Source organism: Pelecanus crispus, chromosome 18 (assembly GCF_030463565.1).
Source record: "Pelecanus crispus isolate bPelCri1 chromosome 18, bPelCri1.pri, whole genome shotgun sequence".
NCBI lineage: Eukaryota > Metazoa > Chordata > Aves > Pelecaniformes > Pelecanidae > Pelecanus > Pelecanus crispus.
In genome coordinates this window covers 8818887-8890975 of record NC_134660.1, presented here as the reverse complement: position 1 = coordinate 8890975, position 72089 = coordinate 8818887, and the positions used below count along the sequence as shown (strand labels likewise).

General features: G+C 48.2%; 2 protein-coding genes and 1 pseudogene across 2 annotated transcripts; all 3 read right to left on the bottom strand.

The window, feature by feature from the left end:
• Window positions 1-31292: 31292 nt before the first annotated feature.
• On the bottom strand, window positions 31293-38079 carry LOC142595308 (olfactory receptor 4D5-like; annotated as a pseudogene).
• A 9005-nt stretch (window positions 38080-47084) lies between these two features.
• LOC104029767 (olfactory receptor 5V1-like) lies at window positions 47085-47654 on the bottom strand (the record flags this gene model as incomplete). The annotated part of the gene is made up of 1 exon (XM_009481236.2): window positions 47085-47654. A coding segment is annotated over one exon (570 nt), but the record flags the coding sequence as incomplete, so codon positions are not given.
• Window positions 47655-59074: 11420 nt separating this feature from the next.
• Window positions 59075-67147, bottom strand: LOC104038170 (olfactory receptor 10A7-like). The gene is given in 5 exon segments (XM_075723048.1): window positions 59075-59263; window positions 60110-60479; window positions 60481-60547; window positions 60550-61051; window positions 67049-67147. Coding segments are annotated over 5 exon segments (1227 nt in total).
• Between the last annotated feature and the right edge of the window lie 4942 nt (window positions 67148-72089).

The window sequence follows — 72089 nt, the reverse complement described above, 5'->3', positions numbered from 1 at the left end:
TGTCCCCATCCCGTTAGTCTAGGAGTGCTACTTAATGCTGCTACCAACAGACTAGCCTTCTCTTCCAGTTCTGTCTCTTTTTGCTTCAGCTGTCTTTCATCTCTTCCATTAAATATGAATGTAGCAATGCTATTTCATCCAATCCTTTGCCCTGCCATCCTCGCACGTGTTTAGAAAAAATATTTCTTAATACCTGGGGCTGAGCGATCTACAGAGAAAAATACCATTCAAGATCAATTTTCGTCCTTCTCAGGGTCGACCCCTCCAAACATTCTTATTTGTTTAACCAATTGGGCATAATCTTCAGAGGGGTGTTCAGTATTTCCTTGCTGACATTCTTGGCCCTGAGCCACGTTTAGTCTTTCTAATGACTCTGACAATCCCCCTCTCACGCTTTGCAGCGTATCGTTATCAGCTGGTATGTTGGGGTCCCATCCTGGGTCACTGGCTGGCCATGGGGTTCTGTCTGGTGCTTCCCTGGCTTATCTGTGATTTCTTTCCCAGATTTTAATTTAATTAACAGTAAAGACTGTGTCAAATGGTTCCCACACTTCAGCCCACGTAGGGTCATAAATGCCAAAGATGCTGCGTACAGTTTGTATTGCCTTCTCTGGATCATCCCGGAGTCTGGGCATTCGTTGTTGCCCAAAACCAAATCAGCGGGTGCAAATGGCACATGGACTCTTCCCACAGAAAGCTGTCCAGGTTCCAGTCCCAGACTTATAATTTTTTGTCATAGAGGTGCTTGCAAACCAGAAGCAGTAGCAATAGCTGGGGGAGAAACCGGAACAAAAGCAGAAGAAAGAGCAGTAGGACAGGCAGGTGGAGCTGAATGTGGAACGTTGAAGATTTTACTCAATTTCTGACCTGAAGGAGAAATTTCCCTCTGATATTTATAAATTTCAGAGTGTAAAGAGCTCTTCTTTTTCTCATTCATTTGCAGTATTTACTTATTTTCTGCTTCAGAAGGGAAAATTTTCTTTGATACCTGTAACTATCCCAGATATACCAACACTCCATTTGTGATGGGAACTGATCCTCCAATTGTTGGCACACATAGCTCAACTTAATATCATCAAAAGAACCAGACCGTGGCCATGCTTGTTACATGTCTCCAAAGCAGTCACCTGACACGGGGCTCAGGCTTTTGACGACTCAGACATCCTGTCAATGGATTTCCAGTGTTGCAACAATTCATGTCCCGGTGACCTCTTCACTATACTTTGTCTCCCATTATTATAAAAATCCCCCCCTTGCCACCAAACAAGATCCACGCTTCACTACCACTGTGCCTGAATATCTTGAGGGGAACTCACCCACAAGCCAGCAGCGCCGATCGCTGAGGTCTGGGTGGTAGTGAGACGCTGGATCGGGCTTGTCAGCTGTGTCCCACCTGGGTCATCAAACAGTTACAAAAATTCACAACTGGCCTGTGCCGACCGAGGAGAGATGCTAGGATGCAAAGTATAGAATTACAAGAGTAATTCTTTTGTTCATGTGCATGAGGTGTCCCAGACAAATTGGGGCACCCTGAAGGTGGTTATACAGAGGGTTCTTACACCTTTCAGGCATTCAAGTCCAACACAATTTGACTAATCACTAATAAACACACACACTACCAATGACTAATCACGGTAAAACTTTGCAAAGCAGCGATATTTCTGCAGTATGATCATCCATCAGCAGTCTTGCTGCTTGTTTATTGATCCAGATGTCCCTGGAGTCTGTCTTGCTATAGTTACTTATCTGTGATGCCAGACAACACTGGGAGGAATGTTGGCGTTATCTTGGTTGTCCAGGGGTATATTTTATCCTTCACAGACAGCTGTAAGCTTCCAAGAAGCAATGTCCTTATTTCCAGGGCTGGGCTGTCCTTACGATCCTTGCAATGATCTGGTGTCCTTCAGTTTGTTTTACTTGGCATGAACAATACCAAAGTCTCCAGTAATATTCCACTACTTCATTACATTGCTTTAATTTGCTTATTTAAGCATGACTACTCAGTATACAATGCAAAGAGTGTGTGTGTGTGTGTATACACACACGCACACATATAAAAGACAGTTAGTAGACTTTCATAGTATAAAGACTGATTACATAGGAGGGAAATTTTCATCATGCTATATAGACACACATACAGTACAGATCATTCCAGGAGGTAGTCTTAGACCCTCTGTCTATCCAGGAGCTGGCCCCAGGATCCTCTCATCCCCCCAGTTCCCTCATGCCCAGACAAGCACACACACGTGCAGATGGCTCTCTCCAGCACAGAATCTCAGAACCATTGAGGCCAGAAGGCAGCCAGCTTCCACCTTCTCTGTGCTTAACCCTCATGCTTGATTTTAGTCAGAAGCTCCTTTCCCATCCATGCCTTCCTCCTGCCAACTTCCCTTGACTGCCTGCGTGTTGGGGTGGACCATTCTGGAGCTTGAAGAGGAAATCTTTAAACACCAAACAGCTCTCTGCACCCTTCTTCTCTACAGGGCCGTATCCCACAGGACTCTTCCAAGCAGGTCCCTCAGCAGGCCAAAGCCCACTCTCCTGAAGACCTGCACTTGGCCTTGTTCCCTTCTCTCAGGATGCTCAACTCTATCTTCTCACTCCAGACATTTACACCCCTGAGGAGCTCTTCCTTGTTTGTAAGTGTTCACACTTACACTGTGTCCACAGGGCACCTCATCTCACTGGCTCCTCACTCACCCTTATCAGGAAGACGTCATCAATGAGCTCCAAAAACCTCCTGGGTGGCTTGCACCTCGCTATGTTGCCCCTTCAGCAGACATTGGGATAGTTTAGGTCCCCCGTGAAGACCAGGGTCATCAAACATGAGGGCACCTTCCAGTAGTTTGAAGAAGGTCTTATCTAAATCATCGTCCTGATCAAGAGGTCTGGAGCAGACATCCATCCACCACAGTCTTGCCCATGTTCTTCCTGCCTCTCATCCTAACCCCTCAGCTCTCAGCTGACTCATCATCCCATCCCCAGGCGGAGCTCCATGCTGCTTTCTCCCATAAAGGGCAACCTTCCCTCCAGGTCCAAGTCCAGTACCATGGCCTTATCAGTACCAGACCCCCAAGACCCCACAGTTTCTCCAGGAGGTGGTATTTCTAGAGCCCTGCAACTCCTCATGCTGTTATCTTGTGAGAGACAGGCCAGTCAGGATGACCCAGCTGCATGCAAACATTAAGAACTGACCAAACAGAGCCTCAGTCCAGGGGGACCTTCAGAAACTCTGGGATTTGGCCAACAGAAACATCTTGATGTTTTGCAAGGAGAAGTGGCCAGTCCTGCATCGGGGCAGGGAGAATAAACTTATACATCAGGGTCAGCTGGGACCTGACCAGCTGAGCAGCGACCCTAAGGAGAAGGGCCTGGGCACTACGAGGGACACCATACAAGCCAGTGGTGCATCCTTGCCATGAACAAGGCCAGCTGCATACAGGGATACATTAGGAGGAGTGTGGGCCACTTGGACAACTTATCATCCCCCTTGAACCCAGCACTGGTGTGGCCTGTGGCAGATGCACCCACCTGGTAAAGACCAGGACGTTCTGACATAGTGGCCTGCTGCATGCCCATACTTTTCACGCCCTTACTTTTCGCACCCTTACTGCCCTGCTGTGACTGTTGTCCCGTACACAGTCGCTGGCAGATAGAGCCCTCAGCCAACAGGTTCCTGTTGGATACAACCATATATGACCACAGGTCAGATTTGACTAGGGTATAAATGGGGTCCCGCTGGAGGGCAAATTGAGTTGGTCCTCCTCAGAGCAGCAGGTCTGCAGCCGGGGACTCTCACCTTGGGTTGGGATGCCACCCAACGTAACTCCTCAAGGTTGAGAGCCCTCGCCTTATTAGGTGAGTGACTGTGCGTCTTGAGTCTGTCACGATCCAGACTGGGCTGCCCAGGGAGGATGGTGGCCGTTCTGTGATTCCCTTTGGCTAAATTAAGGTGAAACGACACCAAACGATGGATTAAACACTTTATTGATGGTAAAAAACAACCTGAACTTGCAAAGAGTTAACGGCAGGCAACCTGAACTAGTAACAGTAGGCAACGTGGGTTCTATTTGGAATACTTATAAGAAGAAAGGAAAAAGAGGAAAAGGGCAGGGCGGCGGGGGGAGAAGGGGAGATCACCACCCTTGGATCCCACGATGTGGATGATAAACATGGCAGTCCTCTGGTAGTGGTTGCATGCGCAGCTCCTAGGAGTTGTGTCTTTTATAGGTTAGTCCCTCCCTCTAGTCTTGCCCCCTTGAGGACTTATATGGTTCTTGTTCCAGAATGTTCTTCATCTTCTGTGCAGGTGTCCTTGTGGGGGGTGGTCACGAGGGGTCTTTTGGGTGGTCGTGAGCACCTTCCTCAAATGAACTCTGTATGACCTCTGACCATACATAGTGAGTTGCAAGGCACATCAGAAGGTGGAACTGCGCATCCTCTGATATGCCCTCCCAGTTCCGCGCCAATTGGCTTCTCACCCGTGGTTTAGTGGTGCTATGCAGACCCTAATTTGTCGCTATGGACACTTTAACTTGTCTCTATGCTGACCTTAACATGTCTCACCATAATGTTTGAGACATCAACACACATTAACTCTTTCAGTCTCTCTCAGAGTCATCATTCTGAACCTTAAGAATTATTAAGTCAGCTGTGTAGTATTAATTCCCATTGGCATCCTGAACCTGTGGTTTACTAATGTTCATTGGAGTACCAAACACTTTTGATTAGAATAAATATTATTTTGGGTTACATCACCTGCCTAATTTGACTTTGTGAACCTCTGTGACATTTAATTGGGGTAGTTGACAGGATGGCAATAGAGGAATTATTATGGAGACATGGCTGTATCCATTCTCCCACAGGCACACAACAGGCAAAGGAGAAGTGGTCCGACCCAGTGGTGGTTGTAGGAAGGATAGCACAATGCTGCGGAAATAGTTGGGATGGCAAAGGTAAAGAAACTGTTTGTGCCATCCTAGGTGCCTGTTTAATTCAGGCACAAGATCATTGTAATTATTCCAGAATGTTAGAAAAGAACAACTTTTAAAAGCAATTAGAAATAGGTTGTTTGGAGGGAGAACTGCAAAGGGAAAGAGAGCGGACGTGTCTGTTAGAATTAAAAAAAATCAAAATTATGCTAGCACAATGAAAAAGCCTCCCAATATTGTCCAAATCTGGATGTTAATTGTGGGTGCAGATCCTGAGGATTGGGATGGGGACATATGGGGAGACCCGGATGAAAATTGCTCCAAAGAAGTTGAGGAACTGGAGGAAAGGGATGTGCAACCCCTTCTTAAGACAGGAAGGTCCACGGGCCCACAAGGTTGTAACCCCCAAACCACTGTCTGTAGAACCCCATGGACAGGACCTGAACTTGGTGAACTCCAAGCCAGGTTTTCACCCAGACCAGGAGAAACAGAAACCAAATATTTGTGGAGAGTCTGGCAGTGGGAGGGGGCCAGGGGTGAATACTGTTAAGTGATGACAAGGCAGGGGGGTTCTGGGGCCCCAAAGTGTTTCTGAGTGAAGGACTGGCAGGTGACCAGTTGGTCATGTCCGGAGTGGCTTACTGGGCTGGGGGTGTGGATCCCAAGGAAAGAGGAGAGACTATTACTATCAAGGTGAAAGGATTGTCAGAACTAGCAGAAGGAATACAACAGGCTGCTTGCGTCCAGGCATGTATGAAAGGACAGCATGGGGTACCGATGGCTGCATCGGTGGACACCAGCTACCTTAGACCTCTCATTAGAGGGCTACCGGATGCTTTAAAAATACATGTCCACTCTCTCAGAGAAAGGATTCAGAGGGCCATGGAACACAGTCAGCAAAACCTTCAAAATCTGCCCATGCACGTGCTGACTTGGGCGGAGACATTACACATTATAGTTACTTATGGGTGTGAGATGGGATGGACTGATCCGGGCAGTGGCACCAACGGGAACAGGAGGGTCTGACAAGCCAGTCACAAACCTCACTCCGGACTTAGGGATTTAGGGACACTTAACTAATGTCACATCAATCTGGAGTACAAATTGTACTTACACCAATGGTGGTAAAAGCAGACAGCACCTTGTTCCAGCATTCCATGGGGGGCTACACAGGTGAAGCCCAATACATTGATGACCACTCTCTTACAATACATGAAACTATTAAACGCTTCATGGTGTATCAAACATCCTGGGTGGGATAGCAATGATTGTACCAAAGTGTGCAACCAACAGACCAACAATGGATGTCCATATAATTGTTTATGGAATGCTTATGGTCCTGGCTGGGATGGAAGCAAAATGAGAACACCCCCACCAGGAAGATCCCCATTAAGGGATTATCAAGTAGAAATTGGAAAATGTCCCTATTATGGTTATACCTTCCTGCTCAAGAAGCTTTAATCCAAGGTTGCCTGTGCAGTAATACTTGTTACTCGAGACTCGCTGTGTTAGAGTGTCTGGGAGGTGACATGGAGGGGCTCAACTTCAAGGGGGCTAGCAAATGATGCACCCTAATAAGTTGTAAAAAGGGTTCTTGCAAAACTTCTGCTTTTACCACACCTCCTAACTTAGTGTGGGCATGTTCGGACAGCCACCTATATTCCCAATTACATCCTACTGTTCCTGGATCAGCTTGTACTCTCGCTGTGCTTTCTCTTTGTCATATCTATCGAGAAGGACCCATGCCACAGAAATGGTGGGATCTTTCTCCAAGAAGCGTGTAAGATGGACGGAAAGGTGGAATAAAATTAGTTGGATGGTGGACAGAATCACTATCCAGGTTAGGAATTCCTGCCCCTGCCTGCAGGCAGCATTTCCCCTGCTGGCCCCTGCCTGCCAACGGCATTTCCCTTGCGTGTGTGCTGTGGCTGCTGCAGCTGCTTTAATAGACAAAGTGAAAAATACAGTCCTAGGACACTCCATAGAAGTTCAAGTATGCCATGAAGTTGAAACAACCTTGACAAAATCATGTAACTTAAGCTTTGTCACCTCCACACCTTAATAAATATGAAGCAACACCCTTAAAAGCTGACAACATTACACTGAAATATCCAGCTTCCTGACTTCCACTACTCCACAGAGGACGTCTGCATCACGACTGTATAGAAGTGATACAAGAATCTGGAAAAACAAGAGAACACCTCCAAGACATGCCTCTTGCAAATCAAGGTTTGATTCTATATGTTAACAGCTCATCATATTACCTAAATGGACACGCATAATTTGATTGGTCTACACAACTGTATTGTAACATATGTAAACCCTACATTCCTCTGTATTGGAAACCCCATGCATTAGGCAGGGGAACTACTATGCACATAGTAAAATACAAAGTGTAAATATTAAAAAAAAAAAAAAAGAATTGTCCTGGTTTCGGCTGGGATAGAGTTAATTTTCTTCCTAGTAGCTGGCATAGTGCTATGTTTTGGATTTAGTTTGAGAATAATGCTGGTAACACACTGATGTTTTAGTTGTTGCTAAGTACTGCTTATGCTAGTCAAGGACTTTTCAGCTCCCCATGTTCTGCCAGGGGCACAAGAAAACTGGGAGGGGCCACAGCCAGAATAGTTGATCCAAACTGGCCAAAGGGCTATTCCATACCATATGACATCATGCTCAGTATATAAGCTGGGGGAGTTGGCTAGGGCAGCAGTGATCGCTGCTCAGGGAAGGGCTGGGTGTCGGTGGGTTGTGAGTGGTTGCACCACTTGTTTTTCCTGGATTTTGTTCCTTTGTTGTTGTTGTTGTTTTCCTTTTCACTGCAATTTATTTTTTTATTATTATAATTATTATTATATCCTTTTTTTTTCAATTATTAAACTGTTCTTATCTCAACCCACGAGTTTTCTTACTTTTGCCCTTCCGATTCTCTCCCCCATGCCATCTAGGGCATGGTGAGTGAGCAGCTGTGTGGTGCTTAGTTGCCGGCTGGGGTTAAACCACGACAGTCCTTTTTGGCACCCAACGTGGCGCACGAAGGGTTGAAATAACAACAGATCTGACCAGAGCATGTTGAAATAAATTTGTTATAAGCATTCATTATATTAGTTTAATAGTCGCTGGTCACAATTCTGTTTTATTTGTTTGTATGGTTGTATTATGCAATTCCTCACTTGCAGTATGCCTTCCCTGCAGTGCTGCTTATCACCTCTGGGAAATGGATCAGGATTATCATTTCACTATACTGTGTCTCATCGATAATATTACTAGTCAAAAAGCTCATTTGGTATTTATAGTTGGTATTGCTGTTATCTCCGTACCTTGGCCACCATCTCTCAGAAATTATTAATAATGACACTCTTCACTTGTTCTCCTTGGAGAACTTCTCCTATGGGGAAAACAGGGGGGGGATGCTTTCCCCAGTTCTTTCACCTTCCCTTTCTCTTTCAGGCTAGTTATACCAGCTTTCAAGAATTTTGAATATCCTTGGGGTGTTCAAACTAGCATGCTCCTACTGCTATGTCTCCTGAATGTGTTTCAGGTCTTGTTCAGATTTAAGCAACTATTTAAAAAAATTACCCAGAGATGTCCCCGAGGCTGGTGTGGTGGTACATCTCCCCCTGCCCCTGTTCTTCTGTTCTGTTTTTCCCCTTCACTTTGGCCGCTTTACAATCTCAGAATTCCAGGCTGCAGCTTTTGCATAGAGAGTTGGTCAGTTAAGCGCCCCTTAATTGTACCAGAAACTCCTACATGGCTGGAGCAGAGAGCGGCTCTGTTCTTATCAACAGTCATATTATGGCTAACGAGGGGAGCGAGAACAAACAGCTACCCCGGACAGCCTTGAAACAGGGTGGTATCATCGCTGCTAGAATTCCAGCAACAAGCTGACCCGAATCGTGGCTCGGATGGAAATTTACTGGTGATTAAAGTCAATCATCTCACAATCCTATAAACGGCAGTCCTAAGGGAGGCCCTTTCAGCTCTCCCGGACCGCCGCGGGCCACAGCAGCATCTCCCTCTGATTGAAATGTCTCTCAGAGTCAGCGAAAACTAGCAGATTCCGAAAGTCTGCTGCTATCAGAACTCCATTGCCAGAGATCGACAACGGGCCTGGGCTGCTGATATTCTTCACTCCTCAAACTCTACTCCCGCCCGTTGAGAAATGCCAAGGCATTAGACGTGAGTATTTCACTAAACTCGAGGGGAATTTTTAACAGGTATACTATTTTCATATATGCATTTATAGTTGTAAGCGTGCATGCATGAATCAATTTAAGTAGTTTTGTAGATGTATGATTTAATTTTAAAAGGAGTTTTATATTGCTGTACTATTCTTATAGCATTACTTTCCTAAACCATTGACCAAGTCTGAGACTAAGAGTGGGCCCAGCCGCACCTAGGCTCCTCTCTGAGAAGGAGTTTAGAAAGCAAGGGGGTCCATTCTGAACCTTGTGACTCAACGGGAGGGCCCCCTTTTCACACCCCCCCCCCCTTTTGCCTTTATTCCATATATACGCAATGCTGTTATGAATCATCTTAACTTGTTGTGATTTAATTCTCTTTTATGTGCTTCTATGTAGTAATAGAGTGAACCTTGCCATCTTCGAATCTGTAACTAAGTCATTGTTTTGATCAATTTTGTCTAATCACTTTATTAATCATTGATGATTGAGTGCTATTGAAAATATTATAATCAAATTCTGCAATTCGCTACAAGTAAATTATAACTTTTACTAAATCAAACTGTGTAAAGTCACTCATTCATAGTGAATTGACATAATCAGGATTCACAAACCTGCATTTGTGACAGCTGGACAGTCATGAGTGGCATGGCATGTGGGAGAATACGGGCAAGTGCTTGGAGAACTTCACTCCCAAACAACTACAGGATCCTGATGAAGTGATAGAATTCTTAAAAAAAAAAAAAAAAAAGTTCTGGTTATTCCAGAGGCACAACTCATCACACTGCTGTGCCCTGGCTAGTATCTACCAAACACTGCTCAGTATTATGCAGCACCCTCAAGGAGAAGAGAGGTAAAACAAACCAACAGGCACTGTGGCTACTCCAGCCCCCGCAACAAGCACTGCAGCCTGTTGCCAGGGAACCAACCTGTGCTGGTATCAGTTGCCCCCATACACAAGAAGAAATCTTGGAAGCGGAAGTCAGCTCATATAGAAAGGGATAAGGAAGATCCACCTGTGAGGAAGCATGAGGAGGAAGCATACTGTCTTGACAGTGAGGAGGCAGACTACTCTGAAGCAGGGCCAACACGAGCAGGAGGAGGAAGATGAAGAACTCGTAAACAAGATGGTAACCACCAGATCTCTATCCACGAGTGAGCTGTGAGATATGTGAAAGGATTTCAGCAGTTGCCCAGGTGAACAGATTATTACCTGGCTGCTTCTATGCTGGGATAATGGTGCTAGTAGCCTGGAATTAGAGGGCAGGGAATCGCACGACCCCCCCTGAATGATGCAACACCCGCCTCGCTGTTTGTGTGGCCCACCCCCACGCCCGGTTCGCATGACCCCCTCATGGATCACGCAAACCCCACTTGCAGAATGTGTGAGCCCCACCTTGCGTATCATGTGACCCACTACCTCCCTCCCCCCGCCACCATTTTGTGCAACCGCCATCACAGATGGCATGACTCCCACCTCACAGTTCACAACAACCCCCCTCGTGGTTCGTGCAACCCCCCCTTGCAGTTTGCACAACCCCCTCGTGGATTGCATGACCAACCCTTGTGGATTGAGTGACCACCCTTCATGGATTGGTTAACATCCATTGCTGATAGCACAACCCCCCTTGCAGATAGTGCCACCATTCCTGGCGATTTCTGTGACACCCCCGCCCCCCGCCCCGGAATCATGCGACTAACCTCATTGTTCACTTGACCCGCCCTTGCAGATTGTGCAACCCCCCCATCACAGATGGCACAACACTCCTCATGGATCATGCAACCCTCCCTCCCAGTTTATGTGTCCCGCCCTTACAGTTAGTGTGACCCCCCCCGCTGTGATCCGTGCAACCCCGCCTCCTGCATCATGCCACCGACCTCGTGGTTTGCCCAACCTGCCCTCAAGGATTCACGCGACCCCCCTCGTGGTTTACTAGACCCCCCTCGTGGATCACACAGCTCCCTTCAGCAAATGCACAACACCCCCTCCTGGTTTGCGTGAGCACCATCATGGGTTCACACAACCATTGTGGATGGTGCAATGCCCCATCGCGGAATGTACGACTTCACTCATGGTTCATGCAACCCTCCTCGCGGATTGCGTAACCCCCATAGCGGCTTTGTGTGATCCCCCCTTGCGGATCGTGTAAGCCTCTTGCATTGAGCATGGCAAGGTCACACAATTTGCAAGGGGGGTTGCACCATCCTCCAGGAAGTGTCACACAAACACTTCTATGGGAGTCATGCGATCCGTGAGGAGGGTCACGCGAACCACGAGGGAGGGTCACGCCATCTGCATCTCCTCCCCCAGCGCCTTGCTGACCTCACCCAGGAGGCCTGGAAGGAGACGGGGAAGCAGGCGCCGGACCCTTTCCTCGGTTGGCAGCACGAACACCACCTCGGAGATGGCACGGGGGAGCTACAGGGAAAGTCAGCCAAAAGCACCCATTAAACAAGGGCTTTGCCCACCAGCGCAGTCCCGCTGTCTCTCCCGGGGAGCTTTTGCTGCCTGCAGGTCTCACACGAGGGACAGCCTTGCGGCCCAGGAGCAGGAAAGTGTCGCGGCCCCTCACAGCGCTAACGCTGAGACACCCCAGCACGTCACCCCCCGCGCAGTCTCCCTGGGCATGTGATAGTTAGAAAGCAGACGCAAAGCTGCAGGAATGCCTTTGCCATCGAACATACCACGAGGGACTCCAGAGCAGCCTGGCTGTGGTCCGGTTTGTGAGCGGAGGAGTGGGGCCCAGAGCTGTTCTCTCCTGCTGCCTCTAATTTCCGGGTTAAGCACTTCAGGACCTGAATCCCAAGGACGCTTCTCCCCAGGGTCCTCCACAGCTCCATCGCATCCCTGCAGGGGACGAGACTTTCACCCTTGAAGTCATATCCTTGGTAGCTGCGGTGCCCTCACCAGAGGCCAAACACTCTCGTCGTCAGCAGTGGGGCTTATGATGCCTGGTTCCCTCCAGAGACGGGAGCACGTGGCCTTGCAATGCTCAGACCTTCTGGGAGACAAGCGCCTTTCTTCTTCATTGGATTCCCCCTAACACGGGCGAGACGTGTTTAACCACAGCGGGGCAAAGTGGCAGCGCACAGACCTGTCCATGGGCAGTCGTTTCTGGAGGAGGCTGTCGACCACGGCCTCATGGTGAAAGTGGGCCAGGAGATACACCGTGTGGAGCAGGAGGGGCCTGTGGTTGCTCTGTTGCGTGGTCTGCATGCGGCTGTAAAGGATGTGCAGGACTTCCGGCACCTGAAAGGAAGAAGGCGAGAAAGGATGCGGCAATGCCTCCTTTCCCCGTACCTCTACGGCACACAAACACGGTCAATTAGTGCAGGAGCAATGCCTGCTCCCTTGACATGCTGTCAGGGTCTAGCCCTAAACTTCACCCCGCCGCTCTGCCCGAGCCCTGGCTCACGGGTGGGGGTGAGCGTGCTCCTGGCACGCAAACATGCACGCACACAGGCATGCGCCCTCAGCCGCTGCACGTGCCTGGGCCCGGTGGTGCCAGGGGCTGAGCATTGTGCACACGCTGAAGAGATGGACAAATTTCGCTCCCGACAGCCTGGATAACGCTGACCTCCTGGCTGTGGCAATGCGAGATCAAAGCGAAAAACACTCCTCAAGCCCATAAGGAAGGCTCGCAGTGAAAGGAGAGGAACGGGAAGGTTGGTGTGTCCCAGAGGTAACTGTCTCACCTACGGCAAGGACCTGCTCCAGCGGGGGACTTTGGGCTGCACGTGCCCACGCCCTCCCCGCTCCACAAAGCACAGTGTGGCAGGAGGTGCTAACGCGCAGCTCGGACCAGTGATAGCCCTCGGCTCTGCACTCGAACCCAACCTTCGTCCCCAGCTATCGAAAAGGAGGACCCAGGTGGGGGCAGCGAAGGCCAGGCCCCCCCCTGAACTCAGCGCAGCGGGACGCGACTAGCCGGGCTCTGCAGGCAATAAATCCCGGGCTGGGCAGACCCCCTCCTCTCCCTGGCGCCGCCTGCGGGGGCTGCGGGGAGCTGGCAGCTGCCAGCCTCTGCTGCCAGCAGCTGCCTCCCCTATTCCCGCTGCAGGGCACGGGTGGCTCTGGCCGGGAGGAAACGTCCTCAGCGCAGAGGGATGCTGCTTGCTGAAGCGGAGGCAAGAACTCACTTCTAACCAATTTCTTTGCGGGGACAGTGATTTTGTAGGGCCACAGAGGACCCCATCTGTGACCTTCCTTCATTGCGGAGAGCATTTTTTGGCTGGCTGGAGAGGGGTTTAACCAGAACCCCCGCCCTCACGCTCTGGGCCTCCAGCTGAGGTCCCTGCTCCAAAACTCCGGGCAGCTAAATGATTTCCCCTCTGGTCCTGGGCAGGAGATTTCCTTCCTGGCAGGCATGTGTTTGGGGAAACCATCTGGGGAGCTGCCTGTGGGCAGCAAGGGGAAAGGCACCCTCAAAGTTTCGGACACCTGGTCCGAGGTACTTTTCTGAGCGCCCCGTCTCGCCTGGACGTGGAGGGCTCGGTCACAGAGGAGGACAAGCGCCTGGCATCGGAGACTAGGTCCTGCTCTCAGAGAGCAGCGGGGGGTGGCCCTGACCGCCCTGGGCAGGGAGAGGACGGAGTGGGTGGGGGTTAAGAAAGCAGGTGAGCACGGGATCCCGGTGGTGCCAGGCAGGGAAGGGAGGGACGATCAGGCTGACCAAGCCCGGGAAGAGCCCTCCCTCCTCACCTTGCATTTGGAGCAGGTGGCCCAGGCAGACGCCTGCCCACTGGCGGGATGTGGCCAGGGAGTCACTACTCAGAGGGCCCAGCAGCCCCACCAAGAAGCCAAATTGCTTGCAAGCGCATCCTCTCTGCAGGGGCAAGAGACAGGAAGAGGGTCGCAGGCGGCCCCAGTGCCCACTCACCTCTCCCGGCCATGCTGCCTGGAGCAGGGACCAGGCAGAGGGGAGGGCAGAGGGGCCAGCCCTGTCACTGCATGAGACCCGGAACGCAGCGCCCAGCCAAGCAGGGCTCTCTTCCGGGGCTGTGACTGGCAGGGAGGGGCACGGGGCACGCAGGGGGTCCCTACTCACCATGACCTCGAATCGCTCCTCGCAAGCGCCCAGCAGCTGGGCGCAGACCTGCAAGGCCCTCTCCCGCTCCCACGGTTTGGCCGAGGTGAGCCAGCACTGCAGGACCTGGCACAGGGGGTATCTTGTCTCACGATGGGCATCTTGCTCTCCCTGACATCCCTCTCCGCCTCCCTCCATCTCTGGACCCTTCCTTGAAGGCCTGCCCTGCGGCTCTGCGTGGCCCCCAGCCCCACCGAGCGCTGGCAGTGCTGCCTTCACAGCCGCGCTCTCTAAGCCCCCACATCTCTGCCCCAGCTCTGAAGCGCCTCTTTCCCCATCACCCCATGGCTACTCACATGGACCACGTCCTCGAAGCAGGCAGAGGTCACCTCTGCCTCGAGAAGGGCTACAATAATCTGGCCCAGACCTTCCAAGCACAACACGTGCAGAGTCTGAAAGCAAGAAAGGCGGGCTGAGGTTTGGCATCGCAGGGCGTGCTGAGGTGGGATTCCGACCGAGAGGTGGGCAGGGCCAGGATGGCGGGTACCTGTATGTTCCGAGTTTGCCTCACTGTCTTCCCTCTCCCTTCCATCTCCTCCTTGGACGGAAGGGACAAGATGGTGTGGCAGCACTCAGCCAGCAGGCTGCAACTTTCCTCCCTGCTCAGAGATGGATTCAGCTTGCTGGCCGGAGAAAAAAGGAAGAGAAAAGAGCTTGGGGATTTACTAGCTCTCTCCAGAGTGGCTCAAATGACAGCTGGGTTTGTCCTAATCGAGAGCCCCAGCTCCGAGAGCCCCAGGTCCAAGAACCCCAGGCCCATGCCAGCGAGCACTGCCTTCAGCTCCAGCACTTCTGCTGACTCCCAGGCAGCAGGCAACCCCTCAGCCCCAGGGTAAGGTGACCCCAGTGCTGCCTTGCCTTGCCTTGCCTTCCCTCCTTACCCCTGCCAGCCTGCTGGCTGGAGACCCAGTGCCTTTCCCCCAGCCCAGAGCCGCTCTGCTGCTCACAGCTCCCTGGGCACCACAGCCCAGCACTGTCTCTTGCAGATGTGGCTCCTTAGCCCCATTCCCATCCCCACCCGGTCCCCCAGCCCTTCAAGAGGCACCCGAAATGAGAAGAGGCACCCCACAGCCCCTGCTACTCCCAGAGTCACGCTTCAGGCCCCTGGGGCTGCACCAGCTGGCTGGGTGGGGAAACGCAGTGAGTCCCCAGAGTGTGGGGCATAGATCTTACCTCAACTGCAGCAGGCCCAGAAACACTTGGTACACCATGGAGTCCCAGGGATCCTCCACTGTCCAGTCCTGCAAGTTCCAGAGAGACACACACAAAGTGGGCAGTGGGGACAGGCCTCTCGGAGGGGGGGCGGGGGACGACACAGGCTCTGCTGCCAGACCTGTGTAGACGCACTTGCACACTTCTACCGGCCGGGCTGGGCGTGTTTTGGAGGGCCAGAGCACACAGGCACCACAGGAAGCTCTTCTAGCCAGGCCTGCCAGCCCACGCTGCCTGCGTTTTGCTGATCGCCCATCAGCACGGAAGGACATGGAATGCCCTTTTCCTGCTGGCACCCTGACTTTGTAAGGCAGCTTTGCCCGAGGCCCGGTTGAACTCGCCAAGGATGTGCCCCACAGCGTCCCATGCTGAACGGTTATGGGCGCTGGCGCTGAGCAGCTCCTTGATGAAATCCGGAACTGCCCTCCTCACCTGCCACAGCTTCCCACCCATCAGACCTCTCGCCCCGTCGGACAGGGCTGGACACGGCCACACCGGGCCCTGTGCACCACCTTACCTTGGTCACCCAGGAGGTGTCTTGGGCATCCAAGTACTGGCACAGGAGGAGCTGCTCCCAGGCGTGCTCTCGGTGCCGCTCCTCGTGCAGGAGGACACCAAGCATGGCAACCACCGCCCTGAGGACAGCCTGCTTGTCCTGGAGAGGAAAGGGAGGGCTGAAGATCTGCCTAGCGCTCAGCAAGCCCTGGCCACAGGTCAACCCTTCCCAGAGAGAGGGGTTTCCCCTTCCCTTCCATCCTGCAGAAGAAGAGCTTGCTCTGGAGGACAGAGAGCGCATTTATTTCCCCATGCCGGCACCCAACACCCCCTGCTAGAAGGCCCCAGGATTCGGCTGCTTCCCGCCAGGAAGCCCCCGGCCCTGGGCACAGGACTGGAAGGCTCCTGGCCTGGGGTTCATTCTCAGCCCCTAGGCTGGAAAGGCAGCGATGCTCACCTCTTCCTCCTCGCAGCCCAGCCAATTTTGCACCACATAGCAAAAGAGTGGGTAAACGTGTTTGCAGAGCTGCACTTCCTCCATGCGAGGGAAGGGGCATTGGTCCCAGGAGCGGAAGTAAGTATTGATCCCTTTTGACCATTGCTCCAGAACTGCACCAAAACAAGGGAAAAAGGGGCACGTGAGCATCTGCAGCAGGGAGGGCACCCTGCACCCTCACTCAGGCCTGCTTGAAGCACTGCCGCCAGCTTGCCAGGATTCAGCTTGAGACCAGGTCTGGATTTGGGAGCAAGCTGTACGCTTCAGGTGTCTATGCTGTTTCTCTCCTCCTCCCCATCACAGCTTCTCCTCACAGGCCTGTTCCTCTCCAGTATATGCCCACTGCAGTCCCTTCCCTTTTCCCTTCCCTTCCCTTCCCTTCCCTTCCCTTCCCTTCCCTTCCCTTCCCTTCCCTTCCCTTCCCTTCCCTTCCCTTCCCTTCCCTTCCCTTCCCTTCCCTTCCCTTCCCTTCCCTTCCCTTCCCTTCCCTTCCCTTCCCTTCCCTTCCCTTCCCTTCCCTTTTCCCTTCCCTTTTCCCTTCCCCTCCCCTCCCCTCCCCTCCCCTCCCCCTTCAGCACAAAGGCGTGTGAAACCGGTAGGAAGGGTCAGGACCGGGCAGTGCAAAGGCACCCCTGAGTTCCTCCGTGCAGGTACACCCAGCATCCCATGTCATGCCCACAGAAAGCTCCAGGGCTTCACCCGCTGTTCCTACACGCTACGACGGTTTGGGATTGCCGAGGCCCAACCTCGCTGCAGGCTCAGACCCTCTGTGCCTGTGCCAAGATCAGAGCAGTGCACCTATGGCCAGCCCGTGCCCCTCCCCTGCCTCCGGGACCCTGGCTGAGGGTGCAACACTCACCACCGCAGATGGCACGCAGGACCCGTCTGCTCCCCACTTGGCTCAGCATGGCGCGTATGGCGAGCAGCGTCATTCCCACGAAGGGGATGCATCGCAGGGCTGCAGAGAGGACAGGGCAGAGGGACAGAGCGCGGCCGTGGTCAGCCAGATCTGCAAGGGCCCCTGGGGTTCAGCCCCAGGCAGCGCTGCCACGGGCCAGGGGGAAGCGAGAGATACCTGAGGGATGGGGGAGGCCCCTGATCAGTGGGAGGGCTCCTGCCAGGGAACTTCCCTGAGAGGGTGCAAGGAAGGCCTTTGTGGGCATGGGGAGGATGGTGTGGGGCAGAGCCCCTGAAGGTTCGGTCTCTGACGGGTTCCTGCCCTCAGGGCACCAGGATTGGGGCAGTGAGGCGAAGCTCCCGGTCAGCCCCAGCCCTGGCAACGGAGCCTGGCAAGAAGGCGCCACAGCCCCATAGCCCTCCAGTTCAGTGCAGAGCATCTGGGGAGGGGAAGGATCCCCTCTCCCAGTTATCACAGACCACAACCCAAAGCAGGAGGCCAGGGCGCCGTACCGTAGCTGCTGGCAAGTTTGCCCAGGGTGACAAAGACAAATTCCTCTGAAATTCCCCCCAGAGCTTTCAGGTGTTGCTGGAGCTCGGACATCACAAAGTGGAAGTGGGAGCTGGCCAGAGCCACCAGGACATCACTAGCGGCTGTCCTCACGTCATCGGTCACGCCCTGAAAAAGTGCCACAGGTGAAACACTCCCTGGGAGAAAGGCTGAGGCACTCGGACAGGGCTAAGCCGTCCAGAGGTGACCTCGGGGCCAGTGGAGAGACAGCCCCGTCTCCTCAACAAGACCCCATGGGGACACAGAATCATAGAATCAAGAATGCTGTGGGTTGGAAGGGACCTTTAGAGATCATCCAGCCCAACCCCCCTGCAGTGAGCAGGGACAGCTTTAACCAGATCAGGTTGCTCAGAGCCCCGTCCAACCTGACCTTGAATGTTTCTAGGGGTGGGGCCTCCACTACCTCTCTGGGCAACCTGTGCCAGTGCTTGACCACCCTCACTGTAAAAAATTGCTTTCTTACGTCTAGTCTAAATCTACTCTTCTTTAGTTTAAATCCATTACTCCTTGTCCTGTCACAACAGGCCTGGCTAAAATGATTGCCCCCATCCTTCCTATAGGCCCCCTTTAAGTACTGAAAGGCCGCAATAAGGTCTCCTCGCAGCCTGCTCTTCTCCAGGCTGAACAACCCCAACTCTCTCAGCCTGTCCTCGTAGGAGAGGTGCTCCAGCCCTCGGATCATTTTGGTGGCCCGCCTCTGGACCCGCTCCAACAGGTCCATGTCCTTCTTGTGCTGAGGGCTCCAGAGCTGGACGCAGGGCTCCAGGTGAGGCCTCACCAGAGCAGAGTAGAGGGGCAGAATCCCCTCCCTCAACTTGCTGGCCACGGTTCTTTTGATGCAGCCCAGGATTCGGTTGGCTTTCTGGGCTGCAAGTGCACATTGCCAGGCCAGGCATCTGCTGCCTCTCGTACCCTGGGGAAGGTGAGCAGGACAGGTAACAGAGACTTGAACCCAACTCTCCCCAGGCAGAAACGGCTCCGTGTCTGCCCCTCTTCAGAGCTCTCCACGGGTCCTCACTAAATGCCCTGCAAGGACGAGTCCCCAGAGCCTCTCCCTAAGGAAAGACTTGCCAGCGGCAGGAGGCGGGGGCCTCTGTATCCCAGCTCCATCCTCCAAACGTGGCTCATCTGTTGCCTTGCACAGGGGGGCTCGCTGGCTCTATACACGCCCCAGCGCGGGGCTGGATACGGCCTCTCCTCTACAGGGAGGGCTCCCTGGGAAAAGAGCTCTCACAGGGGCATTGGGGAACCTCCATCTTCAAAGAGAACAAGCTCACCTCGGCTGCTCTTATGTCACCAGACACCTCCGCTAGCAGGCGGTTCAAGACACCGCTCTGCAAACGGCCGCCATCTCCCCGCAAGGCACTCTCCAGCTGATGGTAAGCCTGTGCTCGGTCACCCTGAGGACAGACCACGAAAGGGAGCAATTGGACTTACTGTGCCGTCGTTCCCAGGGAGCTGCGAGCCGCCACCCCTTGCTTTCTGGTGCGTCTGCGAACGGCACCACCCTGTCGTGCCCCCAGCTCGTGTCTGCTGCAGAAACAAGCTGAGGGAGCAGCTGCCCTGCAGAGGGTGCCCCACACTGTGGGACCCACTGAGCACCAGCCACCGGCCTGAGACCTATGTGGCTGAGACCTATGCGGCTGAGACCTATGCCAGGCCAGGCCCTCCCCAAACCCACCACTCCTATGGACGCGACCCGGCGCCAGAGGGAAGGTCCGGATGCGGGACATGCGGCGCTTGCCCGCTCCTGGGCAGGGAAGGCAGGACCGGGGGGAGCCCTCAAGCCTCCCACAGCACAGTGGGGTGCCCCCATCTCACCTCATTGTCTTGCAGACGCTCCAACAGAGAAGTCACAATGGCAGCAACGGTGGGGCCAGCCACAGGGACAGACCCCGTGACCCCGCCCCTGCCTTCAAGATGCATGGGTCTGGACTGGAGACCTACATACGGGCAGCAGCCTGGAAGGAAAGAATCAAACAGCTTTCGGAGCGGCCCAGCAACAGGGCAGACAGGGACAAGCTGGAGGTCACAGGCAATCCCCATTGCAGGTCAGATGCTTGCACCAAGGGTGTCGTCAAACCCTGTCACGAGAGGCCAGCGAGGCCACCAGTGGGCTCTCCACCCTTGGAGATGCTCAAACCTCAAGTGGACTCGGCCCACCACAGACGGTGGTGACGGGCCCTGCCTCCAGCACGCTTCAGCCCCCAGCCCCCTGCCAGCCCGTCACCTCCAAGCACTCTCAGCCTCCTCATCGCAGCAGGATCCCCTGGATGGACGCATTAGTCTCTCCAGGTCCTCCTCTCGCGAAAGCTGCGAGCAACTGGCCCGGGGAGGGACACTGGACCCGGCCAATGTGACCCCACCACAGGGCCCGGCGCGTCACAAAGGGCTGCAGTCACACGGGGCCACGTGCCAGGGGCCATGCTGCGGGGCAGGGACTGGGCAGGGCAGCACCCCAGGGGCCCAGCAGCGCAGAGTTTCCCCATTCCCTACCACTCGAGTTTGCCTGTAGTCCTCAAAACGGTTTTTAGCAACAGCTTTCTCTAAAGGCCCATCCTGGCCCCACGTCCATGCGGTTCCCTTCTGCGGCGACCCGAGGTGAAGTGGTCTCCCGGGGGTGGCCCGGGCCTTTGCATTCCTCTGGTTCTTTGCCCGATTTTCTCTAAGGCGGCGGCTTCTGCAGACACTCTGCCCGTGCCTGTGTCTTTGTGTTCCTTCCCCTCCATCTCCCCCAAGGCCTTTTGCTCCAACCAGAGCATCACCGGGCAGAAACTGGAGACCTCAGACGCATCGCAGTCCCAAGCGTGTCATGAAAATGGGTGATGCAGGAAGGAGGGAGGGCCAGGTCAGAGCCCAAAGGGAAACCCAGCAAGCTTCCGTTACTGCACAGCTGGGGATTCCTTTACCTGCTTTTGTGCCCTTTCTTCCAAGACTTGGACAAACCCATACGTTATCAGCAAGCTTTTTCATTGCTGGACTGAATCCTTCATCCAGGAAAACGGGGAGAAGGCTGTGCATTGAGCGTCGAATCTGGGCAAGTAAGGGGCATCACTTGTTTTGGAAGCCACGTGGGCTAACAGAGGATTGCACGGGCGCTTGCGGAGCCAGAGCCCTCCCCATGATTGGCCTTGACCTGTGGTCGGCAGCCTCAGCTGCCCTGCTGGGTCTCAGTGCTCCTGTCTTTCAGGTGGTTGAGCTCTGCAGTGGCTCATGCTACAGGAGAGCTGCCTGCTTATGTCTTGAGCAAGGCCTGAGCAGAAGCCTGCGTTACAGGAGCACCAGGTCTGCGGAGCTTGAACCTCTGGACATGGAGCAGCTTTGGAAACCTCCCCGTTGTCACTGCAACCCCTCTGTCTATCTAGACTTTGTATTGCAGGGCATGGTTTTCTGGCAACCCCACACGAACCCTTTCCCAAAGGTGCTGCGGTGAGAGCTGCCTGCCTGCAGAGGCTGTGAAATGGTACCGTTGGCCTTCACGGGAGCTGCAGCTCTGCAGAGACCTTGACCGCTCATGCAGAGGCGCTTCCGTCTCGGGGCAGCCTTGGGACTGCACCGCTCACGGACAACAGCCTCAACACTGGCCCATCCTGGTGCTCCCTGAGCTACCGGGCACAGAGGCTCAGAGCGGCTCCCGGCCTGAGGCTTTTCATGCTCCGTGAGTTCATCTGGCATAACCACAGCAACACATAACAAGGGTATGCTGGAGGGTCAAGTCCTGTGAAAAACGTAAGCAGCAGCATTTTTTAGCCTAGAGCTTAGTCCTGTGTGCAATACCTTCCTTACAGCCTCACCCTACAGTCCTTCCCCTGCCAAATCCATCCAGTGCAATTTGCAGTTGCATGGGAATTTGCGGTTCTCAGCATGGCACGGTGCGTTTCAGGGACTTGGCCGAGCCTCAGCAGTGGCAAGTGCAGCCGGGGCTGCAGAACTGCTCACACCATCAGTGGTGCCAGCACAGGATTATTTGTAAGGTTCTCTGTGGCCCAAGACTGATAAAATAACTAATGCCCACAGAGGCTTTGCAGTGAGCGCAGTGTCTGTGACCAGAGGAGGGCTCAGGCTGTAGCCAAAGCTTTGCTACTCGGGCCCTGCAGCGGCTCTGCTCAGTACCTGCAGTGCGAATGGGAAGGATACAGCACCCCTCACAGGCTGGCGCCGTGCTTCTTTGCCGGGCTTTAGGCTCTGCCTCTCTTTCCCACCTGGACTTTTTTCTGAGCAGTGTCCATCGCTGGGAGCAGCCGCGCACGGGAAGGGCCCAGGGCTCAGCTGAACCTACAAAGGTAGCTTCCGAACTGCGCTGTTGGCCTCCCGGGCCTGGCTGCAAACATGTGGGTCTGGGTGCTCAGGGGAAAGAGTAGCTGCCACTTCCCACTGAGTTTAGCTGGATTTGTGGTTACTCGTGAATACTTTAAATCCCTGGGTTTTGCTTTCTGATAGCAGCTGGGTTCGTTCCAGGAGCTGATCCTCTGTGTTGCCCCCGCAAAGCACCTCAGAGCTGTGTCGGCCACCTGCTCACCCACCCCCTACTCCCTGCTCCTGTCCTCACTGGCAACAAGGGGAAGACTGACAGTGCTGCCTGCTCACGCCAGGCTGGAGGCCCCTGGCATCCCTGCTGGAAGGCCGTTTGCCCTGGACTACAGCTCCCAGCATGCCCTGGGGCACCACACTTGCCCACAGCCACCAGGGGTGATGCCCTGACCTGCTGCGGGGTGGGGGACTACAGCTCCGAGCACGCCGTGTGGTGCCGCAGAAGCGCGCTGCCCTCCTCCGCCGCCACTTTCTCACTTGTCGGAGCAGCCCCTCTGCAGTTGTAGGGCGCAGCCGAGCGTCGGTCACATCCCTGGCTTCTCTAGAGGAGACACTTGCAAAGCGAGGGTATGGGCAGCACGATGAGCTGCTACTGCTTCATTAAGAGCAAAGGGATAAAAAAGGAAAATGTGGGCCTGCTGCTGTATCGAGCAGATGGTCTAGTAAGAGGAGGTGCAGATAGGTCAGACATCCTCAAAAGTCTTCCTTTCCTCAGACTCCGCGAGAAGGGTCTGCCAGGCCTTGGTGCCTCAAGGCAGGATGTAAGCAGAAGAAGCAGCAGCAGCAGCAGTGGGTGAGGAACAATTCAGGGGTACTTTATTTAACTGAAGCTCTTAGAGTCTGTGGGACTAGAGGGGCTGCAGCCCAAGGGGCTAAGAGAGCAGGCCAAAGTCATAGCGGGGCTGCTCTGTATCATCTCTGAAAGGTCATGCAGATGAAGTGAAAAGATGTCTTTTACTTTGTCTTCAGCAAGCCTTTCAATAGCATCCCCAACAACAAGTGTGCATCCAGGTTAACAAGTTATGTTTGGCACCCCTGGATAACAAGATGGGTGAAACACCGGATGGACGGTTGGGCTCAGAGGCTTGCGACCGGTGGTTTGTACTCTTAACTAGAAAACAATAATGAGAGTAGTATATCATGGGTCCATCTTGGAGACCTGTCCTGTTTAATTTCTCTATCAGTGACCTTGAAGAGGTGATGGAGGGCACGCTCGTCAAGTTTGCACGTGATAGCCTTCTGAGGGGAAGCTGCCAGCCCCGGGGAGCTAGACCGGCGAGAGCAACGGGCTGACATGAACCTTTCAGCAGGGAGAAATGCAAAGCCCTGCCCCCTGCAGTAGACTAACAAACCACAGCGACACAGGCTGGGCACTGCCTGGCTTTGGAGCACCTCTGTGGAAAAGGCCCTGGGGGCCTGGTGGACTGTGAATGGCACATGGGCCAGCAGCACGCCCTGGAGTCAAAGGTGGCCAAGGGCATCCTGGGCTGTATGAACAGAAACTCAGCCAGGAGCCCGAGGGAAAGACTTAGCCCCTCTGAGCCAATCCTTGCTAGTGCAGTTCTAGAAGAGTGCCTCCAGGTTGGGCTCGTAAAGCGTGGGCATTGCACCGCCTAGAGGGACCTCACCGCAGCCTACCGATTCCTGTGGGGAGGTTGTTGAGAAGATGGTCCCAGGCTCTTTGCTGTTGTGCGTCACACGAGGATGAGAGACAAGAAGGAGAATTGGAAACAAAAGAGGCTCGGGCTGGAGATCCAAAGAAACATTTCCGTCCGAGGACAGTCAAGCGTTGGTACAGGTTGCCCAGAGAGGGCGTGCTGTCTCTGTTCCAGGTGGGTTTCAAGCACTGAGTGAATCAAGCTCTGAGCAAGGTGGTCTGACTCCATAGCTGTCCCTGCCTTGAGCATGAGATTGGGGTAGACACACCACTGAGGTTCCTTCCAGCCTGAATGACATCATCGTTCCTTCCCCGCTGCGGGCTCCCTTGCATTAGGGCATTAGGGAAAAATGCTTGGACTCAGGTTGCTGAGATCCATCCACCCAGGGTAGGCTTGGGTGACAGACCAACCCTCCAGGCTTTCCCAGAGTGATTACAGGGCCCCATGGCCTCGAGCGTATGTGCCGTTTCTGACAGCACAGCTGCAGAAATGGACAGGGCTGTCAGGCCACAACCAGCACACACATGAAAAGAAAAAAAGAGCAGAGGAAGGGGACCTGTGCCAATCTGCCCTGGACGTGGAAATACTGGAGCTAGTCCAGTGGAGGGCCAAGGGGATGATTAGGGGATTGCAGCAAGAGGGTGGTGGTCCCTGCTGAGAGCTGGGACTGTTTAGCCTGGAGCAGAGAAGGCTCGGGGGGGGGTGGGGTGGGGGTGGGGGCGGTGGGGGGGTGGATCTTATCCACGCGTGTAAACACCTGATGAGAGGAAGTAAAGAAGAGGGAGCCAGACTCTTGTCAGTGGTGCACAGGGACAGGACAAGCGGCAGTGGGCATGAACTGAAATACTGGAAACTCCACCTAAACATCAGAAAACACTTTTTTACAGTGCAGGTGGTCAATTCTGGAACAGGCTGCCCGGGAAGGTTGTGGAGTCTGCATCCGTGGAGGTATTCAAGAGTCCAGCTGGACAAGGGCCTGAGCAATCTGCTCTGGTTGACCCTGTTTTCACCGGGGGGGGGGGGGGGGGGGGGGGTAAGCTAGATGATCTCCAGAGGTCTCTTCCAATCTCCACTCTTCCAGGATACTGTTGGATGTATCGTCTGCATCGATGGGTGGCTGCACTACTGGTGTCATGGACAGCGATTTGGTGTTTATGATCTGCACCTTGGGGAAGATGTGTCCCTTGCAATGATGCCACCTGAGGAGCAGCTCTGTGCCCGTGCAGCCTGCAGATGGAAAAACATGATTATCCTCCTCTGCTCAACACTCAGTAGACCACATTGGCAATACTGCGTCCAATTTTGAGACACAAAGGCCATTCATATACCGGAGCAAGTTCAACAGGCTGCCACCACAACATTCAGGGGTGTGAGCACAGCTTGTTTGGCTGGGGCAAGGGAGAGCTTCTTTGGGATCTCCTTGAAGTGATTAGATTCTGTACACAGCACTATTTCAGCAAACAAACAAACAAAACCATTTTCACAGTAAAAGTAATGAAATAATACGAACCCTTATTGAAACGCATAGGCTGGAGCCTGCTGCTGAACCGGGCAGATGAGCTGCTCCATCCTCTTCATGGGACTGAAGCGAGGCCCACCAGCCTGTGCTGCTGTGGATCTTGTTTCTGGCCCTTCCTGAAGACAGGAGCCACATTTGCTTTCTCCCAGTCCTCAGGAACCTTCCTCAGTTGCTGCAACATTTCAAAGACTGTGGTCACATCAGCCAGCTCCCTCAGCGCCTCATCTCCCCAGGCCTTGGTGTGGCCCTGGCATGGCCCACCTGTCTCGTAGGAAAGAAAGATCAACTCTTCATTGGTGTGGCCATGAAAGGAGATTTATTGCCATAAGTACCCCCGGCCCACGGTGGTCCACAGTTGCAGAAGATCTTCTCTGCCTCTGGCCGCAGGCAGTGGAAAGCTGCAGTGACACAGGAGGGGCGATGAGGATCTGGCCTTGCTGGGTGCTCCCCTGCTGCTCCGGGCCAGGCCTTTTGCTGCCAGGCCTCTGACCTCCTCCCTGACCCGCAGAGCCAGAGCTCGGCTCCACTCGAACCTACCTGACAATAGGAGCCTCATTCCTGCTGCCGGCAAGAGCCGCTAAGGCCTCTTGCTTTTTCCAGGATGTCTCCTAAGGCATGGGACAAAGAGGCAAATGTCAGGGCACTGCCCCACAGGCCTGGCTTGTGGCCCTCCGCTACACCTGGGACATGCTTTGGGAGCTGGAGGGGAAGGCCAGAAGGATCAGAACTTTACAGTCGGGACATAGCAGCAGGCAGAGCTGAGCATCGATCGCCTCATGTGGGGCCCGGTCTCCCCACCAGCACCGGCTCTTGCAGCCCTTCTCCTACGCTCGCACTGAGCCCTCAGCAAACCCCTCTGTGGCCACCCTCCCAAGGCTGGCCCCGGCCATGGCCTCCCTGGGCAGATGGGGAAAGCGCAGGCCTCCGTGGCCATCTCGGCAGGGAGCACAGCATCGGGCTCCTGCCCTGACTCTCACCTAGGACTGCGATGGCGGCAGGGTGCAGCGCCTGGCCATTCTCAAGGTGGCGGCTCCTGGCGATGCTGTGGAGCGTCTCCAGCATAGCAGGGGCATCTCTGACCTAGGGGGAAGCAGAGAGGCACGATTTCTTCTCTGGCCAAAAAGGCCCCTCTGCTGACCCACGGCCGGTCGGCTGCGTGGGACACGAGGGGGAGAGGGGGGGAGGGAGAGAGAGAGAGAGAGCACACGGGTGTCCAGGAGGGATGGCCGTGTCTCAGCACCAGGTACCCAGCTCGCGTCCTGCCCACCCCTGGCGTGTCGCCTCATGCTCCCCTCTTTGTTCTGGGCAAGGGCCATGCGGTCGCAACGTCTCCCCGGCGCACAGCTCGCTCACCAGGCAATGGCAAACTTTGTACTGCAGCTCAGCTGCACTCAGCCCGATGGAGGTGACGATGCCCTCCTGCACCTGCTCTGGCCCCAAAAATGGAGCACAGAGATAGAGAGTGGTCCTGCACACCTGAAAAAGAGAGTCATGCCACGTCGTTCCTCCCACATTGGAGTGGCCGGGGTCCCTCCCAGGAAGCTGGTCCAGCTGAGCTCTGCTGAGCTCTCCCTAGCAGAGGGAGCTGCCCCAGACGCAGTCTCCAGGCAGGGAGGGCACTGGCTGCAGCCATTCACCAGGCAGCCTTCTATGGCTTTCTACAGCCTTCTATGACTTTGCAAATAAGATCTGGGGGCTCTTACGTTGGAGACTTCGGGGTCAGGATCCTGGAGGTGCAAGAGAAGGCTGACCCAGGTTTCCCCCACTTCTCTGGCAAAGAATGATCTCTTCCCTGAGGCAGAGGAGGCCAGGACGGCGTAGAGGCTGAAGGCTGAGGAGCGAAGGACCGCTGGCTCCTGCAACTCACAGACCTCGTCTGTCAGCTGGGTAATGATGGCACCTCCAACCAACCCCACGTCAACAACCGTGCGCTGCCCGTGGAGGACGACAGCCCGAGAAATACCTCTCCTCTACTCACTCCCACCCTCAAGAAACCAGTAGGTAAAGAACCAAAACGAGAATCAGTGATCAGTAAATCAGTGTGCTTGAATACGGTTCTTTGGAAAACAACCGTTTGGAAAGAAGGTCGCCTCACCCAGGCTCCTTCCCTGCCACGTAGGTCGTGAGTCCAAGTGTGACTCCCAATCTACGGGGAGTCTCAGGGCACCTAAGCATCCTTTCTGGCAGGGGAGCTGTCTAATGCCTGAGAAAGCACAGGGGAGTGCGTGAGACCCTGTCGTGCTGGGGGAGACAACAGGCACTTGACGGCACAACCTACCCTACCCGTGGAAGAGTCGGGAAAAAGGGTCAAAGCAGACGTTCAGCCAGCAGAGACTCTCCGCGCAGCACGGGGAGGCCCCGGCCCACCCCACGCCTCTCAGACAAGCAGGAGAAAGAGTTATTTCACTCACAGCCTCAAAGAACGTCTTGGTGGACCTGGTGATGTCTTTGAAGGCAGACCCCAAGCCCTCTGCCTTCAGCTTCCTCACCACCTCAGCCAGCGCCAGCATGCTCTCAGCAGCCACCTCGGGACAGGTGATGTTCTCCAGGCCCCTCTGCAGCACCTCCAGAACGGCCTCCTTGTGCTTTCGCACCTGCAAAGCCAAAGACACCCACAAGCTTCTCACTAGTCCTGGCCCAAATGGCTCCTCCTCTTTACCATTGCTTATGTTTTGCACCAGGAAGTGCTGGCCCGTTATGATCCCCTCAGGAAAGGCACTCAGACTCTGTAAAATATCTTTTAACATGCTATTTATCAGAGCTAGCACTATAAAGAAAGAGAGACTAATCGAGATAGTCCCTTTAGATGCTGGGAACCCTGACTTGTGCGGCATTGAACATGCCTCCGATCCCCGTGCAGGGCGCTGTGCAGACCCCGCCTGTGGGAAGGGTTAGGCTGTTTTGGCCGTTTGAGCTGTTACAGGATGCTCCTAGAAGGCCATGCAGGTGGCATAATCGCTGGTACATGGGGGAGCTGCCTCCAGGCTCCTCGGTTGCAGTGGGCCGGCTAAGCTCCTCCTGAGGCCAAGGGATGCGCACAGAGCAGCACAGGCTTGGGCCTGCTCAAGTTAACTGTTGGGAGGCTCTCTAACTCCTTGACCGGCAATAGCCTCTGGTCAGGATCCCTTCAGCTGCCAAGGGCTGAAGTTGCTAGAAACCGGCTCAGAGGAGATCGCAGCGCAGGAAGCCTTGTCTGGCACCAGGTTTCCCCTTTGCCACCCTGCTGACGTCAGAGAAAGGAGCGTGGTCTTAGGAAAGAACCCCCTTTGCTTTCCTAAGCCTGTCTGAGCTCTCAAAGCCCCGTGCAGCTCTCCACCAGGTTCTTGCCAGTGAGGGGCTGCAGTGAGAGACGGGAAAAGCTGGTGTCACCTCCTTGGGTGCTCTCCTGACTGCATTGCCCAGGCCTCTCACTGCCATCTGCCGCACGGCGCTGATTCGGTGCTGTGATTTCTCCACCAAGACACCTAGGACGCTCTCCAGGAACTTCTTCTCTGTGACTGGTGGGTCCTTCATCAGCTACAATAAAGCAACATGCCCGTGAGTGCCAGGGTGCCACCTAAGCCCAGGCCCAGCACACGAACAGGCTTCGTAGAAACGACAATCCATCGGATCCATTCTGGCTCCTTCTTCTGTCAGAAAGAGACATCCCAAGCAACAGTTTCGTGAGAGAAGCCCTCTGAACCCTTCCTTCCCCTCCTATTGCCTCACCTCAGCAAAGAAAGCTGTCGCTGTGAGCTGCAGGTTTTCCGAGTGGGAGTTCAGCCACTGGGAGAGGGCCCATATCACACCCCTTGAGACGAGCTGGTTGCGAAGCAGGACACTGCACACGGAGCACAAGAAGGCGACACATGGTTATGCGGCAAGACCACAGGCCATGACCCAAAACTTCCCCTGCTCCGATGCAGGCGCTGTTCAGCCCCGCGAGACAGCTCCCTGGGCACGCGGGAATGGTCCTGGCAGCCATTTTCCTGGGCACAGCTACCCACAGGAAGGTGAGGTGCAGCCCCGGGGTCTCACCTCATCAGGAGACACACGCCATTGGCGTGAGCCTGCGGGTTTTCGAGAAATGCCCACGCTCCCTGCCTCCATAGCAGCAGCAGCCATCTCTTCTCCATGCATCTGCTCAGCACCAGCTCTAGAGCCTCACGGTAAGGGCTGGCAAAAAAAAAAAAGCCCAAAGACATCTCAAACTGCAGCACTTTCGGGGAAGATTTGTCTGTAGCAAAAAATCTCTGCCGCCTCGGGACGTGTTGGTTCACTCATCCCAAACTCCTCCGAGCTGGAGACCAGGTACCCCTGAAATGATGCTTTGTAGCATTCACATCCATAAAGCTCTCAGAAAACGGGCATGTTCGTCCTCTGCCGTGCCTCAAGCCACTGACAGCAGGAGGAAACCCAGGGTCCCTGGGCTCACTCGATGCCAGACACCCAAGGCACTCCCTAAGGGCTCTTCTCACCAGCATTTTATGCAGCATGACTTGCAGGTCACAGACAGCCCCCATTTCCCCCAACTCTTGAGGACCAGGAGCGGGGGCAGAGTCCAGTGCTACAAGGAGGCGATGCGATGGGTCCGCCCACCTATAGATTTTACAGGCAGGGACTCCGGTGCTGTGGTCAAGCCCAGTGGTCACACCCTGCCAGGCCACAGATAGCATGAGCTAAGTCTCTAGGACACCAAGCCACAGACGGCCATGGCTGGAACTGAGCCACGGCCCCCGGGCCAGGAGGGGTGTCCCCCATCTGCAGGCTGCTCGACCAGGCCAACCCCACGCAGGGTCTCTCCCCGGTCAGCGGAGGGAGAAGAAGGACACACTGCTGTCGAGGCTGCACAGGTGGCACGACGAGAGCAGCTGGCGGGGCCAACCCCGTGACCCCTTCCTCTCCGGGAATGGATATTTCTTCAGGAAAGAAGGGAAGTCAAGCCAGCTCTGGCAACCTGCCACCACACCTAGGAAACAGGGCAGGCCAAAGCGCTCCCTCAGCACCACAAATGAACACGCCTGGCTGGGGAAGTAAAGCTTCCCAACTTCCCTGACCCTCCTGCTCCTTACCTGCACAGCTTGTCCTCACTCCTCAGCGCACTGAGGAAGAGCCCCCTCGGGCGCCTCAGAGGGGGAAGCAGCATCTCCTCCCCCAGCGCCTTGCTGACCTCACCCAGGAGGCCTGGAAGGAGACGGGGAAGCAGGCGCCGGACCCTTTCCTCGGTTGGCAGCACGAACACCACCTCGGAGATGGCACGGGGGAGCTACAGGGAAAGTCAGCCAAAAGCACCCATTAAACAAGGGCTTTGCCCACCAGCGCAGTCCCGCTGTCTCTCCCGGGGAGCTTTTGCTGCCTGCAGGTCTCACACGAGGGACAGCCTTGCGGCCCAGGAGCAGGAAAGTGTCGCGGCCCCTCACAGCGCTAACGCTGAGACACCCCAGCACGTCACCCCCGCGCAGTCTCCCTGGGCATGTGATAGTTAGAAAGCAGACGCAAAGCTGCAGGAATGCCTTTGCCATCGAACATACCACGAGGGACTCCAGAGCAGCCTGGCTGTGGTCCGGTTTGTGAGCGGAGGAGTGGGGCCCAGAGCTGTTCTCTCCTGCTGCCTCTAATTTCCGGGTTAAGCACTTCAGGACCTGAATCCCAAGGACGCTTCTCCCCAGGGTCCTCCACAGCTCCATCGCATCCCTGCAGGGGACGAGACTTTCACCCTTGAAGTCATATCCTTGGTAGCTGCGGTGCCCTCACCAGAGGCCAAACACTCTCGTCGTCAGCAGTGGGGCTTATGATGCCTGGTTCCCTCCAGAGACGGGAGCACGTGGCCTTGCAATGCTCAGACCTTCTGGGAGACAAGCGCCTTTCTTCTTCATTGGATTCCCCCTAACACGGGCGAGACGTGTTTAACCACAGCGGGGCAAAGTGGCAGCGCACAGACCTGTCCATGGGCAGTCATTTCTGGAGGAGGCTGTCGACCACGGCCTCATGGTGAAAGTGGGCCAGGAGATACACCGTGTGGAGCAGGAGGGGCCTGTGGTTGCTCTGTTGCATGGTCTGCATGCGGCTGTAAAGGATGTGCAGGACTTCCGGCACCTGAAAGGAAGAAGGCGAGAAAGGATGCGGCAATGCCTCCTTTCCCCGTACCTCTACGGCACACAAACACGGTCAATTAGTGCAGGAGCAATGCCTGCTCCCTTGACATGCTGTCAGGGTCTAGCCCTAAACTTCACCCCGCCGCTCTGCCCGAGCCCTGGCTCACGGGTGGGGGTGAGCGTGCTCCTGGCACGCAAACATGCACGCACACAGGCATGCGCCCTCAGCCGCTGCACGTGCCTGGGCCCGGTGGTGCCAGGGGCTGAGCATTGTGCACACGCTGAAGAGATGGACAAATTTCGCTCCCGACAGCCTGGATAACGCTGACCTCCTGGCTGTGGCAATGCGAGATCAAAGCGAAAAACACTCCTCAAGCCCATAAGGAAGGCTCGCAGTGAAAGGAGAGGAACGGGAAGGTTGGTGTGTCCCAGAGGTAACTGTCTCACCTACGGCAAGGACCTGCTCCAGCGGGGGACTTTGGGCTGCACGTGCCCACGCCCTCCCCGCTCCACAAAGCACAGTGTGGCAGGAGGTGCTAACGCGCAGCTCGGACCAGTGATAGCCCTCGGCTCTGCACTTGGGCTGCGTTTCTTTAGCTCGTGTCAACTGCACGAGGTGTAGCATGACAGCCAATGGAGAAAAGTCAAAGCCAAACTGAAAAAAACATCTCTCTTACCTCCTGATATATTAGCCGTCCACACTTCTCCAGAAAGGTAGTCATCCACACCCCAGCGGCCCATGCACGCTTGTCTGTGGCACACTTCAAGCTTTCCGTGACGGTGCTCATGAAGTCTGTGGCCTGTGCTGGGGGGAAGTACTTGCAGACAGTCTGGAGGGAAATCAGAAACAGGAGAGACCCAGTCACAAAACTCTGGCTCTGCAGAATGGGAAGGAGCCTTGAAGGGACTCCGAGTTCAGCAGTTTGCCTGTCACGGAAGGGGCAATCACAGCACACTTGTGCCGTTTGTATTTTACATAGCCGAGAGATTTAGAAGTGCCTCCTCCCACGCTGTTTGCTTACCTGCAAAGCTTGTCCTCTGACAACAGCACTCTCTCACGCACGCACACACAAACATGCACACCCCGCATGGTGTCCGCTCCTTTGACAGTGTGCCTAAAGGCCAGGCACGCCTCGAAGCCTCCTGCCACTTGCTAACAACAGAGGTGCTGGCGCGACAGCTCCCTCTGGAAATGGCACCGGAGCCTGGAGGTGCAGGAGCCCAGGCACCAGGCCCCCACGCCGGTCTGTGGGGCCAGCTACCTTTGCTATTTCGTTAGAGGTCTCCAACAGAGGCGCGTCGTCGGGGGTGTCCAGCCCTTGACACAGGCGCCCAATGTCACCCGCCTCGGGTGCCGCATTCCTGGTCTTGGCTGGGAGAAGCACCGGGTGAAAAGGAGAGTCACATTTACAGGAACCCAACCTTCGTCCCCAGCTATCGAAAAGGAGGACCCAGGTGGGGGCAGCGAAGGCCAGGCCCCCCCCTGAACTCAGCGCAGCGGGACGCGACTAGCCGGGCTCTGCAGGCAATAAATCCCGGGCTGGGCAGACCCCCTCCTCTCCCTGGCGCCGCCTGCGGGGGCTGCGGGGAGCTGGCAGCTGCCAGCCTCTGCTGCCAGCAGCTGCCTCCCCTATTCCAGCTGCAGGGCACGGGTGGCTCTGGCCGGGAGGAAACATCCTCAGCACAGAGGGATGCTGCCCCCGTGGGTGCAGGCAATGCTGCTCCTGCACCAGTGTTGCATGTATACACTCAGCAACCTTGGAATCCAGGAGATCTAGCACTTTGGGGGAGTGCCACTTCTTCAAGAGGATGCTGAGTGATTGGCTCAATGCTTTTCCAATATCTGTATGGGGCACAACTCCTCATATTCCGATGTTCAAATACTGTTGAAAGAATTATTTAGAGCAGACGAGAGAGAGGATATTTGAAAAGGATGCTCAACTGGCTTGACAGGCCAGGTGATATGGCAAACCATGCATCAGAACTTAATAGAGCTGTATTGGGTTTGCTTGGCAAGGTTTTGGTAGTGGTCGGGCTACAGGGGTAGCTTCTGTCAGAAGCTGCTAGAAGCTTCCCCCGTATTTGATAGAGCCAGGGTCAGCTGGCTCCAAGACCGACGCACTGTTGGCCAAAGCTGAGCCAATCAGCGATGGTGGTAGCACCTCTCTGATAACACATTTAAGAAGAGGAAAAAACCTGCTATGCAACAGCAGCTGGAAGGGAGGAGTGAGAATATGTGAAAGGAATGACTCTGCAGACACCAAGGTCAGTGAAGAAGGAGGGCAAGGAGGTGCTTCAGGCACTGGAGCAGAGGTTCCCCTGCAGTCTGTGGTGAAGATGGTGGTGAACAAGGCTGTCCCTTTGCAGCCCATGGAGATCCACAGTGGAGCAGATATCCACCTGCAGCTCATGGAGGACCCCATGCCAGAGCAGGTGGATGCAATCAAAGGAGGCTGTGACCCCATGGAGAGCCTACACTGGAGCAGGCTCCTGGCAGGACCTGTGACCCCATGGAGAGAAACCCATGGTGGAACAGGTTTTTCTGGCAGGACTTGTGACCCCATGGGAAATCCATGCTGGAGCAGTCTGTTCCTGAGGGACTGAACACCGTGGAAGGGACCCATGCTGGAAGAGTTCATGAAGAACTGCAGCCTATGGGAAGAACTCACACTGGAGAAGTTCATGGAGGGCTCTCTCCCATGGGTGGGAACCCACACTGGATCGGGAGAAGAGAATGAGGAGGATCAGCAGACACCATGTGTGATGAACTGACCACAACCCCCATCCCCCATCCTGCTGTGCTGCTCAGGGGGAGGAGGTAGAGAAAATCAGGAGTGAAGCTGAGCCCAGGAAGGAGGAAGAGTTGGGGGAAGGTGTTTTAAGATTTGGTTTTTATTTCTCATTATCCTACTCTGATTTGACTGTTAATATATTAAATGGATTTCCCCAAGTCGAGTCTGTTTTACCCGTGATGGTAATTGCTGAGTGATCTCTCCCTGTCCTTATCTTGATCCACGAGCTTTTTGTTATATTTTCTTTCCCCTGTCCAGTTGAGGAGGGGAGTGACAGAGTGGCTTTGGTGGGACCTGGCATCCAGCCAGGGTCAAGCCACCAGAAAGATCAATGATTTCTGCTTCTCATGTTCTTCCTCTTTCTGCTGGTGTGGGTGTGAGGGATAATTTAAGATAGCACCCTACCAGAGGAGAGTTATTGAAAATGGAAAGCATCATACTTCATTGTGATAATTCACCAGCTCAGAAAACAAGGTTGGGATCAAGACACAAGTTTATGCTCAATCTAGTCTCCTTCACATAACTATTTCAGGGATATAACAAGTGGACAAGTATCCAGGTGGTCCTGTATGACAGGGCTAAAAGTCTGGACAATCGGCAAAGAAAAACTATTGTAGTCCTCTGTGTTGTCATTGCCCAAGTCTTAAACTGGAATTATATACTGCACTGATGGGTGCGAAAGGCAGACACATAGCTGTTGCTTCATCTGTGTAGCTCTTCCCATACTGATTTTGCAGTCATCCCTGCGTTCTGGGCAGGTGAGGTGTCTCAGATTGCTGCTGTAGTATATGCAAAGAGTTTTGATGCAAGTAAAATGGAGATGTGGGATGCAAAGAATCTCAGTTAACAGTAGCTAGGTTAGTTTAATTTAATGCTGTCTACTCTCTCTATAGTGAAAGGCTAGGCAGGAGGTTCAGAGGTTAATTTATGAGTTTGTAGAAGGGATATGATGACTTATCTTCTGGAAGGGCCTATCTCTATTATAGACCTAGACAGCATAGACAACCATATTAGATCAAGTCACCTAATATTTAAACAGCTTAATTTCAGGGAGATGGATCTCATCTGTTGTATAGACATGTTGCATATGCTCAGTAAGCCTGATTTGTCTAGATCTACTGCACAGCTACACCCAGGAGAGGTAATGCAGCACTAGTAAATATCAAAGCAAGCAGCACAATGTGTTGCTCTGACCATCTTTATGTGCACAGTAAACCAGCTGTATCTGAGATGCACTGACCTTAACAGACATGGACAAGGCATTTGTGAAAAGGCACATGTGTGAAAATGCCTGCCCTGGAAATCCACATGCATTACCTTCCCAACCCTGCAGTTTTGTACCATGCCATAGTGTCATTTTGCATACCACACCAGTACATTAGTCCAGTCATCATAATGAACTGTTCCAAGTGCATGTATATGTCAAATACTTGGGGAAAACATACAGGAAGATTTTGTCACTGGACTTTAGCTGTATGTAAGCAACCTATTTAATCAGGATTTCTCTGTATTATTCAGAGAGAATGAAATTAGCATCTTCAAGGAGTGATTTTTCCTGAGGCTGGGATGAATCATCTCCAGGAACAGCCTGACTCTCCACTGAAAACAGAAGGAACTTACAGGTTTTGTCTGAGCATAACCTAGTCATGTATGTGCTTTATGTTAGTGGTAAATAGTGCCAATTTTTTCACCCTCAACCATATTGCATGTTTTCCTTCTAATGCTATCTTTTTCTCTGTTGGGAAACCTTAAACCACCTAAGCACTGGAATAAGATTCTTCAGCAAGATGCATAAATTTACATGGGATGAATCCAACCCTAAGAGTCATTCACTCTAACATAGACAGATGATGCAACTTACTGTACTTTTTTGTCTGGAGACACTGAAATTTTGTTGAATTTTAATGAAAATCCTGTTGTCTTTTCTTTGTCATTATCTCCCCAGATACAATGTTGTATAGTGTCACTTCTTCCTTTACATATGTATTCCCCATATGATTTTAATAATGTATTTGTGTGAGAGAATTATTGTCGTTTTCAGAAAAGATAAAAACCCCACATCCTTATACGTCTAAAGAAAAGCCAACAAACAGTATCTCCACCATCTTTAACTTACCTATAAACATCAACATTGGGGTAGATGCCCTTAGGTATACTTAGCTTAATTGACTCTGCCATCTGGTGGCTAAGTACAGTAATAGCTTGACAGAGCTGAGAAAATTTTTGTACTAGATTTCTTTATTTGAAAATCATGACTCCACACAAGTAAAACTGTTTAGAAGGTTTCAGTCTTTCAACATTTATTTTTAATATGAACAGTTATACATATCCGTAATTTGAAAAGTTTATATTTTGCAAATATATTTTTACTGCTGCTATGATTTTATAATGTATTGTCTTGTGTTATGTAATACTGAACAACATTATACCACTGCAATGCATTGTATCTTTAATGTGGTGACAAAAAAAATCAGACATATTCTGTTCAAATAGTTGAGCATGAGTCTAGCTATAAGCTTCAGCAATGGGCTGTCCCAAGGTATTCCAACTATAGATGAGAACATTGATTTATTTCACCCAAATCGGCACCACAAGTGAGTCCATCTGACCTCATCATTCTAAGCTTCCTTATGGTCAAAAAAACCTCTTCCCAGGCACTCTATTCTCTTAGAATAGACACATTCATACCCTAGGATCCACAAATATTTGTTAACTATAAAGAAGGTCAGATGAAAATCTCAGGTGAGGATGATTCCTTCTGAGATTGTATTACATCACATACAGCTTAACTGTAGAAAGCAAAAACACTTTCCTTGACCTTCAAATTGGGGGATCCAGCTGACCAAGTGTAAACATGATCTTAGTAGTCTCTCACATATCCTGATACACTGATTATGTCAGGTATAGTGAAGCTAGTCTGCTGGGCTACGTTAAGAAATGTCTTTGATCCATATTATATACTAATGTCCAAAAAATGTAAACTAACTCTTAATTCTTGTGGGATGGAATTTTCTAGGTCTTGGAAATTAGTGTTGAAAGACCTGTTTTGCATTTCCAGTTTCTTCTTTGTAGAAGTTAGAGAAGGCCCAGAGGTAGATGTAGGTGTAGGATACAAACAAGAGGGTGATGATGATGTGTGAAGCACAGGTGGAGAGTGCCTTCCAGTGCCCCTCAGTGAAGCGGACCCTGATTGTGACCAAGATGAACGTGTAAGATGTGACCAGCACCAGGAAGAAAACCAGGGCTATTAAGCCACTGTTGGAGGCCGTGAACCACTCAGTGATGTAGATGTCAATGCAGGCCAGCCAGATGACCGAGGCATGTCACAGAAGTAGCTGTCAATTGTGCTGAGGGCAGAGAAGATGAGCTGGACTGTGAGCAGCATCTGGACCATGGAGTGGAGGAAACCCCCTGCTCAGCAGGCAGATGCCAGGACCCAACACACCTGCTGGCTCATGACGACTGTGTAGTGCAGGGGCTCACAGATGGCTATATAGTAGTTGTATGTCATCACTGCTGGGAGGAACATCTCTGTTGCCCCAACAAAGTTCAGAAAAAACGGCTGGGCTATACAGTCCTCAAAGGTAATGGTCTTACTTTGGGAGAGCAGATCCATCAGCATCCTGGGAGAAGTGACAGAGGTGTAACAAAAGTCCATGAAGGACAAATTGCAGAGGCGAAAGTAGGTAAGTACAGCTTGGGGTCAGCCCTGACTGCCACAATGAGAACATTCCCCAGCAGAACCATGGCACTGGTGAGGAAGAAGAAGGTGAAGAAGAGTACTTACATCTCCCCTGTATCAGAAATCCCCAGGAGGATGAATTCAGTTACTCAGGAGAAATTTCACAGTACCATTGCTTCAGCTCAGGCTTCCATAGCACAGGTGTAGGGGAGAAGTAGCGGGCTGGCCAGGAAGAGAAGGGAATATGCTACAGCTCCAAGGTTCATGGATGATGATCAGAAACCAGGTTTGGGAGTTTCTTCATTAATATTCCTCTCCATTGAGCTAGTGAGTGTCTAGTAGCTTGACTGCTCTCTCAGGCCTGCTGTTAAGACAACATGCTTTCCTGAAGAGTTTGTGTTTTCTAAGATAGCTTAAGCGGCACATCACTGCACAGTTTCTGTGCTACCTTAGCATCACTCAGAGACACCTTTAAAATTCTTCATTAGATAAATACACTGTCTTATGGAAGCTGAAATGCAAACACCATAGACATAAATTTTAAGAATGTCAGCACATGAATAAATAGTTCTCTGTGTTTTGGGGAAATTAATTTGCATGTGTGGTGTTTTGATTTGCTTTCCTTTTGGAAGGATATGTACCTAATAGTTCAAAATCTTGACATTGTCATACTGGTGAGCTACTCAGGAATATGTCAAGGCATTTCTGTTTCCCTTGAAATTTTAGCTCATTTTCTGTTACAGTCACACCAGGAAATTCTTCAGCTGCTGATTTCTTTCTAAGAGGTCATGAATCAACAAGCAGATTACTACTAAGAAAGCAGTCTGTGTTTTTCATATATCCTTCATTAGCCTTTTGCTAATACCTGAGCACTTTCCTTGCATCCTGCTCTATTCTCTACTGCTTTCTGGTAGGTTTTGAAGAGTTTTTCCCTTCCTATCAAACAGGCTTGTTTCATGTATAATTCAGAATATATGTCTGCAAATCACAACATTAATTTAGAAATGATCCCACTTTTACCTCTCTTCCTCTCATAAGGGCTCAGTAAACTTCCATAGCTAGCACAGCTGCAGAGAAAGTCAACAGCCATCTGTCTATAGCAATCCCTGACATTGTACTAGACAGAGATCTGCACAATTTGAGCATGACAGCTTTGGCTCCCTCCATAGTCAATGAAGATCAACAAACAGCTTAAAGGGATGACTCGGTTTACCTTGTTTAGATCATGGCTCCAGAGTGGGAGAATTTATACCCTAGAAGATACTATGTCTATCCCTGAATATAAATGGACAGCAGATACCTGCCCTGTGCTAGATGCCTACAATAAAATCAAGCCGCTAGAGTTAAATGAAGCTACCTTGAAGGAGCCAAACAACCAAGATGTCACAGTACCATTTAAAATTTTCTGTATATTTTTCAACAGATTACCAAGCATTTATCTCTGTCATGCACACACACAAACACAACCACACATGTGTACTTTAATATGCCATGGAGGATATGAAAAGTATAGGAAAAAGACAGGAAAAAAAAAAAAAAAGGGGGGCTATTATACCCAGTTACTAGATGTTGATACAACTTGAATTTCCAGGTCAGAATTCTGTGAAGGGTTGTTTAGAGCATGGCCAGCTCCTCCAGCAGCCCCAGCCCAGGAGCTTCCTGCCAGGTCCTCTGGAGCCCAGCCCAATGCCTGGGAACACAGGGTCTCTGCCAGGCTGAGGGATGTGGCTGCCACTTTCCCCTTTGCAGGTTCAACCAGCAGCAAAGCTGTGCACATGTTCCAGAGACACACAAACACACATTGGACATACACATGCACACAGGGTACCCTGACACCAGTGACACAGACTGCCACAGCCAAGGTGCTGCCATCAACACCACCCACACACAGGACCCACATCACACACAAACACAGACAGCCATGTCCCCTCCTCCTCTTGGGCCATCAGAGGCAGGAGGTCACTAGTGCAGGCACACACACTACACTGTCTGGGTTCACCAGCACACACATGCTCACAGGTCCCTTGAGCACTAGCATGGTTCCTCTGTCTGCATGGTACCCCTTCCCAGATCTCAGCCCCTGACTGCTCCATGGGTCCCCTACTTGCCAGCTGGTCCATCCTGAAGTTTGCTTTGTATACCTCATGCATACCTGGTTTGGGGAAGATACAGCCATTTGGGCCTCCCAGCAGCTGGCACCAGGCACATGGGCTCTGATCTGCTATCCCACTCCAGCCACCAGCTCAGAGGCCCTCACTTGCCTCACTCACACCAGTCTCCCCCAGTAGATGGTTTGGGGACACAGACTTCCTGCCCCAGTGGCTGGAAGCCAAGACCCCACAGCGCCAGTAGCTGCACGGGGACCCCAACTGGCTCCAGCAGCTGATACCACAGGCCAGGGACACCCACATCCCTGGTCTGACTCCAGTAGCTGGCACCAAATCTACTCACACCAGTCTCCCCAGTAGCTGGTACTTGGTCTTTGCAACACACATACACACAGGATAGAATGAGATTACGCAGAAAGTTAAGAAAACATTTATTGAGAAGGCAGGACAGATTGCAGTGGTCAGGCACAGGGCTCAGCCAGGCAAGCTGGTTCAGTTTTATATGTGACTGGCCACTTTCATACCCTTTTCTTCTCATCCCCCCACTTTGTTCCTCCTGGCTCCCCTTCCCCTGCAAGTTGCCTCATCAGGTGGCACAGTACCACTGACCAACATCCCAGACCCTCAGGTCTGCATCCTTACCAGTTGCAAAGTCCTAGTTTGCCTGCAGTGTCTTGATAGCTTATCAATTATTGTGACTAACCAGGTTAGTTTCTGATTATTGTCTTTGTTAATGCTAATTGATCAGGGTTTATGTCTCTGTGTGTTTGTCTCCTCTCTTTCTTTATCCTCCCAATCAGGAAAAAGAAACATTCTCAGACTTCCTCCACTAACCAGGTTTGTTCCCATCATGACCTCCTTTATCATGTATTTGTCAGGTTTGCCTCTGTATGTTCTTGTTCATGGCTCCTTTAAGGACACCCTTAAAGGAGCAGACACTATTCTTCCACATATCCTTACAAACACATACCCAAATAAACTTACAAACTACAGCATTTGTTGTCTAAAACCATTTTAAATCATTCACTCCAACTGTGAATCTGTTTCAAGTTATGAATCTGAAACTTCAGGGCATTGTTCCATTCTACTTCCTCTTGCTTGTAATTGTCATATCCTTGATTTTGTTTAAATTTCCTGTTGCACGGAAATTTCTTTCAGGAGATTTTCAAGCAGTTTTTCATATTGTGGCAGGTTACAGGCAAATTTTATTCTGACAGTATATATTTTTTCCATCTACCTATTTTCCATCTATCATTTAAACAGAAAGATCGAATGAGGCAACATCTCTAAGGCTTATCTGAACTGTCCAAAGAGTCTCCCACATCTAAGCATGCTCACAGTCCTGTACTTCAGGAGAGCAGACTTTGGCGTCTCCAAAGTTCTGCTTAGAAAAGTCCCCTTGGATAAGGCTGTAGAGGGAAGAGGGGTCCAAGAAAGCTGGTTCATATTCAAGGGTAATCTCCTCCAAGGTCAAGAGATTTCCATTGCAATGAATAAGAAGTTAGGCAAAAATGCCAGGGGGCCTGTGAGGATGAACAAGTTGCTCTTGGCCAAACTCAAATACAAAACGGAAGCATACAGAGCATGGAAGCAAGGACAGGTAACCTGATAGGAATACAGAAATATTGTCCAAGCACCCAGGAATTAAGTTAGGAAAGCTAAAGCCCAAATGGAATCAAATCTGACCAGGGATGTAAAAGAAAACAAGGAGGGCTTCTATATGTACATAAAAGACAAAAGGAAGACAAGGGAAAATGTGGGCCTATTGCTCAATGAGACAGGGGACCTGGTTATGCAGAACACGGAAAAGGCTGAAGTACTAAATGCCGCCTTTGTCTCAGTCTTAACTAGCAAGACCAGCATTGACAAATCTATTGTGGTTTAACCTGGTAGGCAGCTAAACACCACACAGCTGTTCACTCGCTACCCCCTGCTCCCCAGTGGGATGGGGGAGAGAATTGGAAACAAAAAGAAAGTAAAATTCATGGCTTGAGAAAAGAGAGTTAAACAGGACAGAAAAGGAAGGGAAAATAATAATAATAATGTAAAAAATAAGTGATGCAAAATGCAGTGGCTCACTACCTGCCGACAAATACGGAGTCAGTTCCGGAGCAGCGATTGCTCCCCCTCAGCCAACTCCCCCCCCAGTTTATTTACTGAGCATGATGTCATATGTTATAGAATACCCCTTTGTTCAGTTTGGATCAACTATCTTGGCTCTACCCCCTACCAGTTTCTTGTGCACCTGGACAGAAAGTCATTATTAAGGGATGAGTCTGTCAGACTGAATTGTTTATTGTCTGTACATAGGACTCAAGAGAACAAACCAACCACATTGAACTACATTTATTGAAAGACAAATCAATCATCAACATAAAAACCTACCAGCTATTGTAAATACTCTGTTATGTTTTCTGGGCAACACTCAAACACTTTTAATGCTGTTTAAATTTGTATGCCAATTGTCTATAACTTTTATACACTCTTGACAAGATCTTTTCTCACCTAATCCTAGCTATATGAAGTAAAGACAATTATACCAGTTGTTGACATTGGGTTCTCTTTTTACTCACACAAGAAAAAAAAGTACTTTTGGGGTATGATTAATCTAAACTATTATTGCTTTTTTTGATACTTGTTTCCCATTACTGACTGTAGCACTGCCCTCCAGAAATGAATTTAAAAAGGGACAAATACACTGCAATCTAACTTTTCCTACCTGTCATATAGAATTTGACCTCAGATATGGTGCTCACTTGCACACTCACACTCACTCCAGTTGCTAGCACTATAAACACATGGGCTGTCTGACCCCTGGTCCCAGTCCAGTTGCTGGCATCCAGACCATCACTCGCTGCGGTTGCTGGCAGCATGGACACAAATGTCTCTGGTCTGTGTCCCAGTCCACTGGCTGGCATTTGATTTCACTGATTTCTGTCCAGTTGTGGGCATCCAGACACATGGGTCCTCTGACCTGTGTTCTAACTCCAGTTGCTAGCACTCATGTGTGCCCGAATACACACATGTACACAGAGAATAGACTCCCTGACCCAGGAGAAGAGTTAGAAATGGAATTTAGTAAGAAGATAGAACAGACTGCACTGATCAGTTGCAGGGCATGACCACACCAGCATGCTGACCAGTACTCGTTTATATGCAACCGTCCCTTTTATCCCCTTATCACTCTGTTTTCATACATCCGTCAGTGGCAGGGAAGAATGCTAACTGGAACGGGAAAACTCACCTGATTAACAAGTGGCTCAGAGGCTGGTGCCGTCAGTGGAATTTTGTTTTTTTTGATCATGGGAAGGTTTACATGGCACCGGGCCTGCTGGCAGCAGATGGAGATCAGCTATCTCCAAAGGGGAAAAGGATTCTCACTCATGAGTTGGCAGGGCTCATTGAGAGGGCTTTAAACTAGGTTTGAAGGGGGAAGGGGATATAAACAGGCTCGCTAGTGAGGGGCCCAGGGGCGGCATGGCAATGTTGGGGGCAAAATCGATAGCCCGTCTCAAGTGCATCTACACCAATGCACGTAGCATGAGCAACAAACAGGAGGAGCTGGAAGCGCTTGTGCAGCAGGATGGCTATGACATAGTCGCCATCACAGAAACGTGGTGGGATGACTCATGACTGGAGTGCTGCACTGGATGGCTGTAAGCTCTTCAGAAGGGATAGGCAGGAAAGGAGAGGCGGTGGGGTGGCTCTGTATGTTAGGGAGTGTTTTGACTGTATAGAGCTTGACAGTGGTGATGATAAGGTTGAGTGCTCATGGGTAAGGACGAGCGGGGGAAGGCCAACAAGGCAGACGTCCTGTTGGGAGTCTGCTATAGACCACCCAAGAAGGATGCAGAGGTAGACGAAGCATTCTAGAAGCGTCTGGCAGAAGTCTCGCAATTGCTAGCCCTTGTTCTCGTGGGGGACTTCAACTTGCTGGCCATCTGCTGGAAATACAACACAGCAGAGAGGCAACAGTCTCGGAAGTTCCTAGAGTGTGTGGAGGATAACTTTCTGATGCAGCTGGTAAGCGAGCCTACCAGGGGAGGTGCCTTGCTTGACCTGCTGTTTACAAACAGAGAAGGACTCGTGCGAGATGTCATGGTAGGAGGCCATCTTGGGCTTAGCGACCACGATATGACAACGTTTTCAGTTCTTGGTGATGTAAGGAGGAGGGGCAGCAAAACCACTACCATGGACATCTGGAGGGCAGACTTTGGCCTGTTCAGGACACTGGTTGGGAAAGTCCCTTGGGAGGCAATCCTGAAGGGCAAAGGGGTCCAGGAAGGCTGGGTGTTCTTCAAGAAGGAAGTCTCAAGGGCGCAGGAGTGGGCTGTCCCCATGTGCCGTAAGACAAACCAGCGGGGAAGGAGACTGGCCTGGCTGGACAGGGAGCTTTTGCGGGGACTCAGGGAAAAAAGGAGAGTCTACCACCTTTGGAAGAAGGGGCAGGCGACTCAGGAAGAGTACAGGGATCTTGATAGGTCATGCAGGGAGGAAATTGGAAAGGCAGAACTCAATCTGGCCACTGTTGTAAGAGATAATAAAAAAAGTTTTTACAAATACATTAACAACAGTAAGAGAGCCAAGGAGAATCTCCATCCTTTGTCAGATGCGGGGGGGAACATTGTCACCAAGGACAAGGAAAAGGCTGAGGTACTTCATGCCTTCTTTGCCTCTGTCTTTAATAGCCAGAGCAGTTATCCCCAGGGCATTTAGCCCCCTGAGCTGGAAGACAGGGATGGGGAGCAGAAAGAAGCCCCCATAATCCAGGAGGAAGCAGTTAATGACCTGCTATGCCACCTGGACACTCACAATTCTATGGGGCCAGATGGGGTCCACCCGAGAGTACTGAGGGAGCTGGCAGAGGAGCTCACCAAGCCACTTTCCATCATCTATCAGCAGTCCTGGTTAACAGGGGAGGTCCCTGATGACCGGAGTCTTGCCAATGTGACGCCTATCTACAAAAAGGGCTGGAAAGAGGATCCAGGGAAGTACAGGCCTGTCAGCCTGACCTCGGTGCTGGGGAAGATTATGGAGTGGTTTCTCTTGAGTCCGCTCAACAGGCATGTGCAGGTCAACCAGGGCATCAGGCCCAGCCATCATGGGTTCATGAAAGGCAGGTCCTGCTTGACCAACCTCATCTCCTTCTATGACCTGGTGACCTGCCTAGTGGATGAAGGAAAGGCTGTGGATGTCATCTACCTGGACTTCAGTAAAGCCTTTGACACCGTCTCCCACAGCATTCTCCTAAGGTAGCTGGCAGCTCATGGCCTAGGCAGGTGTACCCTTCACTGGGTAAAAAACTGGCTGGGTGGCCGAGCCCAGAGAGTTGTGGTGAATGGAGTTAAGTCCAGTTGGCAACCGGTCATGAGCGGTGTTCCCCAGGGCTCTGTTTTGGGGCCAGTCTTGTTTAATATCTTTATCAACAATCTGGAGGAGGGGATTGAGTGTGCTGTCAGCAAGTTTGCAGATGACACCAAGCTGGGTGGGAGTGTCAATCTGCTGGAGGGTAGGATACCCTGCAGAGGGACCTGGACAGGCTGGACCGATGGGCTGAGGCCAGTTATATGAGGTTCAACAAGGCCAAGTGCCGGGTCCTGCACTTCGGTCACAACAACCCCATGCAACGCTACAGGCTTGGGGAAGAGTGGCCGGAAAGCTGCCTGGCCGAAAATGATGTGGGGGTGTTGGTCGACAGCTGGCTGAACATGAGCCAGCAGTGTGCCCAGGTGGCCAAGAAGGCCAACAGCATCCTGGCTTGTATCAGGAATAGTGTGGCCAGCAGGAGCAGGGAGGTGATTGTCCCCCTGTACTGGGCACTGGTGAGGCCACACCTGGAATGCTGTGTCCAGTTTTGGGCCCCTCACTACAAGAAGGACACTGAGGTGCTGGAGCATGTCCAGAGAACGGCAATGAAGCTGGTGAAGGGTCTGGAGCACAGGCCTCATGAGGAGTGGCTGAGGGAACTGTGGTTGTTTAGTCTGGAGAAGAGGAGGCTGAGGGGTGACCTTATTGCTCTCTACAACTACCTGAAAGGAGGTTGTAGTGAGGTGGATGTTGGTCTCTTCTCCCAAGTAGCTATCGATAGGATGAGAGGAAATGGGCTCCAGCTGCGCCATGGGAGGTTTCAGTTGGATATTAGGAAAAATTTCTTCACGGAAAGGGTAGTCAAGCATTGGAACAGGCTTCCCAGAGAGGTGGTGGATTCACCATCCCTGGAAGAGTTCAAAAAACGGGTAGACGTGGCACTTTGTGACATGGTTTAGTGGGCATGGTGGTGTTGGGTTGATGATTGGACTGATGATCTTAGAGGTCCTTTCCAATCTTAATGATTCCTAGTTTTTACTTTCATTATAAATAATCCAGCCACCAAGCCAGGAAACATGAATTTGCTACTCTACCCTTAACTGGTTTAGTGGTGGACTTGGTAGTGTTAGGTTAATGGTTGGACTGGATGAACCTAAAGGTCTTTTCCAACCTAAACGATTCTATGATTCTCTGATTCTATGATAGGTTCCTCCCCAAATCACCTAGGTCCACCACTTTCACTGCCTTTGGTTCCTCCCCTAGAGATCCCAAAATAAGTCCTGTGCATTCCCAAAATACTGGTCCCCTGCATCCCATAATGCATCCCATACACTGAGGCAGTAACTCCCATTGGTCCAAAAGGTGCTACAGCCTTGACCATCCTTCACTCATTGTGATGGGTTTCACACCTGGAATGGGTCTGTTAAATCTCCTGTGACAGCCCTGGGAGGAGCCTGGGTAGGGTGTTCCCTCGTTCTGAGCATGTAATTTCAGTTCCCCTGCCTTCCATTTCACCTCTGTGCTCCTCTATCCTTGTGGAGATGTGCCACTGATGGGCTCATATCTCTCCCTGTGATGGGCCTTGGAGTTGTTGGGGGAGACTATTATTTGGTGTCCCCCTCCTGCCATTGTGCTCCTTTGTGGATATGTGGATGTGTTTTTTATTACATAGCCTAGAAAATGCAACCAGTGAATCCCAATTGGTCATTTGCTCATAAGTCCATGCTTTAAAGAACATGTATTTGAAATACACAGGTCAGACATTACACAAACTGCAGCTTCTTTAGAATTCTGCCTAAGGCTGTTTTCATACCTTTATTTTTCAGGCTGTAGATGATGGGATTCAGCATGGGGGTTAAGATGCTGTAGTGGACGGACAGCACTTGGTCTAGAATGATTGATGAGACTGATTTGGGTTTTGTGTATTGGAACAGAGCAGTTATGTAGAGTAACCCTACTACAATGAAGTGGGAGCTGCAAGTGGAGACAGCTTTATGCCTCCCTTCTGTAGACTGTATCTTCAAGGCAGTGGTGATGATATAGATGTAGGAGATGAGGGTGAGCAAAACAGAGCTAGACCCAAATATCACAGCAGAAAAAAGAAGAATGAGTTTACTGAGAAAAGTCCCACTGCAAGCAGCAGACAAGAGAGGGGGAAGCTCACAGCTGAAACGTTTGATTTCTGTGTGCCCACAGAATTGAATATTTAACACAGGAATTGTGTTTAGGACTGAATACAAGAGACCCATTGCCCATGCACTCCCTACCAGCTGATAACAGAATTGTTTGCTCATAGCGACTTGATACTTCAGTGGATTACATATGGCCACATATCAGTCATATGCCATTACTGAAAGCATAAACACTTCACACCCAGCTGAGAGGAAGATGAAGAACATGTGAGTCATACAAGCATTGACAGCAATGGTTATGCTTCCTTTCACAAGCAAATTCACTAGCATCTTTGGAACAATAGTGGTGGCATAACTGATGTCAACAAGGGCTAAATGAAAGAGGAAGATGTACATAGGAGAGTGAAGGTGGACATCAGTCCTTATGACCATCATGACTACCATATTTCCTAATAAAATGATTAGGTAAAAGATTAAAAACACAGTGAATAGAAGGCTTTGAAGGAGTGGATCTCTTGTAAGTCCCAAGAGAACAAACTCAGTTCCACTTGTTTGGTTTTCCATTTATTCTATTTGACCTGAAGGGGAGAGAAATGCATAATGTTAGCACTGAAATCAGAACACACAAGATCACATGAACTGCCAGGTAGTGGATCAATATGGGGTTAAGAAAGGAGATTTCAATCCATGTTAGGAAACCGGAGGTTTGGAACAGGTATGCAGAAAATGTTTGAAATAGGCCTTTTCCCCATTGAGCCCAACTGGCACTTCTTGTTCCTATTCATTTTGTCCTCTTACTAAGACCTTTCAGATTCCACACAGGAGTGAAATCTTGAAAGCTGAGCCTGAGACTGAAGACATGCTTCTCTGATTTGTGGTTTGTCTTCCTCCTGAAAATCCAGAATTACAAATTAGGCTCCTTATCACCAAGCATGGAGAGACCATAGGAATTCCAGTAAGTCTGTGCACTTGGTCCTAGACTTTGCTTTCTCACTTATAAGCTCAGTCCTGAACAAAGTATGAGTTAAAGGTTCCTCCAGTTCTCAGGAATTCTACTATTTAGCATTTTTCTTATTCTACTGAGAGCCCCAAATTCCCACAGCATATGGCTTCAGTATAACCCCTGTGGACACAGAGGTCTGTGAGATATATATTGATGCGTTTGGATCCCACATGTCGAACTATGGCAAGTGGAAGTTTGGGGCTGAAATGTTTGGGTTTGGGGGGAGGAGCTGAGGAGTTGTTAGGTGTTTTTTTATTTAGTTTTGTTTTTATAATGATTCTGCTCAAATATCAGATAGTTGGATTTTAAAGCAGAGAACACTCATGGGATGTTTCCTGTGCAAACATGCCCTTCTGAATTAGGTCCCTTATTACCTTCTTCAGTAAACTGAAGAAACTTATGTAGGGAAAAAACAGTAAGAATCCCAAGCATAATACTCTCCCCGCTTGTGTGATTATTGTTAGTCACTCAACCTGAGAGATGTCTAACACAGGTGTGATGCATCTCAAACACATAGATGTTCATAGCTCTGAACGTAGGAACTAGGTTATCTCAGTTACAGAATGACATAGAAAATCATCGTGAAGTGTCTCCACGCACTTATTAAGAATAGTGTCTCAGGAGGCAGAACTGCAGTTTGAGTCAGTTCCCCATAGCATGGTGTTTCCACTCTGAAAAGCTAGCTAACTAACTCCAGAGTTCAGGCAGAATCAGATCCAGCATGTCACATGTATGGGCGCCCAAGGCAAGTAGGAGTAAGTGTGGACTTGATCTGAAAGGAATCAGGGGATTACAAAAAGTGAAGGCTACCAGAGGGTGAGATATGAGCAAAGATATTTTTTTTCATTTAAATCAGTATCTAGTTCTTGGATTCTTCTGCTTCCAGCACAGTACTATGCAAATGGGAAAAAATTTGTTTTTCAGGAAGTCTTGTTACTTACATGTTCTTAGTTATAAACAGTTTTTCCTATTTTGACTTGTTTGAAAGTTCATCATAGAAATCTAGATTTAAGGAAAAATGGTTACTTCCAGAAGATGATTCATACCAGCATTTACAGATACTGGAAAGTAATAAGCATCTGGAAATGTTTTTCTATCTCAATTTACAATACAGTTACATTTGTATCCATCCATCTTTTAATTTCTGGGTAAAGTTGGTTTTTTTTGTTTAAATTGTGTTCTTACAGGCTTAATTTTGTTATTTTTTAAAAATTAGATGAAGCTATTCCATTAAATTTAAAGAAAATACCTAGGACACCATCCACAAAGAAAAGTAGTCTGGCAAAAAGATAGTATTTTTGGTTTACCTCTTTTAAACCCCAAAAGAGCTATGGAAATACCCTTGTGTGAGCTATGGAAATGCCCTGGAGTGTATTTTAAAAGTACTACAGGGTTAAATGGAAAGGGATTTGGCTACATATACAATGCCAAAGCCTGCTCACTTTTGCTCTTTTCTATATACGTACACGCATGATTCTGCACTGTCTTGTCCTGCCCCCCAGAAATCCACACTAACTTATAGTTCTTGCAAAATGTACATTCACTGCATTATTTGTGTACTCACCAAGGAAAGAATAGTTTCTTCTTTTTCTTAAGATGTCATTAACTATTTGTTATTCATACTCTTCTCTCTACAAATGCATATTGGAAAGTGTTGATTGAGTTTATTAGTGCAAAACATTGCATAATGAGATAACAAATGTACATGCGCATCTATATATACTCCAAAATTACCTGTAAATAAGAATAAAAAAACAGTGAAATTCATCTACCTCCAACATGCATATCTAGAACAGGTTATAACTGAAGTGCAGATAGGCTGATTAAATATATCAACAGATATATTGATAGATAAATAAGGAAATTAATTCATGATAGATAACTAGATAGTGTTTGAACCATGCAATATCTCCTTTCTGTCTTCTCTTAATTCATTTATTTAGACAAAAAAAAATTAGTAAATGTTTCCAAAGTTATAACACTATAATACTTAAAGCTCTCTCCAGCTCTCTCCTTCTCCAAGCTATGTCACTATTGTTTTTTATCCTTCCTCTCAGTTCATCTTTAAGCCAAAAATAGTACACAAAATTGTGCAGTATACCACCAGGAAAAAAGGCTTCTCCATGTTGCTGGTGGTCTTCTGGGGAGAAGGCCAGCACATACCTCTCTCATTATTGGTCATCTCCTTTCATATTCCTCACTCAGCCTTAATTCTATAACCTAAATATATTCTTACTAACTCTGTGGCATGTGAAAGAAACTAACAATATTATGGAACAGGAAATAGTGAGCATTTTACAAAAGACAGGATAATAGGTTGCTATTTTTTTTCTTCTGTTCCCAGAGAGTTGTGCCTTAACCAAGAGAGCCTTTCACACACTCTGACCTTGAAGAATGCTGCATCCCTCCAACTTACATGTGATGACCAAGGAATAACTCCAGGGATGCTGAAAAGAGGAACTTTTTATTAACCCATACTGAAAATATCCACTGATACTTCAGCTGAGATTAAATACCTCATTGATTTAAAGTCACTAAAATTCAAACTAAATTATTTTATTTGCTAAAACTTTCGAGATGAGCATGAAGTTGAGAATTCATTTATGACTGACCTCTCATCTAAGAGATGGATTTTGTTCTCCTAATGTTAAGTAGCTACCATGTCAATAACAACAGCTGAGCTACTTGGCTGATGTCCTTACCTAAACAAAGACGACAGACAGACATTTGTAGAGATTTTCTGCCTGATCAGGGAACCATGCCTTTGAACATTTCTTTTTCTTCATACTGAGTATAAAAGCAATTGGAATAACTACCTGAGCTGTTGTTATCCAAAGCCCAGCTATCCAAATAGCAACAAGCAAATCCTTTGTGAAAGAATTGCTGTGAAATGAGCTGACATAGATTTCTTACTTTCTGTTCATCTTCTTCTTGTCTTTTATTAGAAGACTATTCCATTGAACTCTCTGGAGTGATATGTTTTCTGCCTTGTGAGACCAAAGAAGCTACTACTAATCATTCATCATGTTGCAGAGGCTTTGTAATTGTAGTCTGACAGATAACTATGGGTTGAGAAATGTTTAACTGAGCAAGCAAGTTGCTTACTTAGGTGGAGTTACTTTCATGAGAAATAATATTAATTGTTGAGCTCTTTTTTCCCCAGGTTCAGCACCCATTCCACAAGAATTCATCTCACTTGATTTTAGGCATCTAACAATGAGCTGAATAAGAGTAGATTTGTTATCTGTTCTCTCTCATTAGTCAGAAGAGAGTTAAGCATGAAAAAAGGTTAAAGACAGTGTATATTTGTATCACTACAGGTTTGTCCCATATCATGCCTTTCCCTAGGAAATACTTTTGGCCACTTTCAAAGACAGGGAACTCTGTTAGGTAGTCCTTTGTCCTGAGTAGATATTACATGTCACAGTCTTACGGTACATCAGGAAATGAATTTTCATGTAATGCCTTTAATTTCTAGAAAGAGTTAGGTTCAATTCCATCAGATTTTATTTATGTGGTAAGCTGTTACTCTTGCAGATCATAACACCATTGTGAATATTTGTCATATTGTAACTACTCAGGTATATTGGAGAAGTCATACCTATTTTACCATTAGCATGTTTATAACAATTCTCTTACAAGAAAGTGTGGAAAGATTTTGTAGATGAACCTACTAGTAAACGTTGAAACTATACATACAATATATATCATATGGCTGGAAACCCATACAATAGGAGAAGTTACCAAGAGTAACTAGGCAAAATTTAAGGGAGTGAAGCAGATACCCAAACATAGGTGGACAGCTGAATTTGAGATATATTTCTCATCTCAAACTGCATTTCAGAAGTATGGGATTCTGTTGGTCCTGTGTTATGCATCTAGCTCTTTTCAGTTATTTTAGATACCTTTGGACATCTGGATGTTAGGACCAGTGTCATTAGATACTTATGCTGAGGTATCTGAATTAGTCCTCTAAAATTAGTAACCCTTCCTAAATATTTAATCTCCAAATAGAAGTTTATAAAGAGCAAGCATATACAGCACATTTCCTGGGAGTACTACTATTCAAGATTTTCATTAATGATGTAAATGATGGAATAAATACAGCATATGTTTTCATATACCAACAACATTCTAGGGTAGAATAGCAGAAAACACCTGGGGCAAAATTTAGCATTCTAATTAGTTGTAACAACATGGGGAGAAAAAAAAATTCTGTGTATGCCAACAAGCAGTTCAAATACGCGAAGGCATAGATAAGAACAATTCAATGCAGAAATACAGAAAAGGGAACAATAGCTTAAGCAAAAGTTCTGAAGAAAATCTACAGCTTGCCAAAATCTCTGGATGTCATGCTTTTGTGGCAAACATCATCATGGCTGAATCAGATTATAGTCTGTAAATTGTTCTTTTCTCTTCACAGGTCAATTAGAGAATGCAGCAAAAGGCAACATAGTTTTTGGAGGATTTCAAAACATAACCTAAAAGAAAAGGTGAAATGGACTGGTCATGTTTACTTTAGGAATATGAAGAGCAAACCAACAGTTTCTTATGTACATAAAAGGCAGTTGCAGAGATGAAAGTAATCCTCTGCTTCATGTCCTACAGGAAAATAAATACAAGATAATGGATTTCTTTCAGCAATAAAATTTGAAGTAAGATACTAAGATAAACTTACTGAATATTAAAGTTCATTAAGCAATGGAGTATACTGCATAATTAGGCTGAAAAATAGATTTCAATACCATTTTTTTTTTTTTTTAATACTAGTCAGATATCTAGCAAGAATATCAGGAACATACTTCTACTGTGCATTAGAGAGTCTACAGCAGACTTCTCAAAGTTCTCTTCCAGCCTTAATTTCTGTGATTATGCAACTCTGTTACTGATAGCAAAGTGCGTGCCATGGTGTCGCAAATACAGATTTGAGGATCCTGCCAACTACACCAATTTGTCGCGAATATGATTTTTTACATGGCTTTGGTTAGCAGCAATTTAAGATTTATTAATATTTTTGAGATAGATCACAGTATTAGGTTGTATAATTCTTAACTGCATGTAAGCATCAGCCAATTTAAAAAGCAGTTTGATGGAATTTGTTACAATCAAGATAGTGACTTAGTTAAAGATTTGAGAATGGCAAGGTTCACTCTATGATTTACATGGAAGAAGTGCACAAAGGAAAATTCAGTTACACTCAAGTTAGAATGATTCACAGAGGGATCGTGGGTGCAGGGGATAAGCGGGACCCTCCTGTTGAGTCACAAGGTTCAGAATAGAGCCCCTTGCTTTCTAAACTCCTTTCAGAGTCTAGGTGTGGCTGGGTCTAATCTTAGTCTCAGACTTGGTCAACAGTTTATGTGAGTAGGGAATAATCCACGGAGGGATCGTGGGTGCAGGGGATAAGGGGACCCTCTCATTGAGTCATGAGATTCAGAATAGACCCCCTTGTTTTCTAAACTCCTTTCAGGGAGGAGTCTAGGTGTGTCTAGGTCCAATCTTAGTCTCAGACTTGGTCAAAGGTTTATGTGAGTAGGGTTAATATATATGGATATATAACCAAATTGCATACATACACCCAGACCCTGAGGTCAACCTGTGATCAAAATTTCCCTTTTTGTGAGTTTCATGAATTACTCACTTTTATGTGCTGGCATTCATCAATGGGCAGTCGGTGAACCTCACGAAGTCAGGCCTTTGAGTCCTCGTGAAATTGATGGACAATCCTTCAATCCTCGTGAAATCTACCCTGAGAGACGTCCCAGCTCAGGGGGAGATACTGGGTCACACAGTCCACTGCGGTCCTGGAGAGCTCAAAGAAGTCTTCCTCTTGGCTTGCTATTTACAGGATCTTAAGATGATAGGCTTTGGTCAGTATTTTACCTTCTGGCCACAATTCATGGTGAGTCATTCTGGTACACAACTCAGGCAGCAGATAGCCCAGGTGTGGACAGAGATTGACTGATGCCCAAGTTTTTATGGCCAAGATAACAGCACAATAGAGCTTTCCCTGGCATCTCAGAGTGGCCAGGGCGGGGCGGGGGGGGGGGGGGTGGGGGGGGCGGCAGTACCATGGCACCGATAAGCTGCATCCATTGTATATTATGATTGTTGATTTTGTCAATGCGTGAATATATGATGTGGGGTTTCATTTTAATTCTAATACAACTCCTTTTGATGTGTAGCCAAGAAGACCCAGGATGGGTCACCATCACCACACATGGGATTCCTCCTCCTCTTTCAAAAGTTATTAACTAAACATAAATCCTAAGAGGAAGCCAAGAAAAGTATTATGGAACAAACCACAGATTCCTAATGGATTACGTATGTTTTTTAATGCAAGATTAACACTGTCCCAAGGAGCTTTGAAAGCAGTGCTGCTCAACTGTAAAACTAAGGTGGAACACACATTTTCAGCTGACATGATTGTATTTTTTGTGCTGACTTCACTGCAGTAAATTTCTAGCTTGAGCTACATTATCAGTAAGCAGTTGAGGCAGTATTCAGACCCTCATCTGGTATCAGATTTATTTTGTACATCTGAACTATCTTTCAGTGGTCCCATTACATTGGAAGCAGGCTGGCCAACTTGGTGAGGCAGGCATTAAACTGAAGGACTTGTGGGGGCAGGGTCCAAAGTGGCAATGTTCACGCCATTGCAACCAACTGGGGAATCAGCCAGACCAACCAGAGCAGCAACAAATGTTCTTTAGCTGCCTCCCAAGATGAGAATCAGAAGACCAACCACCTCAAGTGTATATATACTAATGCATGCAGCCTGGGGAACAAACAGGAGGAACTGGAGCTCTGTGCCCAGTCAGAAAGTCTATGATATCATGGGAGTAACTGAAACATGGTGGGACAACTCACATGACTGGAGGATTGTGATGGATGGCTATTGCGGAAGCCCTATTGAATACCTCTGAGTCAAGATCAGATGGGTTGTCTCCAAAGGTGATGTTACAGTAAGCATCTGCTACCGTACTCCAAACCAAGACAACAAGGACAATGAAGCACTATTTGGGTTGCTTAAGCAAGCTTTGGGTCAACAGAAGCTGTTTCTTACAGGTGACTTCAACTACCAGACATTTATTGGGAGAAAAATACAGCAGCTCACATGTCATCCATCAAGTTCCTGGAATGTGTAGAGGACTGCTTCCTCATAAAAATGTTAGATGTGCCAACCAGGAATGAGGCACTGCTGGACTTATGTGGAGTAATTGCTGGAGGTGACTTAGACATTAGACTTAGATTTCCAATTTCAAGAAAGGCACAGCATTGAAGAAGCTTTCCAGGTGGAATGCAGCTGGAATTTATTCCACAGGAAGTTCCCTAAGCCTGCAACCTTGGATGTCGGCAACCCAGGGGAGCCTGGTGTGCTGACTGTAAGAGGAGTTGCCCAGGGAGTGGAGTGGGGTGGAGACATCACGGCCAAGCTCTGCGATAAGGGAACTCGGAGGAGTACCACGGCACTGATAAGCTGCATCCATTGTATATTATGATTGTTGATTTTGTCAATGCGTGAATATATGATGTGGGGTTTCATTTTAATTCTAATACAACTCCCTTTGATGTGAGTCACATCCATGATAATATCCAACACTTCCAGAGATCCAATAACAGAAAAATCTTGTGCCACTGACAAGTGGGATTGCTGGTACAATTTTACTCTGGTGAAGCCCACTGTTGTGGCTTCTATATGGCAACAACACTGTAGAGGGCCAGGGCTGTTAAAACAACACTGTACAGGGATGTCATTCCAGTTCAAAATAGACATGATTGAACATGATGATCCTTGGAGCCATGCATTGTCACAATATAGTGCAAACTTTGGAACACTACAAAACAAAAGGGATTTAAACTTATCCACTCTGGTTATACATGGAAATGAGGTATATTCCAGAGATGAGTGGAGATGGGATGACTTTCTTCAGATGGCTAAACTTCAGGCCATCCCAAGACAGACAATACAAATTGGCTGCCGAGTGACTAATGGATCTACTTATCGTCAGCCGACTGAAATTAAAACAAACTACACTGACTCTTCCAAACCGAAAAATTATAATACCGAGTCTTACAAAATAACTGAACCCAATCTGGATTGTTGGTATAATCTCATCTATACCAAACCTATAATTGTGTACTGTCTTTGGGGTTTCAGAGGCACTGAATTACTCTTTGAATTTATGATTGATACAAAACCTCTGCCCCACATATGTCTGGAAATGCACCGACTCGGCCTCCCATTAGTCTAACTCCTTTCCTCTTCAGCGCAGGCCCTTACATAATTAAAAATACAAGTCAGCAACAAATGCTGTTTAATCTGTCATACTCCCTCAAATGAGTGGAATTAGCAGTTCAGACTAATATCTCTGCAATGAAACCTACCTGCTCACCATTCCTGAATACATCTTATGCAGGATGATCAGCATGATTACACAAATGGACTTCCATCTTTCCAAAACGATCAAGGAGAGATGTGACAGGTGTCTTAGGAATGGGACTAGGAGTCTTAAACAGCATAGATGCTGAAATACTTGCTAATAAATTAGCCACAGTAACCAGTGACTTAAATGCATTGAAACACCCCTTACAATCTTCTCTTTCAGCTCTGAGAACTAACCAATGGCTTTTATCGGACATGCTGCCTCAGTGGGGAGAGGTAAATGAGAAAGACCACCAGTTGATTGCAGATGCACTCGGCGCTGCCCAAAATAATGTTTCTCTAGCTCTTAGTTGTATCCAAGCTCAACTGTGGATGCAATCTATAGTAGCTGCAATAATATAGGAAGGTGAGGAAGGCACCTTGCCCACCGAAATCCAAAAAAGTCATTTGGGATAATGCAACTGAATTTGAGAGAAAATTCCAGTCCTGGTGGTATCCAGCTAATTTCACTTATAACCCTACTGACGGCAAAGTCACTGCTTTTGTTTTAACAATACACGATGCTTCGGTATACACCATATACCCAATCATCGCGTTAGGGTTGAATCACAATGGTACCACACTCTATCCTTTAGAGCATAGAGTATGGGCCCAATGAAATGGGAACAAATGGCAAACTGTTCATGTCAATGCATGCATTGTACGAGAACAGCAAGGATTCATTTGTGAGAGTAATACCATCAAAGCTCAAGACATTTGTCTTGACACTGAACGAAGTGTTTGCCATTATGAAATACAACCCAACAAAGCCCCTGAAACTGTACTAGTATATATTGGGAAAGGATGTGTTTGTATGAGAACCCTTTGTGATTTTTTATTAGTAGATGACATTACTGTAGATGTAAGCAATTACTGAAATATTTGTGTTTGTAACTTTACTAAAATTGTAGGATATGACTTCAGTTATTCCGCTCCTGTTACGTCTTATGAACTGCTATGATCTAAATATATATTGTATCAAGATTTACTGCCTACTCCTATTGGGATGAATCTCACATTGGTGAGGAAACTGTTGCAACACGATGACCTGGACCAACTGCTAAAACACATCCGAAAAAATGGACCCAGAACTCTCATCACTGTTCATCATGATGCTGAGGAGATCTACGATGTCTTGGAAAGAGTGAAGAAAGACAGAGAACACCACTGGTGGGACACTCGATTTGGATGGTCACCAACCGCAACAGGAGTTCTAAATCGGATGCTTCACCCTGTAGTTGTTTTACTAATATTTGCTGTATGATGTCTTATTTTAACCATTGCTTTATATTTTAAGCTTTAGATTATGATGAAACATTTGTCTCATCTAGTATCCCCACAAGATGTGTGTATACTCGATGATCCTAACTGCAAAAACCTATGTGATGCACCCAATACATTCCAAATATTGTGAAGCTTGAGTGACTATAGCCACGGGGTGGATTATGTGGAGTAATTGCTGGAGGTGACTTAGACATTAGACTTAGATTTACAATTTCAAGAAAGGCACAGCATTGAAGAAGCTTTCCAGGTGGAATGCAGCTGGAATTTATTCCACAGGAAGTTCCCTAAGCCTGCAACATTACTTCCAGAACAGTGTCATGGAGGTACACAAAACTGAACACAAAAGAAGGGCAAACTCAGATAACTTTATTTCACAAAACAGCGGAAACTACACAACAGTAACCAATGAGAAACAGGGGTAAACCAAAATCAATCAACACTCCAATAACATTTAACACATAACAGGTTCGAGGTGTCAGTTGGGGTATTACTACACATCAATACACAGAAGAATGATGATCCAAAGTGTGCACACACACTCATTCACAAGGGAGGGAAACAATCTCTCTTGTGGGTACCCACAAGACATAATCGCTCACCTGGTGTGGGGCGAGTGCTCCCTCGAGGATATATCCAGAAGAAATCACTCACCAAAAGGAGGTGAGGGCACTCAATCCCAGGAAGTTTTCTCAGGTGGTACCCCAACCCATGGGGAGAAGTTTCAAACATGGACCTGCAGCTCTGAGAAGACTACTCCAAGGGGGTCTCTGGCCATGCCCATTTATACCCTGGGTCGGATCTGAGCTGTGGTCATAATTGGTCACGATCCAGAAGCTTCTCTGAGCCAAGGCACCTCATTGGCTGTGGACCTTGTCTGTTCACTGAGGGGCCCCGCTTCTCCTGCTCCCCCTACTGAGGGGCATACGTCCCTAGGGGCATGGGACCCTGGTGGGTGCATGATGGTCTGCACTTGACCAAGGTGTGCACATGGTGGCAGGCACAGTAGAGCATAAAAGGCACAAAAAAGAGGTGCAAAAAGCTGGTGATCACCATGTTAAAGGCCCTGATCTCTGGGGAGGGGACAGACACAGAGTATACCTGTCACACGCACGAAAATCATAGGAGAGAACATAAAGACAGCAAAACTGGATCAAGGAAAGGAATTCTCACATTTTCTTCAGCTTTCAGTGGTTTTATTTTCTTACCTTTATCTTTTATATATATATATATATAAATCTTTTATATATAGATACACCTTAGGTATAACAACTGAACATGTATAATATAAAAACCCCTAAAAATTTATACGCCTTTCTCTTATTGTTCTCTTGGAAAAATTCAAAACAAATGGAAATACTGGAAAAGCGGTAGAAAGGATATCACTGATAAGTGATTATGAAAATAAAAATAGGCTATGGAAGTTTATTTAAGATGTGAAAATTGGTAGATCTACACTAATTTCTTATATCTCAGTTTAAGTTCTAGATTTGGATTGTTATCTATTTTGTCATATGACTTATTCTGAAGTTGTAATTTATAATTATTCAAATAACTTTCTATGTCCCAGGGTGAACACTGTATTATTTTTTTCTATATACCAAATTATCTCTTGATTTACTATAATAAGAGCTAAGACATTTACTTTTAGATGTCTCTCTCTGGAGATGAATGACAATAGTAAAGTTAGGTAAGATAAATCTTCTTCTAGACTCTTTTTATATGTTGAATGGAGGTAAGTAGGAACTTCTAGGATGTGATTTATATTACCCTAAGAAACACTCCTGAAATAGGTCATATGATATTTTCCTTGGAACACCTGGGATATTCTGAGTACAATGGGTACAAAGACTTTACAGAAACATTATATATGTCTTCATTTGATATCTGAATTTATCCTATGAATCCCACTCTGTGTTTTCAGTAAGAAATTTACCTTTTCCTCACCTTCCTTATTATTGTTCTTAAAATCCTTTTCACATCCTTATTTCTCAAGCTGTAGATAATGGGATTTAACAAAGGAGTTATGGTTGGGTACACTAAAGCCAGCACTTTTTTAGCATCTTGTGGATAGCTGAACTTGGGTCTTAGGTAAATCAGGCTGCCACTCCCATACTGAAGCATCACCACTAGGAGATGCGAAGAACAGGTCCAGAATGTCTTGTATCTTCCACTTGCAGAGGGCATGGTCAAAATCCTGGAGAAGATGATGGTGTAGGACAGAATGATGAGAGAAAATGGGGTGAAAATGACCAATACTGTGGTTGTCATGGCTTGAATTTCAAACAGAGATGTTTCAGTGCACAGAAATATAATGTGTTGTGATATCACAGAAGAAATAGTTAATCTTGTTAGGCCCACATAATGGCAATGTGAACACAAAGCAGTTTGCACCACTGACACAACATTATCAGTGAGGAAAGACAGCAGGACTAGGGAAAAACAAACCCTTCTGTTCACCAAAATTCTGTATCTCAGGGGGTTGCAAATGGCCGGGTAATGGTCATAGGCCATGGCAACAAGAAGATAGTACTCAGCAGCTGCTAGAAAAATCAGGAAGTACAGCTGGGCAGCACAGCCTATGTAGGAAATGCACTTGCCCCGTGAGAGAAAATTCACTAACATCTTGGGTACAATGACTGAAGTAGTACAAATATCCATGAAGGCGAGGACCCTGAGAATAAAGTACATGGGTGTATAAAAGGATGGTCGAACTGTGACAATGATGACAAGTCTGTTCCCGATGATAGTAATAGTGTAAATCAGGACAAACATGAAGAAAAACAAGATTTGCAGCTCAGTATGTCTGAAGAGGCCCAGGAGAATGAACATGGTCACTGTGGTGCAGTTGCTTCTACCAGATTTTTCTGTATGGTTCATCTGGAAAGACTTCAAAAGGACGGAAGGTACAAACCTTCTTGGTGTTCACTCCAAGAAACAAAGTCATAAACGTTATAGAATTTTTCATATTGTCTACTTCAGTACTGCACCCAGTACTTTAAGCTCCATAAAATACAGCAATTTCAGAAGGCTAAACCTATGAGAGATGGATTCTGCCTCTGATGTAGAGGTTGTGGACAGCTGAAAAGAAAACTACCTAATATTACCTGTGGAATGAAGGTCTGAGTTTAGTGCACCTAAGTTCAGATGCTTAACTCCTGAGAGATCAGAGAAATGAAAAAGTGGTAGATAGAAGTCCTCAATTTTTTTTTAATAAATCTGAATTCCTGAAGTGTTTCACTGAAATCAACAGATGGAGAAAAACATTACCCCAAATTAATTGCTAAAGTAAATCTCAAAAGTTTGTGACCATACTCCAAATCGCAAGAAAACATGAAATTAGTAACTTTCCCTGTAAAAACATAGTCAAAATCAGAATAGGCATTCTCATTTAACAGTAAAAGAAAAAGGAAGCATTTTGATAAAAATGTGCAAAAAATAAACAATGAAATGTACTGCAGTAAGTATCAGAGGTTAACTATGAGAAAACACAAAGTATAAAAAGAAGAGAAAAGAACAGAGCAAAGCAGAGGAAATAAATACTTCTGTCTTCTGCCACTACCAATCATGAAGGATTTTAAAAGGTTTAATACAATTTCTCCCAATACCTTTTTTTCTTTTTTCTTTTTTCCTCTTTGAAAAGAGACTTACTCTCAGGAGTACCAAAAATAATGGAAGTAGAATTATATAATTATATCTAAGTTAAAGGTTTCTTTTTTTGTTGTTGTTGGTGGTTTTTTTTTTTTTTGGTTGGTTTGTTGGGTTTTTTTTTGTTTGGTTGGTTTGTTTTGTTGTTTTTTTTTTTTTTTTTCCATATTTTGATCTTTTTCCTTGTGTCCTGGTTTCGGCTGGGATAGAGTTAATTTTCTTCCTAGCAGCAGGCATAGTGCTGTGTTTTGGATTTAGTAGGAGAAGAATGTTGATAACATGCTGATGTTTTTAGTTGTTGCTGAGTACTGCTTATGCTAGTCAAGGACTTTTTCAGCTTCTCATGCTCTGCCAGGCGCACAAGAAACTGGGAGGGGGCACAGCCAGAATAGTTGATCCCAACTGACCAAAGGGCTATTCCATACCATATGACGTCATGCTCAGTATATAAACTGGGGGGGGTTGGCCAGGGAGCAGCGACCACTGCTCGGGAACTGTCTGGGTATCGGTCGGCAGGTGGTGAGCAATTGCATTGTGCATCACTTGCTTTGTATATTATTATTACTATTATTATTATATTGTTACTATTAGCATTACTATTTTACTTTATTTCAATTATTAAACTGTTCTTATCTCAGCCCAGGAGTGTTTCTCACTCTTACTCCTCTGATTCTCTCCCCCATCCCATCAGGGTAGGGGGAGTGAGCGAGCGGCTGCGTGTTACTGAGTTGCTGGCTGGGACTAAACCGCAAAACCTTGAAATATGGATAAAGGGTTTGGCCTCTTTCACATGAACTGAAGATCTGTCAAGATAGATTTCAGTAAATATCAAAGAGCTGCTCTTAAAATTACATATAATTCTTAGGAAACAAATGGGATTTAATCATAAAAGAATAATAATTGGAAGATAAGTAAAAAACGATGAAGCTAGAAAATATGAAAAAAAAATATTTTAATATGAGCCATAGGGAATATTATTTTGAGAATTATAGAGGTGGAAGAAGGTCTTAGATGGCTGTGATTTTTTTGTGTTGGAAGGTACAGAAGAAAAAAATTAAGATATGGTGTCAGGCAGGAACTGCAGCCTAACATAGAGACTTGTGTCACCAGAACCTTCTATTCTTTGCTTGTTGTGAGCTGGGAGAAGAAGAAAACAAAGAGAACATAGCTCTGTACCCTGACCTTACTGAGGAAGTGCCTAGATTGCCACTAATGATCTAAGTCCAATATCTTTGAAATGACTGTTAAAATCTATACTGACTTCAATCTACAGCCAAATCTGGGGGATGGGGGTCAAGAAGTGGATCCACATACATGAGTTATGATGTCTGCAGTGTAGAGGTCTACATAACAGCTAAACATTATAGGCTACCTTAATAGCCAAGGGATGATGTACCAAACTTCTTTTGTGTTTTTATCTTTAAATATGATGAATGACACACTAAAAATCTGTAGCGTCCTCCTACAAAGCAGACTGGACTGACCACATAGGAGATGGCTATAGATAAGCTCTCTCCCACACTAAGTATTAAAAGACAGGTAAGAAACATACCTACCACCCGTCCAGAATGTCTTCAGTTTTGAAAGGTGAACTCACAAACCTCAATATCCTTCCTGGCAATACTAGAGAACTCAGAAGGGATGATGTGCAGAATTTTAGTATCTGTAAAGAAATAGACTGTTACTATTTTTACATCACAGAAATCTCACACATTGGACAATGAGTTAATCACATTATCCTGTTATTCAAGAAGGAATACTCCTACACAAAATAAAAAAATGGATGAAGGCCCACAGTCTGATTCTAAGGGAGGCTGCTTGACAACAACCTTTGGTGAAAAGCAGACACAGTTCCATTGGTTCTCATGAAATGGAGATCATTGACAGTTCTTCAGCATTAATAGATCCCAGTCTGACATGAGTCTGGACATCTCTCCTGAGCCACTTCATGTGCATCCTCATCACCAGTTTGCTACCAGAACTATGTATTCTGTTAACTTTTTTGATTCAAAGTTAAAAAACTTTTTTTTTTTTTTTCCAACGAGGCCAAGTGCCATGTCCTGCACTTCGGTCACAACAACCCCATGCAATGCTACAGGCTTGGGGAAGAGTGGCCGGAAAGCTGCCTGGCTGAAAATGATGTGGGGGTGTTGGTCGACAGCTGGCTGAACATGAGCCAGCAGTGTGCCCAGGTGGCCAAGAAGGCCAACAGCATCCTGGCTTGTATCAGGAATAGTGTGGCCAGCAGGAGCAGGGAGGTGATTGTGCCCCTGTACTCGGCGCTGGTGAGGCTGCACCTGGAATACTGTGTCCAGTTTTGGGCCCCTCAATACAAGCAGGACATTGAGGTGCTGGAGCATGTCCAGAGAAGGGCAAGGAAGCTGGTGAAGGGTTTAGAGAGCAAGTCTTGTGAGGAGTGGCTGAGGGAACTGTGGTTGTTTAGTCTGGAGAAGAGGAGGCTGAGGGGTGACCTTATTGCTCTCTACAACTACCTGAAAGGAGGTTGTAGTGAGGTGGATGTTGGTCTCTTCTCCCAAGTAGCTATTGATAGGATGAGAGGAAATGGGCTCCAGCTGCGCCATGGGAGGTTTCAGTTGGATATTAGGAAAAATTTCTTCACGGAAAGGGTAGTCAAGCATTGGAACAGGCTTCCCAGAGAGGTGGTGGATTCACCATCCCTGGAAGAGTTCAAAAAACGGGTAGACGTGGCACTTTGTGACATGGTTTAGTGGGCATGGTGGTGTTGGGTTGATGATTGGACTGATGATCTTAGAGGTCCTTTCCAATCTTAATGATTCCTAGTTTTTACTTTCATTATAAATAATCCAGCCACCAAGCCAGGAAACATGAATTTGCTACTCTACCCTTAACTGGTTTAGTGGTGGACTTGGTAGTGTTAGGTTAATGGTTGGACTGGATGAACCTAAAGGTCTTTTCCAACCTAAACGATTCTGTGATTCTATGATTCTACAGTTGTAGTCATAATGAGTTCTTTTGTTTTGGGGTTTTTTTTTTTTTTTTTTGGTCATTGCCTCCTTAATCTGTTCCAGGTACCATCGCCCATTCTCCCCAGAGAGTGTCCTACTACCTCCTAGAGAGTGACCTACTGCCTCCTTCAAGGAGGGAATATTGCGGTAAGGGACTGAGCTTCATTCTGTATGTCCTGAAAGATTCAGTCTGTATATTATTCCAAGCCATGGGGATAAAACCCATCTGACCAGATTCATTTTTAAGGAGAACTCACTGCCTGGACCAAGAATGTTTATGGTTTTTGGTTGGTTGGGTGGGTGGTGGGTGGGTTTTTTTCTACAGAGAAACTGAGTGTAGCTGTTTATCCTGCTTTGGGTTGAAGATATATTTACGTGTACTCCTTTGGGTTTTCAAGTGATCTCTGGCCACATATATAGATGAGAAGATTCCCAGAAGCAGCAAGTTTATTTTTTTCATTTTGATGCTCTCAGAAAGTTCTTAGCAACAAGCATTAAAAGTAACAGAGATTGACATGAACCTTGCAAAATGATTTGTTATCCAGGGTGTAGTAATTAATAGGAGATTTGGGAGGTCTCCTGATGTAGTCCTTTGCAATCTCTGGGCCTCTGCATCCTTCATAACTCTATTTCAATTTATTTGAGGCAGGTAGGGTGGGACTAATACCAAATATCTTTTTTTATATATCATGGGTTTATTGCTATATATTATGTTGCTTAACCCCAAGACACACACATACACACACAAGACCCGTTTATGTCTCACAGACTGGTTGAGGTTGGTCGGGACCTCTGGAGATCACCTGGTCCAAACCCCCTGTTCAAGCAGGGTTGACTAGAGCCTGTTACCCAGGACCATGTCCAGACAGCTATTGAATATCTCCAAGTAGGGAGATGCCACAGCCTCTCTGGGCAACCTGTTCCAGTGCTCAGTCACCATCACAGTAAAAAAGTGTTTCCTGTTGCTCAGACAGAACCTCCTGTGTTTCAGTTTGTGCCCATTGCCTCTTGTCCTGGCACTGGGCACCACTGAAAAGAGCCTGGCTCCATCTTCTTTGCACCCTCCCTTCAGGTATTTTTACACATTGATAAGATCCCCCCTGAGCTTTCTTTTCTCCAGGCTGAACAGTCCCAGCTCTCTCAGCCTTACCTCACAGGAGAGAACCTCCAGTTCCTTCCTCATCCTTGTGGCCATTTGTTGAACTCTGTCCAGTATGTCCATCTGTCTTTTCTACTGAGGAGCCTAGAACTGCACGTGGTACTCCAGGTGTGGCCTCACCAGAATAAAGGGGAAGGATCAGCTCCCTCAACCTGCTGGCAATACTTTGTCTGATCCAGCCCAGCTTCTGTCACAACCTAAGGGTTTACTCGGTCTGCAGGTCTGTAGAGATTATGACTGTGGGTTCACAGGATTCTGTAATGCATGCTTTTATCCTCTGAATGTCTCTATTATAGGTTACCACTAATACTACAAAAATCACCACTAGCAAGTAAACTACCACAAAAATCCTTTATACTTATAATTAATAAAGTGGATATGAATGAATCTATATCAAGCTACTACAAATTACTATCAGCAATCAGTAATATATTATCAATCAAAAGTATGGTATCAATCAATAATAACATCAATCAGTATTGTAGTACATCCAATAACAGCAACATCCAAGTAGTTATATACTATTACCGATTACTACAACTTACCATTAGTGAAGCAAACTTATCAACAATATAACAGTAGATGTGATAGTTTACTTATATGAGAATATACAATATCGATATGAAGTGAATTAGACACCTTCTTTGGAACAAGGGCAAATTGCTGACTCATGTTCCACCTGATGTCCAACAGGACCCCCAAGTTCTCCTCTGCAAAGCTGCTTTCCAGCTGGATGGCCCCCAACATATATTTGTGCATGGGTTTATTCCTGCCCAGGTGCAGAACTTTGTACTTCCCGTTACTGAACTTTAAGAAGCTCCTGTCAGCCCATTTCTCCAGCCTGTTGAGATCCCTCTGGACGGCAGCACAACCTTCTGGTGTATCAGCCACTCCTCCCCGTTTGGTGTCATCTGCAAACTTGCTGAGGGTACACACTACCTTATCATCCAGATCATTAATGAAGGTAAAGAGGGCTGCACCCAGTAGAGATCCCTGGGGTAGACCACTGGTAACTGGCCTCCAACTAGACTTCATGCTGCTAATCACCAATCTCTGGACCTGGCCATTTAGCCAGTTTTCAATCCACCTCACTGACTGGTCATCCAGCCCATACATCAACAGCTTCTGTGTGAGGATCTTATATGGGTAACTGTTGAAAGCCTTACTGAAGTATAAGTAGACAATATCCATTGCGCTCTCTTTGTCTACCAGGCCAATCATTTAATCACAGAAGCTGGTTACCAAGTTGGTCAAGCATGACTTCCTGTTAGTGAAGCCATGCTGACTACTCCTGATGATTTTCCTGTCATTCATGTGCCCATAAATGGTTTTCAGAATTAGATGCTCCACCTCCTTTCCAGGGATCGAGGTGAGGCTGATTGGCCTCTAGTTCCCTGGGTTCTCCTTGCCCTTCTTGAAGATGGGGGTGACATTTGCTTTCCTCCAGTCTTCAGGCATGTCTCCCAATCACCATGATTGACCAAAGATTACTGAACGTGTCCTTGCAATGACATCTGCCAGCTCTGTCAGCACTTGTGGGAGCATCCCATCAGGCCCCATGGACATAGGTATGTGCAGTTTGTTTAAGTATTCCCTGACCTCATCTTCTTCCACCAAGGGTACATCTTCCTTGCTCCAGCCTTTCCCTCTGGTCTCTGGGAAATGGGATTCCTGAAGGCCAGTCTTGTTAGTTAAGACTGAGGCAAAGAAAGCATTCAGTACTTCAGCCTTTTCCATGTTCTATGTCATCAGGTCCTGCATCTCAGTCAGCAATGGGACCATATTTTCCCTAGCCTTCCTTTTGTCTCCTATATACTTATAGAAGCCCTTCTTGCTATCTTTGACATCCCTGGCCATATTCAAGTTCATTTGGGCTTTAGCTTTCCTAATTTCATCCCTGGGTGCTTGGACAATGTTTCTATTTTACTCCCAGGTTACCTGTCCTTGCTTCCACCCTCTGCACCCCCTTTTTGTGTTTGAATTTTGCTAAGACCTCCTTGTTCATCCACTCACCCTGGCATTTTTGCCTGACTTTCTGCTCATTGGGATGAACTGCTCTTGAGCTTGAAGGAAGTGATCCCTGATTATTAACCAGTCTTCCTGGGCTCCTCTTCCCTCTATGGCCTTACCCCAGGGAACTCTTTTGAGCAGATCTTTGAAGATCCCAAAGTCTGCTCTCCTGAAGTCCAGGGTTGTGAGCTTGCTGTTTACCCTCCCGCCCTCCCTCCCCTCAGGATCCTGAACTCCACCATCTCAGTATATTCAGTTGTATTGGGTTTACATAGCAAGGTTTTTGTAGCTGGGGGGTGGGCTGCAGGGGTGGCTTCTGTGAGAAGGTGGCAGAAGCTGTCCTCATGTTGGACAGATCCAGTTCCAGCCAGCTTCAAGATGGACCCACCACTGGCAAAAGCTGAGCCAATCAGCAGCCTTGGTAGTGTGTCTGTGATAACATATTTAAGAAAGGGTGAAAACCATTGTGCAACAGCAGCTGAGACAAGAGCGAGAATGTGTGAGAGAAACAAATATGCAGACACCAATGTCAGTGAAGGAGGTGCTCCAGGTGCTGGAGCAGAGATTCCCCTGCAGTCTGTGGTGAAGACCATCATAAGGCAGGTTGTTCCCCTGAAGCCCATGGAGGTCCACAGTGGAACAGATATTAACCCTGCAGCCCATGGAGGACTCCATGCTGGAGCAGGTGTATGTGCCCTGAAGGAAGGTGGGACCCTGTGGAGAGAAGCCTGTGTTGGTGCAGGCTCCTGGCAGGATCTGTGTCCCCGTGGGACACCCACACTGGAGCAGTCTGTTCCTGAAGGACTCCACTCTGTGGAAAGGACCCATGCAGGAGTAGTTCTTGAATACCAGCAGCCTGAGGGAAAGACCCATGTTGGAGAATTTCATGAAGGACTGTCTTCTGTGGGAGGGACTCCATGGCGGAGCAGGGGAAGAGCGTAAGAAGGAAAGAGCAGCAGGTAACCACCATTCCCCATTCCCCTGTGCCACCTGGGGGGAGGAGGTAGAGAAGTCAGGAGTGAAGTTGAGCCTGGGAAGAAGAAAGAGTTAGGAGGACGATTTTTTTTTAGATTTGTTCTTATTTCTCATTATCCTGCTCTGATTTGTTTGACTGGCAATAAATTAAATTCATTTCCCCAAGTCAAGTCCATTCTGTCCATGAAAGTAATGAGTGATGTCCCTGTCCTTAGCTTGACCCACGAGCCTTTCGTCATATTTTCTCTCTCCTATACAGTTGAGGAGGGGGAGTGATAGACTAGCTTGGTGGGCACCTGAACACTAGCCAAGGTCAACCTACCACATCAGTGAAGAAAAATTAGTATTTTCAGGTCATGAATGAATTGATGATCTGTTTATGTAGATGATCTACTACATTGAAAAGCCTCCTTTTCTTGTTTGACAATGAGGATCATAAGGGTCATTAGCTCAGATAGAGATTTTTATATTTTCAGTATGCAAACATTAATTCCACACTCAGATTTCTTTATATCTAATGTCTTATATATAGGGATATATGAAATATTATATTCTATTAATATTTCAAAATGCAGCTTTTGCATTACAAAAATTGTTCTAAGCTTTAGGAGACAAGGATCAAAAGAGAAAATGTTCAGTTGAGTAGGTCATTCATCAATGCCTTGACAAGCACAGAATTTTGTATCAAATGCCTCTTGAGGGATCAGCAAATCATCCATTACAGTCTCTAGTCAAGACTAATCATCTAACTAGAAATCAGGCTAATCAGCAGGCCTGTGTACAGCGCCTTTGATAGTTGCATTTGAGTTTGTTTCCAGAGCCTCTGATATCTAAATTTGAGCCCATTATCAAAGTTGGCATGGCAGCACAGAACTCCAGACCTGGAACACAATTCATTATCTCTATGTGAGACAAGGGGATTTTATTTATCTGTCCATATGTAGACACTTACAATGTGTATCAGCAATGTGGGCAGGATTAGATTATGTTTTCACTGGCACCTGCTTCCATTTTAGTCTCCATGCGATAACCATCCTTGCCATCACTTTTACTCCTAAAGTTTGCAGTAAGAGTAAACCCGTACCTGCCAATGCATTATAGATCATAAAGTCATAAAATAGTTGAGGGACATTGTGAAAAAATAAGGTAAGAAAGCTCATGGGCTGAGATGAAGACAGAGACATTGCTTACCAGTTACTATTGTGTTACTTACCAGTTACACAACTTAATTTATTGCCATTTAAAATAGGTTTGGATAGTGAGAAACAAATGTTAAAACACCTTTTCTCTCCCTTCTTCCAATCTCAATTTCACTCCTTTACTTCATACCCTGCAGCTCCATACTATCTCTCCCTGAGGGTGGGATAAGGGGAGCTCATGGTCTTAATATAGCGATTTCCCTCTGGTACTCCTTCCCTCTCACACTTTTCCCCAGCTCCAGTGTGGATGTTCCCCATGGGCTGCAGATCTTCAGGAAAAAAATATGCCCTATGCCCTGGTGTGGGTTCTCAACAGGTCACTGTTTCCATCAGGAAAATCTGCTCCACTGTGCACTCTTCCATGGGCTGCTGTTCCTTGCAGGAAAACTCTGCTCTCCTTGGGCTCCTCATGGGCTGCAGTGGATATCTGCTCTGGCACTACAGAGCACATCCTACTCCTCCTTCTCTGACCTTGCTGTTTTCTTTGCTGTTTCTTGCTCTTTCTTTTCCTTCCTCCTTTCCCTGTCTGTTGTTTACTTGCCCTTTCTTAAACATGTCTTCACAGAGGTGCCTCAGACATCACTGGTGGGCTCAACATTGGCCAGCAATGGCTATATTTTGGAGCCATCTGGACCCAGCTCTATCCTGCATGGGGAAGCCCCGGGCGGCTTCTCACAGAGGCCACACCTACAGACACCCCTGCTAACAAAGTCTTGCTACCTTACATCCAACATGCCCTTGTATTCCAATATCTCTCTATTTTGCCATCCTTCTTCCTCCCTAATTCACCTTAATGTCACCCTTTCCCCGCTTTTGGTTCCTCCAATAAACAACTCACAATAAGTCTTGTACAATGTCAAACTGCTCTTCACCTGCATCACATTGATGAGCCTTTCTATTGACTCGATGATTTTCCACCTAGACCATGGGGCTCATTGCTGACTTGTGATAGCAAGTTGAAGAACTTGTTCCCTCCCAGCTGTCATTCTTTCCCTGTGTTCCTGTGTGTGTGTGGAGAGAAGCTTTTTATAACATAACCTGTCATTCTTAACTAACTATAAGTTCATATCAATTCTTCTGGTCAGTTTTAAAGGAAAGAGAAATCCTGTGATTTGTCATGGTTTAGCCCCAGCCAACAACTAAGCACCACGCAGCCGCTCGCTCACTCCCCCTACCCCAGTGGGATGGGGGAGAGAATTGGAGGAGTAAGAGTGGGTTGAGATAAGAACAGTTTAATAATTGAAATAAAGTAAAATAGTAATGATAATAATAACAATATAATAATAATAGTAATAATAATATACAAAGCAAGTGATGCACAATGCAATTGCTCACCACCTGCTGACCGATACCCAGCCAGTTCCCGAGCAGTGATCCCTGCCCCCCGGCCAGTTTATATACTGAGCATGACATTGTTGTGTCAAGAGGGGTCTGGAAGGTACCCAATTTATTGTTTTAAGTCCAGTTGTGTTCAGTGTATGGAACTATCATGATTAAGGATGCACAAATAACTTTCGTCTAGTTACGTTGCATGAACTACCACGACCACAGTTAAAGTGTCTGGTCACATTCAGTGAGAACTATCACGGCTAGACCAATGAATCAAAGCAATTTATTAAAGCAACAGACACACAGGTTCTTTGGATTACCGGCAATAAATTCACTGACTGCAAGGCACATGCAAATACCAAAGCATGGATAACACAGATGCATCAAAAGATATAAAGCGACTCTATATAGAGGTTTCTAAGTTTCCTGGGGAGGCACTTGGTATAACCAAGTGTTCTAATCTTATCCAGAGGTGTCCTGATGGGGGGGAAGAGAGGCTCAGCCCATCGACTGATCCCAGAAGTCAGTGGTACGTGATGGTATCTTCCCTAACATCCCCTCTCTCTTAGGCTAATTTATACTATCTTTTACCTTTCAGGTGGAGCTTGAGGGACTCTAGT